The sequence below is a fragment of the Salmo salar genome, chromosome ssa11 (assembly GCF_905237065.1).
Source record: "Salmo salar chromosome ssa11, Ssal_v3.1, whole genome shotgun sequence".
Classification (NCBI taxonomy): Eukaryota; Metazoa; Chordata; class Actinopteri; order Salmoniformes; family Salmonidae; genus Salmo; species Salmo salar.
Window position 1 is genome coordinate 83,501,481 of NC_059452.1, and position 51,351 is coordinate 83,552,831.

The 51,351-nt window shown below is 44.2% G+C and overlaps 2 protein-coding genes across 2 annotated transcripts; one reads left to right on the plus strand and one right to left on the minus strand.

Annotated features, from left to right (window-relative positions):
* Positions 1-2,162: 2,162 nt before the first annotated feature.
* LOC106563259 (protein FAM78A) lies at positions 2,163-15,105 on the minus strand. Its single transcript, XM_014128681.2, has 2 exons — positions 12,998-15,105; positions 2,163-6,740 (listed from the first exon to the last, which is right to left on the minus strand). Exons 1-2 carry the CDS (start codon positions 13,318-13,320, stop codon positions 6,215-6,217), a joined length of 849 nt encoding a protein of 282 aa, XP_013984156.1. The 5' UTR covers positions 13,321-15,105; the 3' UTR covers positions 2,163-6,214.
* A 348-nt stretch (positions 15,106-15,453) lies between these two features.
* LOC106563258 (inactive phospholipid phosphatase 7) lies at positions 15,454-25,040 on the plus strand. The gene is made up of 2 exons (XM_014128680.2): positions 15,454-16,655; positions 23,615-25,040. Exons 1-2 carry the CDS (start codon positions 16,178-16,180, stop codon positions 24,001-24,003), a joined length of 867 nt encoding a protein of 288 aa, XP_013984155.2. The 5' UTR covers positions 15,454-16,177; the 3' UTR covers positions 24,004-25,040.
* Positions 25,041-51,351: the final 26,311 nt, after the last annotated feature.

Here is a 51,351-nt window from a genome sequence, read left to right on the forward strand (position 1 = left end):
GACCACTCAACAATGATCACAAATACATGATCGTATGGGTCAAAGGGTTAACAAGTATAACACTAGATTGGGGTGAATAGACTAATTAGTCAAATACATACAGCGGTAATTGCCCATTAAAGCTCTGGCATTCTGATCAAAACCTGGAAATTCATCTTAGCAGGGCCAGAGCAGAGGGGAAGGACGAATGCCTCTGGTCTTCAATAGGGAGTTAAATTAATACTCTCAAACTCTAAACCAAGTCTGCCTTAGTGAAAAAATAACAAGAAAATGACTGAATTTACTGATGTTAATAGATAGTACAGTGGGGGAAAAAAGTATTTGATCCCCTGCTGATTTTGTACGTTTGCCCACTGATAAAGAAAGGATCAGTCTATAATTTTAATGGTAGGTTTATTTGAACAGTGAGGGACAGAAAAACAACAAAAATATCCAGAAAAACACATGTCAAAAATGTTATAAATTGATTTGCATTTTAATTAGGGAAATAAGTATTTGACCCCCTCTCAATCAGAAAGATTTCTGGCTCCCAGGTGTCTTTTATACAGGTAACGAGCTGAGATTAGGAGCACACTCTTAAAGGGAGTGCTCCTAACCGCAGCTTGTTACCTGTAAAAAAGACACCTGTCCACAGATGCAATCAATCAATCAGATTCAAAACTCTCCACCATGGCCAAGACCAAAGAGCTCTCCGAGGATGTCAGGGACAAGATTGTAGACCTACACAAGGCTGGAATGGGCTACAAGACCATCGCCAAGCAGCTTGGTGAGAAGGTGACAACATTTGGTGCGATTATTCGCAAATGGAAGAAACACAAAAGAACTGTCAATAATCCTTGGCCTGGGGCTCCATCCAAGATCTCACCTCGTGGGGTTGCAATGATCATGAGAACGGTGAGGAATCAGCCCAGAACTGCACGGGAGGATCTTGTCAGTGATCTCAAGGCAGCTGGGACCATCGTCACCAAGAAAACAACTGGTAACACACTACGCCGTGAAGGACTGAAATCCTGCAGCGCCCGCAAGGTCCCCCTGCTCAAGAATACATATACATGCCCGTCTGAAGTTTGCCAATGAACATCTGAATGATTCAGAGGACAACTGGGTGAAAGTGTTGTGGTCAGATGAGACCAAAATGGAGCTCTTTGGCATCAACTCAACTCGCCGTGTTTGGAGGAGGAGGAATGCTGCCTATGACCCCAAGAACACCATCCCCACCGTCAAACATGGAGGTGGAAACATTATGCTTTGGGGGTGTTTTTCTGCTAAGGGGACAGGACAACTTCACCGCATCAAAGGGACGATGGACGGGGCCATGTACCGTCAAATCTTGGGTGAGAACCTCTTTCCCTCAGCCAGGGCATTGAAAATGGGTCGTGGATGGGTATTCCAGCATGACCAATGACCCAAAACACACGGCCAAGGCAACAAAGGAGTGGCTCAAGAAGAAGCACATTAAGGTCCTGGAGTGGCCTAGCCAGTCTCCAGACCTTAATCCCATAGAAAATCTGTGGAGGGAGCTGAAGGTTCGAGTTGCCAAACGTCAGCCTCGAAACCTTAATGACTTGGAGAAGATCTGCAAAGAGGAGTGGAACAAAATCCCTCCTGAGATGTGTGCAAACCTGGTGGTCAACTACAAGAAACGTCTGACCAATGTGATTGCCAACAAGGGTTTTGTCACCAAGTACTAAGTCATGTTTTGCAGAGGGGTTAAATACTTATTTCCCTCATTAAAATGCAAATCATTTTATAACATTTTTTACATGCGTTTTTCTGGATTTTTTTGTTGTTATTCTGTCTCTCACTGTTGAAATAAACCTACCATTAAAATTATAGACTGATCATTTCTTTGTAAGTGGGCAAACGTACAAAATCAGCAGGGGATCAAATACTTTCCCCCCCCACTGTATATTATGTATTCCAAAGTTGACTAATGGATATTTGACTATTGATTATGGTTAAGAAATAGTTTATAAGCAGACTTTCAAATAAGTGTCACCAACTCTTTTCCTTCATAAAGTATGACATGGTATCAGAGTTGATAAAAGCTAGGGTGTTGTGGGTGTGTGTGTGGCAAGGCGCTTCTGTAGATAGAATCACCATGTCACAGGGTGTATATTCTCCAATCACAACACTTTAGGAGACAGATGCCAGGGAACAAATAACATTTGCAAAAAAATATTTTATCATGAAAAATACCACTCTTTTAGTTTTCAGTATTTTTTTTATCATTGTGCATTTTCACAGTTTTAAATATTTGCCAATACTATTCCATTTTCAAGTATTGAGTATCAGTGTCAATGACAAAGCAAAACAAGAAAATACTGTATTTTTGTATCAGTGCGGTGAAATATATTAGAGCATTTTTCAGAAGACAAACCAACAAACCCAAAGAAATTAGAAATACATAGCCTATTGTGTATAATCTGCTACAGTTAGCCATAGGGCTACTCTACTGAAAACCTAGTCAGAGGTGAAGGGAGCGAATAGTAAGATGGACAGACAAATGGAATATCCAATCAACTCTTTTGTTTACATGGGGTAAGCCAATAGCAAAGGCTAGGAAACAATGGTGGGTGATCCTGAGAGTGAGCTTGGGCCTGTTATTGGTTGAACTAAAGCGAAATCTTTTCTGCTGGTCTATGAAGAGTTGCTGGACTGTTTACAGGACTCTTTTACATAAAGATCCATAGAAAAGGTGGTAGCCCTCAACTAGGAGTTGTGGGTTTAGGAAAGGAAGGCTCTACCCAGTGGCACAACCCCAGAAGGAGAAACATGAAGTCCATGAATTCCGCTCGTTCAATGATGGCATCGTAATCTCATAAGAATGTTTACGTAAATGTCCATTTTTAAAAACAGAACTCAGTTAGAGGCGTGTTTCCAGGAAGCGCTTGTACATTATGAGATGGCCTCATCAGTAGCACATAACAACACGGTCAGAATCAGAGACACATTGAGGCAATCGTCTCCTCTGTGACCTCCCTCTCGTGTGTGTGTTTTGCTGGGGGCCACGTGCTCTACCAATAAGCGCTGTTCACACTCGGTCCCAGTGTGATGTTGTGACGATCCGATAGGATGCAAGAAGAGACCGCCCCCCGGGAGCCTCTGTCCCTGCTGTCTTATGACAACTGTGTGTGTGCCCCACCCCTTCTAACACTGACCATTGCCCTCTAGCCCTAAGAGCCCATCATATATCACTCCAGCTACCCTTGGCACAGCCCAACACAGTGCATCTGAAGGGAACTCAGTATTTCACAGCAGATATAATAATGGCAGCACTTCCCCCCACCAGTCCTCTCCTCCCTCCTCCTCCCTCAGCCCAGATGATAGCCTCTGCTCTGGTCTCTATCTCACAGAGCTGACGCAGGGCAACGAGGGCCATCTGATTAGGCTATTATGCGGGTCCAAAATGTAATTATAACAAGGGAGAGCTGCAGTATACATACTGTATCATAGCTATCATACTGAAGATCTCATTTGGCGAGGCTATCAGTCTATCTAATTTCCTAACCGTCTCTTTTTTAATTATGTTCAGCTGCTACACACTTGGCTGCTCTGTCTTTTCTCATCAGGCAAAGATGTCACATTAAGGTTGATATTTGGTTGAGACGTCAACAGATTTGAGTAATTTTAAATAAACCAAACCACGAGGTAGGCTAAAATAACGAAGGAAACAATGGTGACTCAACACATTTTTGGCCAGTTGTTGGTGGCATTTGATGGTAGTATTATTACGCTACCAAGAAAGCTTTGCCTCCAAAAAATATCAAACCACAATGGCATAACATATATACTAAAACAATACCATCTTTGACAAAAGTGGAGATGCTGTTTTCTCAACCACTTCAAAATGGCAGCTTGACCCCAGTGTTACAAAACACAAACATTGGTCCCTGTTCCTTTTTTTTAGCTCGTTGTTGTCATTGATGATGTTATAAGGAGATAAAAAAGCCTGATGCCAAATTCTGCCCCACAGTCGTCCCTCTACCACACTCCCTCCCTCCCTCCTCCATGAGAGAGATTTCAGCCCGGGGTAAAGCTGCCCTTCCCACAGATAAATGAATGACTAGACATTGTCCTGTTTATGGAAGTATTTAGCTAGCCGGGGCTCTGTGCGTTATCCCTGCGAGAGGAGGGAAAAAAGCACCACATTTCTACAGCGGGCTACAACTGTCAGTGGCTACCCCTCAAGTGGGTTCATCTATATGCCAGGCTGAGCCTCGCTTTTCTACTACTGCCTGCCCTTCCTCCACACAAGGAAGACAGAGGACAGGGTGAAGAGAGGAGGGATGGAGGAAATAGAGAGATGGATCGAGGGGAGCAGAGAGAGACAGATGGATCAGAGAGAGGAGAAAGTGGGGACAGGGTGAGAGAGGGTGAATGGGGACAAACATCAGAAGTGGAGGGAGAGAGGGTGAGGGGAGCGGGGGGGGACAAGGAGAGAGAATAGAGAGGGAGGGCAGTGGACTACATCCAGTTAACCTCTGCAGAGCCACCCCACACACAGGGACCCTAAAGCCAAGATTATTTATCTCCAATAGCATTGCATGGAGGACTGCTTTCTTATTGCCCCGGGATTTGAAACACAGTCATTTCCCCTGGCTACTGCTTGCTGTGATTGCTTATTAATACCAATATTGATTAGGTGCTAGCATGCCCCTCTCTTTTGACAGCTGTAGAGAGGAGAGAAGAAAGGCAGAGGGATGGATGGATGGGGCGAGGGAGGTATGTGTGACAAACACTTTACAGTGGCAGGGGCCCTGAGATGGAGGGAGTGGTGATAAATCAAATAAAAGATAACATGATGAAAGACAGTATTCTCTCTGTAAAGGGAGGTTGTTGACAAACCTTGCTGTCTATCTGAATGTCAGCTGAATGTCACTCTCAATGGGTTTGAATGTTGTCAGAAAACCTTTTACATTGCCAAACATAACATGTGCGTTTGCATTGATGAGATGAGCAAACTGGCATTGTGAAAGGGTTTGTTTGAATGATTTTTCTCTGTATGTTCTGTGGGAGTAAAAGAGTTCTAGCAGTATTAGGACCCAATTTGGTTCCCAGTAACCCTGTAAATAATGCTAATTTAACCATTCTCCAATTTGTATAAAATGCTATTTATCCTGCTACAGTGGTAAATATTTCTACAAGAATGACAATTGCTGAATGTCATTACACTTTTTGGTGTTTTGTAACAGATGCCTCTTTCCATATATGAAATGTGTGCACATGTTTGGGACGCTGGAATTATTTTGGTGTGGATGAACATGTGCAGGTAGCCTACTTTTTGAAGAGATTTGTTTGACAATCAGATGAAACCATCATGACTAGTTTTGTACATACCACCTTAAAAGGTAATATATTTAAACTGTTAAATGACATGTGTTTACTATTAGGCCCGTAAAAACATGTCACGGTATAATTTGCACTCTGTTGCCACTGTTCTGTTCCTAAACCCACACACAACAGCACCAACAATCTGGATGGAAGAAGAGACGAGACATGTGAAGGAATATTGCATTGCACATGATTAAAGGCTAAAAGTTAAAAGCGATGTAAACTTAAGGCAGCATGGATTGAATGTCTCGCATGTTTAAAAAAGTACTAAAACTACATATGTCTCCTCGATGTGGTTCGTATTCACTATCCCTCATGTGGAGCACAGAATAGCGCTTATTCACAAAAAGTGCACTCTCTCCAAGACCATAAATAAAAACACAACTTTGTGCATGTACCATGTACATACACACGAACATAAATACTATGTTATTTTTTCAACCCACACACGCTCCCCAACCCTCCCAAATTCCAATCCCCAAAATGCAACAAAAAATGCAAAGTTTCTGTGGGTAAATATTTTTCAATTACTTAATCTAGCACAGTGAAACCCGACCCAGATTGAAGGTAGAATGGTTGCAGTTTGTTCATTCCTGTTTTTAAAGTCCGCTCCAGCTCCCACTTATAGGCAACGAGTGTCCTCTTTCTCCAAGCTGCTCTTGTCCTTGTTTCACTTTCTCTCTCTCCCTCTCTCGCTCAATTCTTACAAAAAGCGAGAGAAGAGGTAGAAAACGTAGAGGCAAATAGAGGCAACGAGCTTGAGGGAAGGTTAAAAGGAGAAGAAAGGAAAAGGAAAGTAGATAAAAAGAGAAGAAAGGAAAAGTTAGGTGTAGGTAGAAGAGTGGGAGAAGAGAAAGAGCATTTAACCCCTAGAGGTCAGTCAGTATTTGGGCGGGATGACCACGACGGCTTCCCCGGTCTTTGGCCGCCACATGAGCACCTGAGCGTCGTTGGCATTGGGCTTGACCATGGCATTGGGGGGGATGGGTTCATTTTTGCCCAGGATGTGGGGCTGCTCCTGGGCCACGGGCTCACGCAGCATAGCCCTCTGGCCCAGGGGCTTGTCAGGGTCCACCTCGATGTGGAGCTGCATCCTCCAGCGGATGGTCTGCAGCACCAGGGTCTCGGCCGAGGCCTGATTGATGGCCACCAGCCAGGTGGTGAAGCTCTGGTCGCGGCGGATGCTGCTGAGCTGCGGCAGGTTGCTGTCGCTCACAGGCACTCCCCACGTAACACTGGGGTAGAAGTTGTCGTTCATGCTGACCGTGAACTTGGTGTCCTTCTTGGTGGGGCCCACAATGGTGCATGTTTCCGTGGTGTTGCCATACCAAGGGTAGTTGACACCATCCGAGTCGCTGATGGCCTGGATCTTGCCATCCCGCAGGTCAGGGAGTTCCCAGCTCGACCTGGAAGTGGAAAAGCAGGTAGTTAGATTTAACCCGGAAGGTTAAAAAACAGAGTGAGGCTTAAAGTTCACGACAAAATCAAAGATTGGCACTATCACTCACATTCATATGGGATTGAAGTATCCTTGTGTGTATATATAGCTAAATCTACACAACAGATGGTGTGAACTGTCAACGGAATTCAATTTTAGAGCACTTTTTTATGTGAATTTTGGAAAAATGATTCCTTTAACCTGGAAGTGGAAACAAGAAGGGGAAACTTGTTTTACACGTGGGAATCTCTCTGCATTTGGTTACTGCTTTCCTGACAAAACTTGTTTGAGAGATGTGTCAATCGTAATAGGCTTTTACCCACTGTTAAATAATGGCTGGAGGATAAGAAAAGTGGAGACTATCTCCCTGAGAGGCTGAAACAGCCTGGCTGAGTGGGTTTGTTATTGAGAATCAGGGCAGGGCAGCACAATCACAGCACATCCCAGGTTCCCATTGTTAACAGCCTCCCCGCCTGTCTAACCCACTCCTGTGTAGTAAGTCACTGTAGATGCATGTCAATGATCTCAAATGGCTTCCTTTTCTCATTTCTCACTAACCAATGATCTGTCAACACAGGATAGGTGAAAGCGATATGTCCTAAGCCTATCGGGATTGCTTTGCCTCGTCCACCCTTAATTCAGATCTGAGTGAATTAAGTGAAGGTGAATTTTGTAGTATTGAGACGTAGCGGGTGACATTGTGGGACAGAGGCACATCATAAACAATCCTGTCCTCCCCCTCGGCAGGAAGAAAATTACCTTTCTCCCAGAAGTGGAGGATCAGCAGAACTGCTGTAGATAACAGTGTGATCACCAGTCACATGACAGGTCTGCATGGGCATTGGTTCAGTTTCTGTATAAGCACTTTGTGACAACTGCTGATGTAAAAAGGGCTTCATAAATCGATTTGATTTATTTATTTATTCAAAGAGGTCCTAGATTGTGATTTTTAGGCAAGCCCCCCCCGTGTGTGTGTGTGTGTGTGTGTGTGTGTGTGTGTGTGTGTGTGTGTGTGTGTGTGTGTGTGTGTGTGTGTGTGTGTGTGTGTGTGTTATTCATGTCCATTCTTGTTGCTACAAATCACTATCCTCTCTATCGATCTGGCTCCAAAACAACTTGAACAATCTTTACATCTATAAATATATCTCTGACAGGAGCCAAATTGTAACATCAATTTCACTGTGAAGGGCCAACGACTACAGACAATGGCCAACAAAGCACTCCCTGTATTTTTATCTTGATAACACATGGTTTCATGAGAACAGAACATGCCCCAGAGCAAGAACATTTGGCTTTTTCTTTCTCCCCCTATTGGAGGTCTAACGATACTACCGGATCTACCTACTCTTTATAGACGGTATTTTATTATAGTACTATACTATTTTCAGTACTGTATTCAAAACCATGGGAGGTGCTCTATTGAAATAGATACTAGGAAGAACCCAACAGACGTGTATTTGTGCCATCTGAGGTGATAGCTGCTCTGAGAGAGAGAGAAAGGCCTGTTAATACCAGTTTCATCTCTCTCTCGCTCACTACCCTCTCTATTCTCTTTTCATATTATGTTTCATTTGCAGAGCCGAGGGACGTCTCTAATCTCCACACAGCATAAAAATAAAAAATAAAATTATGTTTTTTCCATTCAGTGGCTCTTTAGGCCCAGTGCGAGAGATTAACACACACACACACACAAACACGCACACAGACAAACACACAAACACACATCTCAGAGCAGCTATCACCTCATATGGCAGAAATACTGCACACATCCTCTATTCTGGGCAGATCAATGGCCAAAGTAAATGTGCCTCTCCTATTTCATCTAAGCGACACATTTCTGCTGGTTTGGGGTTCAGAAGAACAATGCCCCGGTAGTCTGATTTGTAAGAGGGCACAACAACACCTATTACCCCTCTGGAGACTGAAAAGATTTGGCATGGGTCCTCAGATCCTCAAAATGTTCTACAGCTGCATAATCAAGAGCATCCTGACTGGTTGCATCACTGCCTGGTATGGCGACTGCTCGGCCCAGTACATCACTGGGGCCAAGCTTCCTGCCATCCAGGACCTCTACACCAGGCCCTGAAAATTGTCGAAGACTCCAGCCACCCTAGTCATATAATGTTCTCTCTGCTACCACATGGCAAGCAGTACCGGAGCGCCAAGTCTAGGTCCAAGAGGCTTCTAAACAGCTTCTACCCCCAAGCCATAAGACATAACATCTAATAAAATGGCTACCAACTATTTGCATTGCCCCCCCCCCCCTTTTTACACCACTGCTACTCTCTTCTGTCATCTATGCATAGTCACTTTATTAACTCTTCTTACATAACCACCTAAAATTAGTTCACCATCTACAGTTGAAGTGGGAAGTTTACATACACCTTAGCTAAATACATTTAAACTCAGTTTTTCACAATTCCTGACATCACCACTTTATTTTAAAGAATGTGAAATGTCAGAATAATAGCAGAGAGAATTATTTCAGCTTTTATTTCTTTCATCACATTCCCAGTGGGTCAGAAGTTTACATACACTCAATTAGTATTTGGTAGCATTGCCTTTAAATTGTTTAACTTGGGTCAAACGTTTCGGGTAGCCTCCCATAAGCTTCCCACAATAAGTTGGGTGAATTCTGGCCCATTCCTCCTGACAGAGCTGGTGTAACTGAATCAGTTTTGTCAGCTTCCTTGCTCGCACACGCTTTTTCAGTTCTGCCCACAAATTTTCTATAGGATTGAGGTCAGGGCTTTGTGATGGCCACTCCAATACCTTGACTTTGTTGTCCTTAAGCCATTTTGCCACAACTTTGGAAGTATGCTTGGGGTCATTGTCCATTTGGAAGACCCATTTGCGACCAAGCTTTAACTTTCTGACTGATGTCTTGAGATGTTGCTTCCATATATCCACATAATTGTCCTCCCTCATGATGCCATCTATTTTGTGAAGTGCACCAGTCCCTCCTGCAGCAAAGCACCCCCACAACATGATGCTGCCACCCCCGTGCTTCATGGTTGGGATAGTGTTCTTCGGCTTGCAAGCTTCCCCCTTTTTCCTCCAAACATAACGATGGTCATTATGGCCAAACAGTTCTATTTTTGTTTCATCAGACCAGAGGACATTTCTTGATTATCCCATGATGTCAAGCATCATGAAGGTAGGCCTTGAAATACATCCACGGGCACACCTCCAATTGACTCAAATGATGTCAATTAGCCTATCAGAAGCTTCTAAAGCCATGAAATCATTTTCTGGAATTTTCCAAGCTGTTTAGAGGCACAGTCAACTTAGTGTATGTTAACTTCTATCCCACTGGAATTGTGATACAATGAGTTATAAGTGAAATAATCTGTCTGTAAACAATTGTTGGAAAAATGACTTGTGTCATGCACAAAGTAGATGTCCTAACCGACTTGCCAAAACTATAGTTTGTTAACAAGACATTTGTGGAGTGGTTGAAAAACGAGTTTTAATGACTCCAACCTAAGTGTATTCAAACTTCTGACTTCAACTGTACATACTACCTCAACTAACCGGTGTCCCCGCACATTGACTCTGTATCAGTACCCCCCTGTATATAGTCTCGCTATTGTTATTTTACTGCTGCTCTTTAATTACTTGTTACTTTTATCTCTTATTCTTATCCGTATTTTTTTTTAACTGCATTGTTGGTTAGGGGCTCGTAAGTAAGCATTTCAGTATAAGGTCTACACCTGTTGTATTCGGCGCATGTGACTAATAACATTTGATTTGATTTAGATTTGACATAGCCAGACTAGGGCAAGGGGAGGAGGTCATGTTGGGGATTGTAGTATTTGGACAGTGTGTGTAATCTTTAACATGCAGACCCGAAACATCCCATCCTGCAACGGGTGAAGATAAACCCTCTGCATTTTGGGTATACAGTGCCTTCAGAAAGTATTCACTCCCGAGTGAATCCAGGCTGCATCACATCCGGCCGTGATTGGGAGTCCCATAGGGCGGCGCACAATTGGCCCAGCATCGTCCGGATTTGGCCAGGTTAGGCCGTCATTGTAAATAAGAATTTGTTCTTAACTGACTTGCCTGGTTAAATAAATAAAATAAAAATTCACAGCCCTTGACTTTTTCCACATTCTGTTGTGTTACAGCCTAAATATAAAATGGATTAAACTGAGATGTTGTGTGTAACTGGCCTACACACAATACCCCATAATGTCATAGTGGAATTATGTTTTTAGAAATGTGTACAAATTAATAAATAATTAACTTCTGAAATGTATTGAGTCAATAAGTATTCAACCCCTTTGTTATGGCAAGCCTAAATAAGTTCAGGGGTAAAAATGTGCATAATAAGTCACATAATAAGTTGCATGGCCTCACTCTGTGTGCAATAATAGTGTTTAGCATGATTTTTGAATGACTACCTCACCTCTGTACCCCACACATACAATTATCTGTAAGGTCCCTCAGCCGAGCAGTGAATTTCAAACATTGATTCAACAGCTGTAATCGCTGCCAAAGGTGATTTTAACATGTATTGACTCAGGGGTGTGAATACTTATGTAAGTTAGATATTTCTGTATTTAATTTTCCAAACATTTGCAAAAATGTCCAAAAACATATTTTCACTTTGTCATTATGGGGTATTGTGTGTAGATGGGTGAGGAATAAAAATAATAATCAATTTTGAATTCAGCCTGCAACACAACAAAATGTGAAACACGCCAATAGGTGTGAATACTTTCTGAAGGCACTGTACGTCAACTTATGGTCCCCTGCCACAGGATGTGGCACGAACTGAATTTGTGTAAATCACAGACATCTGTCAATAGACAGGGGGAAGTCAATTTGAGCTCACTTTAACTCATTTCGTAATATTTGGAAAATAATGTGATTTCTCATCCCATACAGTTTCTGTTGACTCCAGTAGCCTACCTAACAATGAAACCCAGCTTGAATGGATCAATTTAACAGAGTGTTTATGAAAGCCTTGGCTTTAGAGAAAATTGTGGACCCAGTCCTTGCCCACCACCGCTCTATAGAATCCAACAGTGCTAAAGCGTACTGCATCTTCAAGGACACTATCACCTCTCTATGCACCAGAGACAGTGAATTGATACACTATATATGCCAACGGACGATTCTGGGTTTGGCAGATGCCAGGAGAATGCTACCTGCCCGAATGCATAGTGCCAACTGTAAAGTTTGATGTAGGAGGAATAATGGTCTGGGGCTGTTGATTCGGACTAGGCCCCTTAGTTCCAGTGAAGGGAAATCTTAACGCTACAGCATACAATGACATTCTAGATGATTCTGTGTTTCCAACTTTGTGGCAACAGTTTGTGGAAGGCCATTTCCTGTTTCAGCATGATAATGCCCCTGTGCACAAAGCGAGGTCCATACAGAAATGGTTTGCCGAGATCTGTGTGGAAGAACTTGACTGGCCTGCACAGAGCCCTGACCTCAACCTCATCAAACACCTTTGAGATGAATTGGGACACTGACTGCGAGCCAGGCCTAATTGCCCAACATCAGTGCTCGACCTCACCAATGCTCTTGTGGCTGAATGGAAGCAAGCAATGTTCCAACATCAACTCAATATTAAAAAAGCTGTTCTTAATATTTTGTACACTCAGTGTATGTATTACATATCTATCCAAAAGGCTAAAGTTGCCTATTAATATTTGAGGCTTTGAATGATATAGGGGCATAAGGTTTATCCCCATGGACATGGGATATATAAGTGGATTTTTGTCTTGATGGTTTGTTTTTTTCAATCCAATAATTGATTTGATTTCGCAAAAGGATGGATTTGCAATATGAATAAAAAATGTGCCTTGGCTTTTCTGCCTTTCCTAACTAACTTTTCTCGGGAAGTCATCATGACGCAAGTGTGTTCCAGCATCGAGGTACATACAGTAGACTGTTGACGTTCTGAAGTTAGCCCTCCAATCTCCAGAAATATCTTGGAGGTGTCAAAGCCCCAGCGCCATTGAGAGGTGAATATGAAAAATGAAGTAGATGACGGATGGCAGGTATGGTCTGGAATTTTAATTCAGGGTAATTTATATTAGGTCTTAGTCTACTCAAATGTGATTGCCTCTGCACCTGACCAGACTGTAGCCCTAAATAGCCTAGTCCATCACCTGCACCGTTGGTGAACTAGAAGTAGGCCTAGACCTACATTTCACATGGTTGTTTACGTTCCCTTGTAAGGTGGGTTGAGTTTAGGTTGATACTCACATCCCTTTGGTTCCATATTTGTTGTAGAACTCCATGTGGTTGCATGCTTGAATCCAGCCAACAGTCCACGTCTCTTTACCAGCCACCGGCGGCACTAGTACTCGAGCAGAGGCTCGGAAGTGCGGTGTTCGATAGCGCAGAACCACGTTGGATGACTCGTCGATGCTGGTTGGATTGGAGTCGATGGAGGAGTTCACCTCGAGAACGATGATACTTTCACGGAAACACTTGGGCTTACACCTGATACTCTGGATACAGCCCATTGCATTAAATAGCAACACAATCCACAACAACGTCCTGAGATCTGGAGGAGAAAGACGCATGGAAACAGCAACTAATTCACAATTGCATCCATATTTTCAATAGTTAAAAAATACAAAAAAACGAAAAAGGGTGGCACTGGCAAATGGCCACTCCACTGTTATCCGTTGAGAATGACTAGACTATCACTTTGCTGACATGTTCATAAAAGCAATGCATTTTGCAACCAGTTCTGTATTCCAACACTATGAGGGAAAATGTAGTGTTTCACTCAATAATGGAACAGTTGTGAATACATTCACAGCAGTATGATTTCTGCTTTTCGTTGGCGATCCGCTCACATCACCAAAAAAGGGCCGATGCAACTTTCTTTTCCGCGTCTTGAAGCTTCCTCCATCAATAGAAGTGCCTATTCAGATGTCTGTGCTGTGTGATCTGTTTCACCCCCACAAGAAGCGTGAGGTCGCCCGCGATCACTGGCAACTTGCGACCATCGGAGATGTACACCAGAAAAGATTCACATTTAGGCCTACTTTGTGATCTAATAAAGCAGACGAAATAACTAATTGTGACGCATAATTTACAAAAACTGCTAACGTAACATTTCGACGTCATATTGGCGGAGCTCAGCGCCTCTCATCTGTGAGCCTATTCATTTCCACTTTCATTATCCTCCTGAGTGTGTGTAAAATCAACTTTCCCTCGGATACGCATTCTGTTTTCCATAAGCCACCAGTTCGGCCACAAGTGAAAGGGTTTTATTCCAAAAAAAAAATGTTTTTGTGTGGATAAGAGGGCTGCAGCTAGCAACGGCTTGCAATTGAGCAACGTCTTAATTATTTAACAATAAACGATTAACACTTAATGCCACAGTAAAAAGGCCCCTTTCACTGACCCCAGTGTTACGACAATTATAACAATGTCACATCAAAAATACATTATGACTGAATGAGGTGCACACCTCATGAGGTGCATGTACATAATAAATAACCCATCTAAAATAAGTTGCTGAAGGTCTTCACTACAACAGACACACAGCCCACGTGCAATCCTACAATAACTCTATGCACAGGGATTATATGAGGGATAAGAATAAATATTGCTGTCCGTACTCGAAGTCGACGAACATTTTAGACATGGTATGCAAAAGGCAATAGGGCAAGTGAAACGGTTAGCTTAAAATTAAACAATTGGACGTAGTATCATTGCAAAACGCCTGTTGTAGCACAAACCCAATATATTCTATAAAAAAAAATAGAGGTTCACCACACTTTTGGACAATGCAAGGCAAGACCGTCTTTTTGACTTGTCTCCTCAAGACAGTTTATTGGACTGCCCTATATGCGTGCGCACGTGGTTCGAGTGGTAATTCCGTTATCTTCCCAGTTGGTTCCTTTCTCTTTTATTGTTACGATCAATTGCAAGGTCCAGTACTGGTAACATTTCAATGTACAGTTATTTCATCGTCGGTTATTATAATGAACACCGCGCAACATTCAAAGGCAACCAGGTCAACTTTCCCCTCTCCGTTTGGATCCCTATCTTCTTGTAGATCAACTAATAAAAACCTATTTTAATTCTAATCATGGAATGTCCGATAACCCAACCTGGCTCCCTCCTCGTTCCCTGTCCTTTGGATATAATTTAGTCCCAATTCCAGATCAGACTGTCATTTCTCTGCACTTGTCCCATCGCGGCCACAGCAGGTTCACCCTCCCGCATTGGTCTATTTCAGCGGCTTGAGCTGCAGCTCCTTTAAGTAGCCTACATTTGAGACGACACTTCCCCTCGCCATTGCAAGCATTCTGGGAAATGTAGTGATGGGCTTTTTTGCTATATTTATTTAATGACACATAATTCAGGCTATAATAGGTCTACTTCTATCAGTCAAAGTGAAGTGAATAGCCCTAATTTAATTGAATATTTTGAGCGACGTTATAGGCTATAGTCTATAGCTCACATCAATTTGGATGCATGACCAATTATAAAATATAAATGGGTGAATATTCAATAACAAAATAAATCATTTAAATGTAGGCCTACTTTGAATGCTCCTGAGAAAACCCATTTTATTATCTATAGGATAAAGTAAGTTTTCATAATTGAATATTTGTTGTTTTCTTTTCATCTATTTTGGTTCGTGCTGAGAGCGTCTCTGTCGCTGTCCATTTAAGCACCTTGGAGAACTCCCATCTGGAAGAGCGCGTCCGTAGATGAGCGCGGTGGAAGTGGGATTGTGCGTAGGCTACGTCATGTCCACGGAAAACGACTTACTATCGAAAGAGCTCTCATCTTTTGTAAATACTGAATGACTCGCCGAGCTGACTATGGATGCTTGTTCCTTGATTGACTTTAATAGTATCGGGGCTACAGTCGATCTGTCTAACTAAGAATTCCTTGACGCGTTCTCCAAATTCCAATCGTGTTCCACACGAGAGGGATCTGAACGGTAGCCCATTCTTAGACATTGGCCTGGTAAGACGATAACAAAAATGTGTCTTTGTCGTTGAGCATAACAGACAAAGTAAAACCAGTGTATTTAGTTTCTGCCGTTCAGGATCAAAACAAAACATTATGCCATTCCATGTTAGTTGCTGAGGGTCGTATATTTTCATTCATGACATGTTAAAAGCTGATGATGTTTCACTGTAGATTGTATCTCGTTTGATTGGCCCAGGCAGATGCCAGTCAAGCCTCTTTGTGCCTGCATGGATCCGGTTGTAGGCTTAACACAGCAGCATGGGCAGCGCGCATTCCAACTGGCCTAAATATATCTGGTAGGGACGCAGTGGGGGAAGGAGGGTGCGACAGGGCTTAACTTTGGATAATTAGCCTTCGTGGTTAAAACGAGAAATTGACCTTCTGAAACGTAGTACAGTAACTTTTTTCACCAAGGAGGCGAAGTGGGACCAACCCAAAATGCCCGCAATTCCGAGTTCTAGGTCCAGGACGCGGGATCGGAACAACGTCCTGAGCAGACCCGAGTTCATGTCCCTGAACCAGCCCCTTTGGAGCGGCAACTCGGAGAGCCGGGGAAACTCAAGGCGACCTGGTCAACCCAAACACCAAGCAAGCCAGCTGTGCGACCCGCAGGAACCTACTGACAGTGCCAACAAGGATCGGAAAGAGCCCACGAAACTGCCCGAGGAGGACTGTATCCAGCTGAACCCTTCTTTCAAGGGGATAGCGATGAGCTCCCTCCTCGCCATTGACATTTGTCTGTCCAAGCGCCTGGGGGTCTGCGCCTACACGTCGTCGTCTTGGGGCACGGTTCGTTCCATGGTCACCCTACTTGCGTTCACGGGACATGGCATCACGTGGATCATTGGCACTATCGTGTGTCTGACAAGGAGTAATACGCTGGCGGGACAAGAGGTCTTGGTCAATCTATTACTTGGTAAATGCACGCCTCACTACCCAAAACACATTGTGTAATAATTAAGTTATTTAATTGTACACGTATGATTCAGCACTACTTTGTTATTATGCTATAGTGTGTCTATCAATGCATTTTTAATGGGTATAAGCTAGGCAGTCTACTGATATGGTCACATCTCTACTTTCTTATCCCAGGGCCTGTATTAGGCCTATATAACCCATGTCAATAGGCTAATATTTATGCCATGATTGTTAACTGTTAATGCTTCTCACTAAAATATGTCATTGTCCACCAGAAGTTAAAGCATCCCATGGTAGAGGATCAGAAGCAGGTAATTAGGAAATCCTATCCCTTAATGGTCCCTCTCTCCTTCACCCAGCACAGAAACAGGCCTGGGGAACAGGTGCTAGGCTCCACATATCACAAGTTTACTTTGGACTGAAGAACCATAAGTAGACATTTTACCAAGCCAGGGGCCTACATCGAAAGACTCAGTGAAGTCATTATCATCAGTGTCAAGCATAGCACTTCTTATCCCAACTATGGCAGCTGGTACAAAATCTACAGTGGAATCATTTTCCAAAGTACCTTATTTAAGTAAATATACTTGATTATACTTACTTCCTTAATAGGTGTTTTCCCTACATTAGCTATAGCCATGCGAATGTAACAGACTGTACCTAAAGTACGACCCCGATTTCTCTAACTAGCGGTAATGGAATCAACCTACAGTTGAAGTCGGAAGTTTACATACAGTACACTTAGGTTGGAGTCATTAAAACTCGTTTTTCAACCACTCCACAAATTTCTTGTTAACAAACTATAGTTTTGGCAAGTCGGTTAGGACATCTACTTTGTGCATGACACAAGTCATTTTTCCAACAATTGTTTACAGACAGATTATTTCACTTATAATTCACTGTATCACAATTCCAGTTGGTCAGAAGTTTACATACACTAAGTTGACTCTGCCTTTAAACAGCTTGGAAAATTCCAGAAAATGATGGATCGGTGTTCCGTCAATGGGACAGTTGTAAATTATGCAGCGCGTTGTCAAGATCGCAGATTTTAGAAAAACAACAAATGTCGATACATATAAGTGTCTTATATGATGAAACAGAAATAGAACTGTTTGGCCATAATGACCATCGTTATGTTTGGAGGAAAAAGGGGGAGGCTTGCAAGCCGAAGAACACCATCCCAACCGTGAAGCACGGGAGTGGCAGCATCATGTTGTGGGGGTGCTTTGCTGCAGGGGGGACTGGTGCACTTCACAAAATAGACGTCATCATGAGGAAGGAAAATTGTTTGGATATATGGAAGCAACATCTCAAGACATCAGTCAGGAAGTTAAAGCCTGGTCGCAAATGGGTCTTCCAAATGGACAATGACCCCAAGCATACTTCCAAAGTTGTGGCAAAATGGCTTAAGTACAACAAAGTCAAGGTATTGGAGTGGCCATCACAAAGCCCTGACCTCAATCCTATAGAAAATTTGTGGGCAGAACTGAAAAAACGTGTGTGAGCAAGGAGGCCTAAAAACCTGACTCAGTTCCACCAGCTCTGTCAGGACGAATGGGCCAAAATTCACCCAACTTATTGTGGGAAGCTTGTGGAAGGCAACCCGACACGTTTGACCTAAGTTAAACAATTTAAAGGCAATGCTACCAAATACTAATTGAGTGTATGTAAACTTCTGACCCACTGGGAATGTGATGAAAGAAATAAAAGCTGAAATAAATCATTCTCTCTACTATTATTCTGACATTTCACATTCTTAAAATAAAGTTGTGATCCTAACTGACCTAAGACAGGGAATTTTTGCTAGGATTAAATGTCAGGAATTGTGAAAAATTTTGTTTAAATGTATTTGGCTAAGGTGTATGTAAACTTCCGACTTCAACTGTAGATGGTGAACTAATTTTAGGTGGTTATTTTGACACACGTCTGTGAAGGAAACCAGCAGGCTATACCCTAGACTGATTGAGTCAATTTATACATTTCTCAGATCAAATTGGGGCCACTGTGCCGATTTGGGGCCTGTGTGTGTGTGTGTGTGTGTGTGTGTGTGTGTGTGTGTGTGTGTGTGTGTGTGTGTGTGTGTGTGTGTGTGTGTGTGTGTGTGTGTGTGTGTGTGTGTGTGTGTGTGTGTGTGTGTGTGTGTGTGTGTGTGTGTGTGTGTGTGTGTGATAGTTCAAAAGTACTATACACACACATTGTTCCCATTCAGCTATGTGCCACTGAAGCGAAGCAGGGTTGGTCCTGGTTGATCCCTGGATGGGAGACCAGATGCTGCTGGAAGTGGTGTTGGAGGTCCAGTAGGAGGCACTCTTTTCTCTGGTCTAAAAAAATACCCCAATTCCCCAGTGCAGTGATTGGGAACATTGCCCTGTGTATGGTGCTGTCTTTCAGGATGGGACGTTAAACGGGTGTTCCTCACTCTCTGTGGGCTTCCGACATGGGCTGGTTCATACCAGTGAATTCACCATGTCCCTTTTGACACCTGAAATCTTGAGGGATTTTATTGTTACTCCTGTGCTGGATGCCTGGTTGCTTTGGGCTGATGTGTGTGGGAGGGTTGTGTGTGTTATACCAGTAGAGTGATTACTCAGAAAAACACTGCAAATCTGTGGACTGAATCTACATTGTGTTCAGTCTATAATCTGTTTAATTTGGTCAAGTTTGGGGTATTGTGTTTGTAGCAATGTTCAGGTCATTGTTCAGGTCATTAATAGTGATAATGGATAGGATAGGGAACCACCGTGTTTGAACAAGCATCCTGATTAAGGCAGCTGTGAATGCAGTATCATTCACAATAGCATCTCTATCTCGCTTCATTTTGCCTTCAGGTTGAGATCCGGTGGCAGTGCTGGCCACTCCATTATAGACAGAATACCAGCTGACTGCTTCTTCCCTAAATAGTTATTGCATAGTTTGGAGCTGTGCCTTGGGTCATGGTCCTGTTGTAGGAGGAAATTGGCTCCAATTAAGCACCATCCACAGCATGGCATTTCAAAAGGGAGTGATAGCCTTCCTTCTTCAAGATCCCCTTTACCCTGTACAAATCTCCCCCTTTACCACCACCAAAGCACCCCCAGACCATCACATTACCTCCACCATGCTTGACAGATGGCATCAAGCACTCATCCAGCATCTTCATTTTTTTCTGCGTCTCACGAACGTTCTTCTTTGTGATCCAAACACCTCAAACTTAGATTCATCAGTCCATAACACTTTTTTCCAATCTTCCTCTGTCCAGTGTTTGTGTTATTTTTCCCATCTTAATATTTTATTTTTATTGCCCAGTCTGAGATATGGCTTTTTATTTGCAACTCTGCCTAGAAGGCCAGCATCCTGGAGTCGCCTCTTCACTTTTGACGTTGAGACTGGTGTTTTGCGGGTACTATTTAATGAAGCTGCCAGTTGAGGACTTGTAAGGCGTCTGTTTCTCAAACTAAACACTCTAATGTACTTGTCCTCTTGCTCAGGTGTGCACCGGGGCCTCCCACTCCTCTTTCTATTCTGGTTAGAGACAGTTTGCACTGTTCTGTGGAGGGAGTATAGCATTGTACTAGATCTTCAGTTTCTTGGCAATTTCTCGCATGGAATAGCCTTCGTTTCTCAGAACAAGAATAGGCTCACGAGTTTGAGAAGAAAGTTCTTTGTTTCTTGCCATTTTGAGCCTGTAATCGAACTCACAAATACTGATGCTCCAGATACTCAACTAGTCTATAGAAGGCCAGTTTTATTGCTTCTTTAATCAGGACAACAGTTTTTAGCTGTGCTAACATAATTGCAAAAGGGTTTTCTAATGATCAATTAGCCTTTTTAAAATGATAAACTTGGATTAGCTAGCAGAACGTGCCATTGGAACACAGGAGTGATGGTTGCTGATAATGGGTCTCTGTACGCCTATGTCGATATTCCATTCAAAAATCAGCCATTTCCAACTACAATAGTCATTTACAACATTAACAATGTCTACACTGTATTTCTGATCAATTTTATGTTATTTTAATAGACAAAACACTTGCTTTTCTCTCAAAAACAAGGACATTTCTAAGTGACCCCAAACTTTTGAACGGTAGTGTACATATTTTTAGCTTGGAAGTGCATCATAGATAACATTGACTCTAGGCTGGTGAAATCCGTGGCTTGGCTCTCCTCCTCCCTCACCTTCAGTAGTGCTGAGGTGGGCTATATCAGGGGTCACAGCTGGGTCCTGTAGCTGGCACCATTGACTTTCATTGGCAGCTCAGCACTATGTCCCCACTGTCCCAGAATGACCCCAAGGTACCTCATACTCACTTCCATGCTGTCCATTCCCCTCTCTCTGCCTTCTTTCAATTTCCTCAACTTTCCTTTTTCATCCTTCCATCCTTTTTCATCCTTCTATCCTTAACTCCTTCCTTCCTTTCTTCCTTTCTTCCTATCTTTCCTTCCTTCATTTCCACCATCTCTCCCTCTCTCCTTCCATGCTTCCAACCTCCTTCATTCCACCAACTCCCAAATCTTAATGGTCTGTGAACACTGTGAATTCTAATTGCTAGAAGTCTACTTTACATAGAACTAGGGTGTTGTGTGTGAGTGGTTGTACAGGAAGGAGACAGTGTCATCAATGTCTGAATCCTGACAGGTTCCACAAGGTGGGGTGGAAGCCGGGTAATCAAAAATGATAGGTGGGGATTGTGGGGATATTTTGGGTTCACATAGAGGGTTGGATGCTGCTAAAAAGAGACTGAAAAGAGACACTTTAGGACGGGATCAAGTACTGTAGGTTAGTCATATCCAAATAATTAATAATGATCTATCACACCCAATCATAAGAACGTCTATTATACTGTACATCTATATTATTCAAGTCTCTTCCATTCTTATTACACAGGTTTCAGGTGGAAAACGTTTCTATCTCAGTATTTCACTTGCAAAAACTCTCAGCGACAGTCGCCTCAGATCAAATCACTACACAGATAGCCAAGTGCACATACAGTAAGCCAAAGCTGAACTATAAGCTAGGTGCTCTCTCAGTTCTGTGCTAGCTTCCAGACCTATTTACAGAGTAACTGGGCTGCTAGCCTGATAATGTGGCCGATTGGGATGCTGTAGCACAGAGGCTTATACATTCTGATCACACACAGGGAAGAGAGAGGGGATGTAGCGATGCGCACCTGTTCCACAAACTCTTGGCTCTTAACCTTTTACTGCAGTGGGCTAAATCAGGGTCACACAGAGTGTTTCTTGGAAGTCTGAAACAAATCTACTTTGAAACAAGCATACACAAGCAGGCTTTTCCAACAGTCTTGAAGGAGTTCCCACATATGCTGTGTAGTTGTTGGCTACTTTTCCTTCACTCTGCGGTCCGACTCATCCCAAACCATCTCAAATTGGTTGAGGTCGGGGGATTGTGGAGGCCAGGTCATCTGATGCAGCGCTCCATCTCTCTCCTTCTTGGTCAAATAACCCTTACACAGCCTGGAGGTGTGTTGGGTCATTGTCCTGTTGAAAAACAAATGATAGTCCCACTAAGCACAAACCAGATGGGATGGCGTATTACTGCAGAATGCTGTGGTAGCCATGCTGGGTAATTGTGCCTTGAATTCTAAATAAATCACAGACAGTGTCACCAGCAAAGCACCCCCACACCATAACACCTCCTCCTTCGCGCTTTACGGTGGGAAATACATATGCGGAGATCATCCGTTCACCCACACCGCTTCTCACAAAGACATGGCGGTTGGAACAAAAATCTCAAATTTGGATTCCAGACCAAAGAACAAATTTCCACCGGTCTAATGTCCATTGCTCGTGTTTCTTGGCCCAAGCAAGTCTCTTCTTATTGGTGTCCTTTAGTAGTCGTTTCTTTGCAGCAATTCGACCATGAAGGCCTGATTCACGCAGTCTCTTCTGAACAGTTGATGTTGAGATATGCCTGTTACTTGAACTTTGTGAAGCATTTATTTGGGCTGCAATTTCTGAGGCTGGTAACTCTAATGAACTTATCCTCTGAAGCAGAGGTAACTCTGGGTCTTCATTTCCTGTGGCTGTCCTCATGAGAGCCAGTTTCATCAAAATGCTTGATGGTTTTTGCGACAGCACTTGAACAAACTTTCAAAGTTCTTGAAATGTTCCGTATTGACTGACCTTCATGTCTTAAAGTAATGATGGACTGTTGTTTCTCTTTGCTTATTTGAGCTGTTCTTGCCATAATATAGTCTTGGTCTTTTACCAAATGTGGCTATCTTGTGTATACCCCCCTAACTTATCACAACCCAACCGATTGGCTCAAACACATTAAGAAGAAAATTAATTCCACAAATAACTTTTAACAAGCCACACCTGTTAATTGAAATGCATTCCAATTGACTACCCCATGAAGCTGTTTGAGAAAATGCCAAGAGTGTGCAAAGCCGTCATCAAGGCAAAGGGTGGCTATTTGAAGAATCTCAGATATAAAATATATATTCATTTAACACTTTTTTGGTTACTACATTATTCCATATGTGTTATTTCATAGTTTTGATGTCTTCACTATTATTCTACAATGTAGAAAATAGTAAAAATAAAGAAAAACTTTTGAATGAGTAGGCGTTCTAAAACTTTTGACCGGTAGTGTACATCACAGAAGACTGAAACATAACAAAACTGTTTGACATAGAAACACCAGATTTTCTGCAACTTGTTTTAAATAATGTTTATTAATTATGAAATTATGAAAAATATTAATAACATTCCATCCACAAGGTCATTTGACTCAGGAAAGGGCTACACGCCACTGTGTCATTGCTGGGGTACCGCCTGGCCTGCCTCGTTGCTTCATCACTGATGCTTAGCCCTATAACAGATATAGAGCAAATTACACAAACTACAAGCTAATTGGTCTCCATGGGTTCTTGACTGGAGATATTGTGTGTTGTGGTTTACTGACCAGTGGTTAATTGATTTAGTTTGGCTTTTTCATGCAACATCTTCTCTCCTCAGCCCTCCTGCTTGACGTCATGACAGTGGCCGGAGTCCAGAAGCTGATCAAACGCAAAGGACCCTGGGAGATGAGTCCGGGATTCCTGGACTACTGTGTCATGGATGTGTACTCCTTCCCAGCGGCCCACGCCAGCCGCGCTGCCATGGTGTCCAAGTTCCTGCTTTCCCACCTGGTCCTGGCCGTCCCGCTTCGCATCCTGCTGGTGCTCTGGGCCTTCCTGGTGGGCATGTCCCGGGTGCTGTTGGGTAGACACCACCTGACCGACATGGTGTGCGGCTTCGCCCTGGGCCTGCTGCACTTCAGCCTGGTGGAGACGGTGTGGCTGTCGTCCAGCGCCTGTCAAACCCTCATCTCTATAGGGACCCTCAGCTGGAGCTCCTTCTACTGAGCACTATCTATCAAGGCTCTCAACGCCTTTTTGAAGCTGTAAAGCCCTGGCTTTATAAAGCCTTAAAAGTAGGGCCAGGAGTTCTTCCTGATGTGATCTGGAACAGAGTTTTCCCTGATCAAGGCCTACTGTCGAAGGCTGCATTAGACCTACGTATAGGCTTTATCTTGATTTCCTTTCAATTATGTTGCTTGTATTTTTCTGCTGGAAACTATCATTTGTTTAAACTATACATTTTTGAGAAACAGGTGGACTGGACTCCAAATGTGAATAGATTTTTGCTGTCATTGAATTGTGCTGTATGTGTTAAACAAAAACATGATTGTTGTCTAGCAGATCAGGGATTTTGCTACAGGGTTAAATATTTATCCTATCCAAATAAGTTTCAAAAGATAGTTTTGATTAGTTTAAGGCAAGCGGTTTCATCATAGATCTGTATGTTGTATATTCCACATTGTTTGCCTTCTCTGCTGCAATCTAAGCATTAACCAAACAGATAGACACAGTTAATTTATGGTGCTGATTTCATGCCTCACTGAGTAACTGAACAACGTCTGTGTGAAGTCATCTACAGTACATCAGGCTTGGGGTTACCATTGATACTGTGACATATGTGTGTGTATATGGGTGATTGTGTGTGTGCATATGTCTGTGTTTGTATGCCTCCATGCAAGATTTCTTATGTGTGTACCTTTGTGAGGCAAATGTAATGTCTTTTGGAGGGTAAAAGTCACTGAGTAAACCTTTGCTGGGTAAAGTCCTGAATGTTCACAGGCATGTACAAAAAATGAATTATACCCGATATCAAAGGCTTTTTACCTACTGTATGCCTTCATGTATTTCATTTATTGGTCTTCTACTATCTCTTTTGGTTGTTTATTTTTGTTGTGATATTATGGACTTGGGAACCAAACTATTTAAGCTGTAGCCTTTTTGCTTTCGCAAAAAAATATTTAATTGGGTTGAACCTGTATGTATGTATGTATGTATGTATGTATGTATGTGTCACGCCCTGACCTTAGAGAGCCTTTTTATTCTCTATTTTGGTTAGGTCAGGGTGTGACTAGGGTGGGTACTCTAGTTTTTTGTATTTCTATTTTGGCCTGGTATGGTTCCCAATGGGGCGGCAGGGTAGCCTAGTGGTTAGAGCGTTGGGCTAGTAACCGAACAGTTGCAAGTTCAAATCCCCGAGCTGACGAGGTACAAATCTGTCGTTCTGCCCCTGAACATAGGCCGTCATTGAAAATAAGAATTTGTTCTTAACTGGCTTGCCTAGTTAAATAAATCAGAGGCAGTTGTCTCTGATTGGGGATCATATTTAGGCAGCCTTTTCCCACCTGTTGTTTGTGGGATCTTGATTTTGTATTGTAGCTTTTAGCCCTACAAAGCTGTACGTTTCGTTGGTTACTCTTTATTGTTTTCTTGCCGTTTATCATAAATAAAAATGATTAACCAACCCCACGCTGCATCTTGGTCCGACCATCATTACAACGACGTTTTGTATGTATGTATGATATTGCATTAGTGCAAGTCAGCATGTTTTGTTTTGTACAAGGATGACAAAAAAGTCATCTTTTCATGAAGTGTTTGAATTTATCCAGTCTAATTTGCAAAATGAAGAAGATGGCTGTACTCTGAAAAAGTGGTATGTCTTTCCTGCGTTGTTTATGCATGGCCATAAATATACCATTTTCCATGACTTATGGTATATTGTTGTTTTTCTGTGTGTGTTTGTGTGTGTGCTTGTGCGAGCGTGCATGCGTGCAACATTCATTTTTGGATTGTGGTGGATGCTTTTAAGAACATGCCCATGTGCTAAACCCAAGTAATGGCTGTATTTGGACTCATTGACCACAAAATTGATTGGTAGCCACCACCTGAAAACCATTGATTTACATGACTCCACTCCATCAATATGCCTCACTGTCCACAGTTACTCATCAGTAATGAAGCTGAAACAACAGCTTCCTTATTTATTCAGGGCAAACCCATTGAGATACATGTATCACAGCTGACCACACACACAGAGACACACAAAGTTGCATGGTCAGCCTCTCACCATTTACATTCACTCACAGAAGGAGCTGAGCCACACTTGTCTTTGTCACGACTTCTACCGAAGTCGGCTCCTCTCCTTGTTCGGGCGGCGTTCGATGTTACCGGTTTTCTAGCCATCACCGCTCCATTTTTCATTTATTCATTTGTTTTGTCTTGTTCTCCGCACACCTGGTTTTCATTCCCCAATCACACTACATGTATTTATTCCTCTGTTCCCCCTCATGTCTTTGTGTGTAATTGTTTTTGTGTTATGTGTTTTTGTACGCACTAGGCTTGCGTGCGTTTTTTCCCGTGTTATTTCACGAAGTGTGTTTGTATTGTTATACATTGTGTGACTGTTTTGCATGCTTTACACTTTGCCTTGTTGGCTGGAGGTTTTTTGATGCAGCTGTGTCCGTCTGTATCTCTCTCCTGCCGAAATAAAGTGTGCGCCTGTTCACAATTCTCAGGTAGGGCACTCAGGGCACTCTCTAGTCGACCAATAGGGTCCGGGCTCATCAGGGAAGCCACCATCTCCCTGGCCATGGAGACGCAGGGGGGTCACGAGGAGAGAATCAGTCTCTTTCTCATTGACTCTCCTGCGTTTCCCGTGGTACTAGGCCTTCCCTGGTTGGCTCTTTATAACCCCACCATTTCCTGGCAACAGAGGGCTCTCACGGGGTGGTCGCGAGAGTGCTCGGGGAGGTGTGTAGGGGTTTCCGTTGGTGCTACCACGGTGGAAAGTCCAGACCAGGTCTCCACCGTGCACATCCCCCCCAGAATATGCCGATTTGGCTCTCGCCTTCTGTAAAAAGAAGGCGACTCAATTACCACCCCATCGACGGGGGGATTGTGCGATACATCTCCTGGTAGACGCTGCACTTCCCAGGAGTCACGTGTATCCCCTGTCGCAAGCGGAGACAGCGGCTATGGAGACATATGTCTCCGAATCCCTGCGTCAGGGGTACATTCGGTCCTCCACTTCACCCGCCTCCTCGAGTTTCTTTTTTGCGAAGAAGGATGGAGGTCTGCGCCCGTGCATTGACTATCGAGGTCTAAATCAAATCACGGTGAGGTACAGTTATCCGCTACCTCTTATCGCCACGGCGATTGAGTCAATGCACGGGGCGCGCTTCTTCACTAAACTGGATCTCAGGAGTGCGTACAACCTGGTGCGTATCCGGGAGGGAGACGAGTGGAAGACGGCATTTAGTACCACCTCAGGGCATTATGAGTACCTTGTCATGCCGTAGGGGTTGATGAATGCTCCATCAGTCTTCCAATCTTTTGTAGACAAGATTTTCAGGGACCTGCACGGGCAGGGTGTAGTGGTGTATATCGATGACATTCTGATATACTCCGCTACACGGGCAGAACATGTGTCCTTGGTGCGCAAGGTACTTGGACGACTGTTGGAGCATGACCTGTACGTCAAGGCTGAGAAATGCCTGTTCTTTCAGCAGGCCGTCTCCTTCCTAGGGTATCGCATTTCCACATCAGGGGTGGAGATGGAGAGTGACTGCATTGCAGCCGTGCGTAATTGGCCGACTCCCACTACGGTAAAGGAGGTGCAGCGATTTTTAGGGTTTGCCAATTACTACCGGAGATTTATCCGGGGTTTTGGCCAGGTGGCTGCTCCCATTACCTCACTGCTGAAGGGGGGTCCTGTACGTCTGCAGTGGTCGGTTGAGGTGGACAGGGCTTTTGGGCACCTAAGAGCTCTGTTTACCTCGGGTCCCATGCTGGCCCATCCAGATCCCTCTTCGGCGTTCATAGTGGAGGTGGACGCGTCCGAGGCTGGGATAGGAGCCGTGCTCTCTCAGCGCTCGGGCAGCCACCAAAGCTCCAACCCTGTGCTTTCTTCTCGAAGAAGCTCAGCCCGGCGGAGCGGAACTATGATGTGGGGGACCGGGAGCGGTTGGCTGTGGTTAAGGCTTTGAAGGCGTGGAGACATTGGCTTGAAGGGGCTAAACACCCTTTCCTCATTTGGACTGACCACCGCAACCTGGAGTACATCCGGGCAGCGAGGAGACTGAATCCTCATCAGGCAAGGTGGGCCATGTTCTGTACCTGTTTTGTGTTTACCCTGTCCTACAGACCAGGTTCCCAGAATGTGAAGGCAGATGCACTGTCCCTGTCACTGGTGTCGTAGGGTTTAGACCAAAACGCTGCGGGAAAATGTATACTCATCTCATCTTCTTTTATTTAAGGACAAAGAAGGAAAACCAAAACAAACACGTATACAAAAAACACGACGACAAAGAACAGGCCGGTAAGGCACAATCACCTTCAATCAGAGGCAACGATAGACAGCTGCCTCGAATTGAAGGCCCCAATCCCCATTACCAAAACATAGAAATACAAACACCTAGACAGAACATAGAAAAACTAACATAGAACAATAACCAAAACCCTGGATTAATACATCAAAATACCCCTCTACCTAAATACATAGCCCGAACCACATAAAACAAACACCCCCTGCCACGTCCTGACCAAACTACAAATAATAAATAACCCCTATACTGGTCAGGACGTGACAGTACCCCCCCCCAAAGGTGCAGACCCCGCATGCACCTCACACAAATAACCAAAAATAACCCCCAAAACAAAATAAATCCCCAAACTACATGGGAGGGAAGGGAGGGTGGCCACCGTCACCGACGGTGCTCCTGCAACACCCCCCCTTTCCCCAATACTCCCCCCTCAGGAGGTGGCTCAGGAGCTGGACGCAGACCCCGCTCCACCCCTGGCTCACTCCACTCACATAACGTCTCTACAGCGATATCCCTCTCCGTCGACCCCGGACTGTACGGCGACTCTAGGAGCTCTGGACTGTAGGGCGACTCTGGGAGCTCTGGACTGTAGGGCGACTCTGGGAGCTCCGGACCGTAGGGCGACTCTGGGAGCTCCGGACTGTAGGCCGTTTCTCCTGGTTCCGGACAGTGGGCCATCTCTCCTGGTTCCGGACAATGGGCCGTCTCTCCTGGTTCCAGACAGTGGGCCGTCTCTCCTGGTTTCGGACAGTGGGCCGTCTCTCTTGGTTCCGGACAGTGGGCCGTCTCTCTTGGTTCCGAACAGTCTGGACGAGGCACTGTTACCGGGAACACTCTGGACGAGGCACTGTTGCCGGAAGTTCTGGACGAGGCACTGTTGCCGGAAGTTCTGGACGAGGCACTGTTGCCGGAAGTTCTGGACGAGGCACTGTTGCCGGAAGTTCTGGACGAGGCACTGTTGCCGGAAGGTCTGGATGAGGCACTGTTGCCGGAGGTTCTGGACGAGGCACTGTTGCCGGAAGGTCTGGATGAGGCACTGTTACCGGACACTCTGGACGAGGCACTGTTGTCGGAAGCTCGGGACTGGGCTGACGCACTGGAAGCCTGATGCGTGGGGCTGGTAGTGGAGGTACCAGACTGGGGACATGCACCTCAGGGCTAGTGCGGGGAGCAGGAACAAGACGAGTTGGACTGGGCTGACGCACTGGAAGCCTGGTGCGTGGTGCTGGTTTAGGAGACGCCAGACTACGCACCTCAGGGTCAGCACGAGAAGCAGGAACTGGATACACCGGGACATGGGTAAGCACTGGAGGTCTGGAGCGCACCTCTTGCACAACCCGTCCTGGCTGGATGGAAATAGCAGCCCTGCACGAGCGGAGTGCTGGTACAGGGCGAACTGGGCTGTGCAGAGGCCTGATGGTTGCCGTGCGTAGAGCAGGCGTAGGGTAGCCTGGGCCTAGGAGGCGCACTGGTGGCCAGATGCGCTGTGCAGGCATCCTCCTTCCAGGATGGATACCTACTCTAGCACGGCACTTGCGAGGGGCTGGGATCGCTCGCACCGGACTGTGCGTGCGCATGGGCGAGATCATGCACACTACCGCATACTCCGGCGCTCTCCACTCCAAATGCTTCCCATAATAAGCACAGGGAGCTGGCTTAGGGCTCACCCTTGGCCCAGCCAAACTACCCGTGTGCCCCCCCCAAAAAAAATATTGGGGGTGCCTCTCGTGCTTCCCCATCGGCGCGTACAAAGGTTCATACCGGCGCCGCTCCGCCTTGGCTGCCTCTATCTCCTCCGGTGGGCGAACGATATTCCCCAGCCTGGTGCCATGGTCCAGCCCCGTCCAGAATTTCCTCCCATGTCCATGATTCCACTGGGCTCTGTTGCTGCTCCCTCCTCCGATGCTTGGTCCGTGTTTGGTGGGAGATTCTGTCACGGGTGTCGTAGGGTTTAGACCAAAACGCTGTGGGAAAATGTATACTCATCTTCTTTTATTTAAGGATAAAGAAGGAAAACCAAAACAAACACGTATACAAAAAACACGATGACAAAGAACAGGCCGGTAAGGCACAAAGCTATACACAGCAACAATCTCCCACAAAATCCCATGACAAAAACACTCCTAAATATAGGACCTTCAATCAGAGGCAACGATAGACAGCTGCCTCGAATTGAAGGCCCCAATCCCCATTACCAAAACATAGAAATACAAACACCTAAACAGAACATAGAAAAACTAACATAGAACAATAACCAAAACCCTGGATTAATACATCAAAATACCCCTCTACCTAAATACATAGCCCGAACCACATAAAACAAACGCCCCCTGCCACGTCCTGACCAAACTACAAATAACAAATAACCCCTATACTGGTCAGGACGTGACAGTCCTGGCTGTATGACACAGAGGAGTGGCCCATGGATCAGACTCCCATTCTCCTGGCCTCCTGCCTGGTAGCGCCGGTCGTGTGGGAGCTGGACGCGGACATTGAGCAGGCGTTGCGTACAGAGCCCACTCCACTCCGGTGTCCCGTCGGGCATCAGTACGTTCTGTCTGTTGTCCGTGACCAGTTGATCTATTGGGCCCACACATCTTCCTCCTCTGGTCATCCGGGGATCGGTCGGACGGTGCGCTGTCTGACTGGGAAGTACTGGTGGCCCACCTTGGCTAAGGACGTGAGGGTTTATGTTTCCTCCTGCTTGGTGTGCGCCCAGTGTAAGGCTCCTAGACACCTGCCCAGAGGTAAGCTACATCCTTTACCCATTTCACAACGGCCTTGGTCACACCTGTCGGTGGATTTCCTGACGGATCTTCCTCCTTCACAGGGAAACACCACGATCCTGGTCGTTATGGAATCGATCCTGGTCGTTAAGTCCTGTCGTCTCCTCCCTCTGCCCGGTCTCCCTACGGCCCTACAAACTGCGGAGGCCCTGTTTACACACGTCTTCCGGCACTACTGGGTGCCTGAGGATATAGTGTCTGATCGAGGTCCCCAGTTCACTTCGAGAGTCTAGAGGGTGTTCATGGAATGTCTGGGGGTCTCGATCAGTCTCACCTCGGGTTTTCACCCCGAGAGTAATGGGCAGGTGGAGAGAGTGGACCAGGATGTGGGCAGGTTTCTGCGGTCCTATTGCCAGGACCGGCCGGGGGAGTGGGCGGCGTTCGTGCCCTGGGCAGAGATGGCGCAGAACTCGCTCCGCCACTCCTCCACTAACCTCTCCCCCTTTCAGTGTCTATTGGGGTACCAGCTGGTTCTGGCACCGTGGCATCAGAGTCAGACCAAGGCTCCTGCGGTGGACGATTGGTTCAGGCGCACGGAGGAGACATGGCAAGCCGCCCATGGTCACCTTCAGCGGGCCGCACTGCACCAAAAGACCAGCGCGGTGAGGCCCCGGTGTTCGCACCGGGGGACCGGGTCTGGCTCTCGACCCGAAACCTGCCCCTCCGCCTGCCTTGCTGGAAGCTGGGTCCGCGGTTTGTGGGGCCATTCAAAGTCCTGAGGAGACTGAACGAGGTATGTTACAGGTTACAGCTTCCCCCTGATTACCTTATTAACCCCTTGTTCCATGTGTCTCTCCTCAGGCCGTGGTGGTTGGTCCGCTCCAGGAGTCTGAGTTGCGGGAGGTGCCTCCGCCCCCTCTGGACATCGAGGGGGCCTCGGCGTACTCCGTCCGTTCCATCCTGGATTCGAGGCGTCGGGCGGGGGGCCTTCAGTACCTCGTGGAGTGGGAGGGGTACGGTCCGGAGGAGAGGTGCTGGGTTCCGGTGGCGGATGTGTTGGACTCTGAATTTCTGTTTGTGTGTTACGTGTTTTTGTACGCACTAGGCTTGCGTGCGTTTTTCCCCGTGTTATTTCACGAAGCCTGTTTGTATTGTTATACATTTGATGTTTTGTGACTGTTCTGCGCGCTTTACACTTTGCCTTGTTGGCTGGAGGTTTTTTGACGCAGCCACGTCCGTCTGTATCTCTCTCCTGCCGAAATAAAGTGTGCGCCTGTTCACAATTCTCTGCTCTCCTGCACCTGACTTCACCACAAGTACGCACGCGCCTGACAGTCTTCCCTTTTACGGGGAAGAAGGAAGTAAACAAAGGAGGGATAATCTGTCTCAGCAGATGGGAAAATGGCATTTACAGTGCCTTCAGAAAGTATTCACACCGCTTGACTTTTTCCACATTTTGTTGTGTTACAGCCTGCATTTAAAATTGATAACATTTTGATTTCACTGGCATACACACAATACCCCATAATGTCAAAGTGGAATGTTTTCCATTTTATTTTATTTTTTATACAAAATTAAAAGCTGAAATGTCATGATTCAGTAAGTATTCAACCCCTTTGTTATGGCACACTAAATAAGTAAAAATGTGCTTAACAAGACACGTAATAAATTGCATGGACTCACTTTGTGTGCAATAATAGTGTTTTTTATGACTACCTCATCTCTCTAACCCACACAGACAATGATTTGTAAGGTCACTCAGTCAAGAAGTGAATTGTAAACACAGATTCGACCACAAAGGCCAGGGAGATTTTCCAATGCCTCTCAAAGAAGGGCAACTATTGGTAGATGGGTCAACAATAAAAAGCAAACATTGAGTATCCCTTTGAGCATGGTGAAGTTATTCATTACACTTTGGATGCTGTATCAATACACCCAGTCACTACAAAGATACAAGGGTCCTTCTTAACTCAGTTGCCGGAGAGGAAGGAAATTGCTTACGGATTTCTCCATGAGGACAATGGTGACTTGAAAACACTTAGAGTTGAGTGGCCAAGTTACAGTTAGGACTTAAATCCTAAATCGGCTTAAAATCTAAGGCAAGACTTGAAAATGGCTGTCTCGCAATGATCAACAACCAGCTAGAGCTTGAATAATTTGTTTAAGAATAATGTGCAAATATTTTATAATCCAGATGTGCAAAGCTCTTAGAGACTTACCCAGAAAGACTCACAGTTGTAATAGCCGCCAAATGTGATTCTAACATGTATTGACTTGTGTAATGAGATATTTCTGTATAAAATGTTCAATAAATTTGCTAGAATTTCGAAAAAGAATATTTTCACTTTGTCAATATGGGGTATTGTGTGTAGAAGGGTGAGAAAAAAAATCAATTGAATCGATTTGAATTGACTGTAGGGGGTATGAATATTTTCTGAAGGCACTGTATCATAATTCCTCCATCCTCTGCTTTTGTCTTGTCCAAAGGTCACATATTATTACACACATTTACATTCAATATTATTCATTATTATTCATCCATGATGGAATGTAAACAGCATTGCACTGCATAGCTTGTATTTGCCTGCCTGTGTGACAGATATGTCTCCCAGGGGTTTCCCAGACAGAGTTTAATTTAAGAAGCTAATTCTAATTAAATTAAGTAAGGACTAACCAGTTAAGTTCTTGGTGCTGACCAGAGGATGCTTAAAAAAACAGGGATGGGATACTAATACATAAGAATTTTGTGGAATTGGAACAAGTCACCTAAACCAAACAATGAACGGAGGTAAAAGAAAACGTTCAAAGAATTTCATTGACTTTGAAAAAACCCTCTTGATGCAAATTGTGTCAAACCAACCAATTATCTAGAACAGCATGACTCATCAACAGAAAACAAAAAAAGAATGCCCGGACTACCATTTGTAATTAATTAAACTCAAATGAAAAAGTAAACAAAAGGTCACTTTGAAATTGTACTTTTCTTGTCTAGCACAACAAGGTGGGGCCTAAATGTATTTGTGTGACAAAACTGTAACACAAACGATATCATACATAATCTCGGATATAATTTCTATATTGTCTAGTCTTTCTAAGGTCCTGTGGAAAAACAAAAATCAACTTAAAGAAGACAAATGCTGTTGCTCGTAGGGAGCCTTTCAACACTGGTGCAGACCCCCAGTAAGACCAGAGACAGATCAGCTGGTGGACGTGTTGACCGGGATCATTGATAGCCACCAACCCCTGGAAGGTATCCCCGAGGATGACCAATTTGGACAGTTCAGATGGGGGACTGTTCCAATCCTCATTTGGTAGGACACATTCACTCAACATGTGCCATCCCCGGACTGCAGGGGATGGCTGCAGGGGATGCATGTAATGTTTCCAGTCATCTCTTGACTCTTGCACATAATAAAAACTATGTAATGAATACACCACTTAAAGAAATATTGTTCTCTAATGCTGCACTGTAATCATTTTCTAGAGGCAGATGATCACCATAGCTTAAAGGGGATAAGATAGGAAGTTTACCACATCAGTCACCGGGTTTATTAATAAGTGTATCGAAGATGTTCCCAAAGTGACCGTAAGTACATATCCTAACCAGAAACCATGGATTACAGGCAAAATTCGCAATGAGCTAAAGACTAGAGCTGCCGCTTCCAAGGAGCAGTACACTAATCCAGACACTTTAAAAGAAATCCCGCTATGACCTCCGATAAACCGTGAAACAATAAAAACGTCAATACAGGGCCTAAGATCGAAATCTACTACACCGGCTCTGATGCTCGTCGGATATGGCAGGGCTTGCATATTATCAAAGGAAACCCAGCCGCAAACTGCCCTGTGATGCAAATCTACCAGAGGAGCTAAATTCCTTCTATGTTCGCTTCGAGACAAGCAACACTGAACCATGCATGAGAGCACCAGCTGTTCCGGAAGACTGTGTAATCTCGCTCTCCGTAGCCGATGTCAGTAAGACCTTTAAACAGGTTAACATTCACAAGGCTGCAAGGCCAGAAGGATTACCAGAACGCGTACTCAGAGCATGCGCTGACCAGCTGGCATGTGTCTTCACTGATATTTTCAACCTCTCCCTGACCCAGTCTGTAATACATACATGTTTCAAGCAGACCACCATAGTCCCTGTGCCCAAGAACACCAAGGTAACCTGTCTAAATGACTATCGCCCCGTAGCACACACATCTGTAGCCATAAAACTCTTTAAAAGGCTGATCATGGCTCACATCAACACCATCATCCCAGACACCCTAGACCCACTCCAATTTGCATACTGCCCCAATAGATCCACAGATGACACAATCTTTATTGCACTCAACACTGCCCTCTCCCACCTGGACAAGAGGAACACCTACATGAGAATGCTGTTCATTGACTATAGCTCAGCGTTCAACACCATAGTGCCCTCCATGCTCATCACTCCATGCTCATCCTCATCAGGACCCTGGGACTGAACACCTCCCTCTCCAACTGGGTCCTTGATTTCCTGACGGGCCGCCCCCAGGTAGTGGTAGTAGGCAACAACACATCCACCACACTGACCCTCTACCACACTGTGTGCTTGGTCCCTCCCTATACTCCCTGTTCACCCACGATGGTGTGGCTGCGCACAACTCCAACACCATCATTAAGTTAGCTGACGACACAACAGTGGTTGGCCTGATCACTGACGATGATGAGACAGCCTATAGAGAGTAGGTTAGTGACCTGGCAGTGTGGTGCCAGGACAACAACCTCTCCTTCAACATCAGCAAGACATAGGAGCTGACCGTGGACTAAAGGAAACGGAGGGCCATATTGACGGGGCTGTACTGGAGCGGGTTGAGAGCATCAAGTTCCTTGGCGTTCACATCAATGAGGCATTATCATGGTCCACACACACCAACACAGTCATGAAAAAGGCTAGACAGATCTTTAAAAAGTTATACAGCTGCGCCATTGAGAGAAATCTTGACTGGCTGCATCACCACTTGGCATGGCAACTGCTTGGCATCCAACCGCAAGGCGCTACAGAGGGTAATGTGGGCAGCCTAGTACATCACTGTGGCCAAGCTCCCTGCCATCGAGGACCTCTATACAAGGTGGTGTCAGAGGAAGGCCCTAAAAATGGTCAACAACTCCATCCACCCCAGTCATAGACTGTTCTTTCTGCTACCGCATGGCATACGGTACCGATGCACCAAGTCTGGAACCAACAGGACCCTGAACAGCTTCCACCCCCAAGCCATAACACTGCTAAATAGTTAGTTAAATAGTTAACCAATAGCTACCTAGACTATCTGCATTGACCCATTTTACACAAATTAATCACTTGTATTTATAAAGCCCTTTTTAAATCAGCAGATGTCACAAAGTGCTATACAGAAATCCAGCCTAAAACCTCAAAAAGCAAGCAATGCAGATGTAGAAGTACAGTGGCTAGGAAAAACTCCCTAGAAAAGCGGGAACCTAGGAAGAAATCTAGAGAGGAACCAGGCTCTGAGGGGTGGCCAGTCCTCTTCTGGCTGTGCCAGATGGAGATTATAAGAGTACATGGCTATTAAGGCCAGATTCTTCTTCAGGATGTTCAAATGTTCATAGATGACCAGCAGAGTCCAATAATAATCACAGTGATTGTAGACTAGAGGGTGCAACAGGTCAGTAACTCTTTTGACTCATCACGCTGCTGCTACTGTTTATTATCGGTTACTTAGTCACTTAATCCCTACCTACAGTGCCTTCAGAAAGTACCCCTTGACTTATTCCACACGTTTTACAGCCTGAGTTGAAAATGAATTAAACTTAGGTTTTCACACATCTACACACAATATCCCATAACGACAACGTGAAAACATGTTTTTAGAAATGTTTACAAACGAATTGAAAATTAAATACAGAAATATCTATTTCACATAAGTATTCACAGTGATTACAGTGGTGAGTCTTTCTGGGCAAGTCTCTAAGAGCTTTGCACACCTGGATTGTACAATATTTGCCCATTATTATTTTTAATATTCTTCAAACTCGGCTTTGTGTTTTAGGTTATTGTCCTGCTGAAGGTTAAATTAATCTTTATTTTTTATCCTGAAAAACTCCCCAGTCCTTAATGATTTCAAGCATACCCATAACATAATGCAGCCACCAGTATGCTTGAAAATATGGAGAGTGGTACTCAATAATGTGTTGTATTGGATTTGCGCCAAACATAACACTTTGTATTACAGTATTACAGTAAGACTTTAGTGCCTTGTTGCAAACCGGATACATGTTTTGGAATATTGGTACAGTTGAAGTCAGAAGTTTACATACACTTAGGTTGGAGTCATTAAAACTCGTTTTTCAACAACTCCACAAATTTCTTGTTAACAAACTATAGTTTTGGCAAGTCAGTTAGCACATCTACTTTGTGCATGACACAAGTCATTTTTCCAACAATTGTTTACAGACAGATTATTTCACTTATAATTCACTGTATCACAATTTCAGTGGGTCAGAAGTTTACATACACTAAGATGGCTAAGAGGGGCCATATAAACACCTTGGAAAATTCCAGAAAATGATGTCATGGCTTTAGAAGCGTCTTATAGGCTAATTGACATAATTTGAGTCAATTGGAGGTGTACCTGTGGATGTATTTCAAGGCCTACCTTCAAACCCAGTGCCTCTTTGCTTGACATCATGGAAAAATCAAAAGAAATCAGCCAAGACTTCAGAAAAAAAATTGTAGACCTCCACAAGTCTGGTTCATCCTTGGGAGCAATTTCCAAACGCCTGAAGGTACCACCTTCATCTGTACAAGTATAAACACCATGGGAACACGCAGCCGTCATACCGCTCAGGAAGGAGGCGTGTTCTGTCTCCTAGAGATGAACGTAGTTTGGTGTGAAAAGTGCAAATCAATCCCAGAACAACAGCAAAGGATCTTGTGAAGGAAGATCTGGAGGAAACAGGCACAAAAATATCTATATCCACAGTAAAACGAGTCCTATATTAACATAACCTGAAAGGCCGCTCATCAAGGAAGAAGCCACTGCTCCAAAACCGCCATAAAAAGCCAGACTACGGTTTGCAACTGCACATGGAGACAAAGATCGTACTTTTTGGAGAAATGTCCTCTGGTCTGATGAAACAAAAATAGAACTGTTTGGCCATAATGACCATTGTTATGTTTGGAGGAAAAAGGGGGAAGCTTGCAAGCTGAAGAACACCATCCCAACCATGAAGCACGGGGGTGGCAGCATCATGTTGTGGGGGTGCTTTGCTGCAGGAGGGACTGGTGCACTTCACAAAATAGATGGCTTCATGAAGAAGGAAAATTATGTGGATATATTGAAGCACCATCTCAAGCCATCAGTCAGGAAGTTAAAGCTTGGTCACAAATGGGTCTTCCAAATGGACAATGACCCCAAGCATGTTTCCAAAGTTGTGGCAAAATGGCTTAAGTACAACACAGTCAAGGTATTGGAGTGGCCATCACAAAGCCCTGGCCTCAATCCCATAGAACATTTGTGGGCAGAACTGAAAAAGCGTATGCGAGCAAGGAGGCCTACAAACCTGATTCAGTTACACCAGCTCTGTCAGGAGGAATAGGCCAAAATGCACCCAACTTACTGTGGGAAGCTTGTGGAAGGCTACCCGAAACGTTTGACCCAAGTTAAACAATTTAAAGGCAATGCTACCAAATACTAATTGAGTGTATGTAAACTTCTGACCCACTGGGAATATGATGAAGGAAATTAAAGCTGAAATAAATCATTCTCTCTACTATTATTCTGATATTTCACATTCTTAAAATAAAGTTGTGATCCTTACTGACCTAAGACAGGGAATCTTTTCTAGGATTAAATTCAGGAATTGTGAAAAACTGAGTTTAAATGTATTTGGCTAAGGTGTATGTAAACTTCCGACTTCAACTGTATATGGTACTCTGAGGCCTCATTTATAAATTGGACTTAAGATCAATTTTGATCTTAAGTATGATTTACGACTAAGTTCAAGTATAAATCTAAGATTTTTTTAAATAAATGAGGCCCCTGGTCTTTGTGGTTGAATCTGTGCTTGAAATTCACTGCTCGACTGAGGGACCTTTGATTGTATGTGTGTGGTACAGAGATGAGGTAGTCATTAGAAAATCATGTTAAACATTATTATTGCACACAGAGTCCATGCAATTTATTATGTGACCTGTTAAGCAAATCTTTACTCCTGAACTTATTTAAGCATGCCATAACAAAGGGGTTGAATACTTATTGACTCAAGACATTTCGGCTTTTAATGTTGTATTAATATGTAAACATTTTGACATTATGTGGTATCGTGTGTAGACCAATGACAAAACATCTCAATTAAATTTAGTTTCAATTCAGGCTGGAAGACAACAAAATGTGGAAAAAGTCAAGGGTTGTGAAGGCACTGTATATGTACATACAGTATCTACCTCAATTACCTCGTTCCCCTGCACATCAACTTGGTACTGGTACCCTGTGTATATTGCCAAGTCATCGTTACTCGTTGTGTATTTATTCCTTGTGTTATTATTTTTATATTATTTCTATCTTTTTTCTCTTGCACTGTTGGGAAGGGCCCATCAGTAAGCATTTCACTGTTAGCGTATTCCTGTTGATTTGACTTGATTTACAATGAAATGCCTAACTTGCAAGCCCTACCCAACAGTGTAAGCCCTACCCAACAATATCAAAATAGTATAACTAATAAGTATTTGGCAATTGTTTGGGCCTTTCTCAGACATGGCATGTATGTCCTGGATGGCTGGGAGCTCACCCCAAGTGATATGCTGATCCGTTCACACCACCCTCTTTAGGGGCACCGGTCGAGGGCGGTGCAGTTGCCATATCAGACGGTTATACAACCAGTCAGGATGCTCTCGATGGTGCAGCTGTAAAAGTTCCTTAGGATCTGAGGGGCCATACCAAATCGTTTCAGCCTCCTGAGGGAGAAGAGGTACTGCCATGCGTTCTTCATGACTGTGCTGGCGTGAGAGGACCAAGTCCTCAGTGATGTGGACACCAATAAACTTGAAGCTCTCGACTGCGGCCCCGTCGATGTGGATGGGGTTGTGCACCCACCCCTGATTCCTGTAGTCCACAATCAGCTCTTTGGTCTTGCTGACATTGATGGATAGGTTGTTGTCCTGGCACCACACTGCAAGGTCTCTGAACTCCTCCCTGGTGATCAGGCCTACCACCGTCGTGTCATCAGGAAACTTGATGATGGCACTGGAGTCATGCGTGGCCACATGTCATCTGACTTATGAACCATAAAATAGATTGACTCCAGATTTTGTATATAGACTTAATGAATTAGTCTCTAATGAATTTGAGAATGATTCGTTGCTACATTCGAAGTCGGCCACGTTACACCACTAGATATCACCATATCACACCAGGGTTATAAGAACTGAACCAATGGACCTGACGGGGCCATGACATTTTGCATGTCAAACGTATGTATGTCCTTAGAATCTGTGGGAATATAAAGTCACTGCAACCTTAGATGGCTGCACCAGAACAGTTGGTGGCACTATAGACGTAATTGCAACAGTTGCACCATAGGATACTAGAGCAATGACCTCTGATGAACCATTAAGCAATAAAAACGTTGAATACAGGCCTAAGATTGAATCCTACTACACCGGCTCTGAAGCTCATCGGATGTGGCAGGGCTTGCAAACTATTATGGACTACAAAGGGAACACCTATGTGAGAATGCTGTTCATTGACTACAGCTCAGCGTTCAACATCATAGTGCCCACAAAGCTCATCACTAAGCTAAGGACATTTGGACTAAACACCCCCCTCCGCAACTGGATCCTGGACTTCCTGACGTGCCGCCCCCAGGTGTTAAGGGTAGGCAACAACACATCTGGGGCCCCTCAGGGTTGCGTGCTTAGTCTCCTCCTGTACTTCCTGTTCACGCACACCTGCGTGACCAAGCATGACTCCAACACCATCATTAAGTTTGCTGACGACAGGAGGAGGCCTGATCACCAACAACGATGAGACAGACTATAGAGAGGAGGTCAAAGACCTGGCATTGTTGTGCCAGGACAACAACCTCTCCGTCAACGTGAGCAAGACAAACGAGCTGATCGTGGACTACAGGAAAAGGAGGGCCGATCCCGCCCCCATTCACATCGACGGGGCTGTAGTGGAGTGGGTTGAGAGTTTCAAGTTCCTTGGTGTCCACATCACCACAAACTACCATGGTCCACATTTTTAGCAACAAGAAAAAAATATACTGCTCAAAAAAATAAAGGGAACACTAAAATAACACATCCTAGATCTGAATGAATGAAATAATCTTATTAAATACTTTTTCCTTTACATAGTTGAATGTGCTGACAACAAAATCACACAAAAATAATCAATGGAAATCCAATTTATCAACCCATGGAGGTCTGGATTTGGAGTCACACTCAAAATTAAAGTGGAAAACCACTCTACAGGCTGGTCCAACTTTGATGTAATGTCCTTAATTAAAACAAGTCAAAATGAGGCCCAGTAGTGTGTGTGGCCTCCATGTGCCTGTATGACCTCCCTACAACGCCTGGGCATGCTCCTGATGAGGTGGCGGATGGTCTCCTGAGGGATCTCCTCCCAGACCTGGACTCAAGCATCCGCCAACTCCTGGACAGTCTGTGGTGCAACGTGGCGTCGGTGGATGGAGCGAGACATGATGTCCTTGATGTGCTCAATTGGAATCAGGTCTGGGGAACGGGCGGGCCAGTCCATAGCATCAATGCCTTCCTCTTGCAGGAACTGCTGACACACTCCAGCCACATGAGGTCTAGCATTGTCTTGCATTAGGAGGAACCCAGGGCCAACTGCACCAGCATATGGTCTCACAAGGGGTCTGAGGATCTCATCTCGGTACATAATGGCAGTCAGGCTACCTCTGGCGAGCACATGGAGGGCTGTGCGGCCCCCCAAAGAAATGCCACCCCACACTATGACTGACCCACCGCCAAACCGGTCATGCTGGAGGATGTTGCAGGCAGCAGAACGTTCTCCACGGCATCTCCAGACTCTGTCACGTCTGTCACATGTGCTCAGTGTGAACCTGCTTCATCTGTGAAGAGCACAGGGCGCCAGTGGCGAATTTGCCAATCTTGGTGTTCTCTGGCAAATGCCAAACGTCCTGCACGGTGTTGGGCTGTAAGCACAACCCCCACCTGTGGACGTCGGGCCCTCATACCACCCTCATGGAGTCTGTTTCTGACCGTTTGAGCAGATACATGCACATTTGTGGCCTGCTGGAGGTCATTTTGCAGGGCTCTGGCAGTGCTCCTCCTGCTCCTCCTTGCACAAAGGTGGAGGTAGCGGTCCTGCTGCTGGGTTGTTGCCCTCCTACGGCCTCCTCCACGTCTCCTGATGTACTGGCCTGTCTCCTGGTAGCGCCTCCATGCTCTGGACACTACGCTGACAGACACAGCAAACCTTCTTGCCACAGCTCGCATTGATGTGCCATCCTGGATGAGCTGCACTACCTGAGCCACTTGTGTGGGTTGTAGACACCGTCTCATGCTACCACTAGAGTGAAAGCACCGCCAGCATTCAAAAGTGACCAAAACATCAGCCAGGAAGCATAAGAACTGAGAAGTGGTCTGTGGTCCCCACCTGCAGAACCACTCCTTTATTGGGGGTGTCTTGCTAATTGCCTATAATTTCCACCTGTTGTCTATTCCATTTGCACAACAGCATGTGACATTTATTGTCAATCAGTGTTGCTTCCTAAGTGGACAGTTTGATTTCACAGAAGTGTGATTGACTTGGAGTTACATTGTGTTGTTTAAGTGTTCCCTTTATTTTTTTGAGCAGTGTATATAAATACGTTTATTATTTTTTTTAATTGGGGGCCTTGACGGTTTTGCATGTTATTTTGGTATTAATACGTGTCACATATCAGTTTGTAAAACATGTAAAAATATATATATATCATAGAGTTAATAAAGCCGCATACACACATGGTCTCTTTTTGTTTTCTTGAGTAAGGCAGCTCCAAAATGCAGGTGTTTCAGCCTAGCTCAGTGCTTTCTGTGGTGGTGGGGTGAGCCAGCAGAAAATAGGAGCATTGCGCCGTGATTGGCTCAGTGTTCTGTCACTCATGGGGACACTACGTCATTGCCAGGTTTAAGTCCATAGTAAGGGTAGACATCCAAAATTTCAGCCCTTTGGGTCCTGCCATAGAGTTATATTACAAGTGCCCTTCCAAGAAGGCTCAAGGTCATTGTATAGTAGCTTTGATTGGACTGATGTCAACATCTTACTTTCAAAGCCTTAGCTAGCAGTCATCATCATGAATCAAGGCGACAATCTACTGGCAAATCCTTTTTAATCCTTGACATATGAAGAGAAATAATGAGGAGAAATTATAGATAAAACGTATTGGTGCTCATTGGCCATTGGACATAAAGATTACACAACAAGATGGAAATCGCAAATTCAACAATGAGTCGTTTGGAAGGAATCAGTGGCTAACTGCAAACATTGCAAAGCAACCCCTAACGTTAGCCTGCTATTCAATGGAGGGGCTGTGCGTTTTTCTTTCCAGAGTTCCCACCATAAATCCAGAGAATGCCAGACTTTGATGATAAGGTTCGAAGACAAAATTTTCCCACAATGGACCACTGCGCCACCTTCACAAGGTGAATCCAAAAATGTATTGTATGCTGCTGCATAAATGATGTAAAATGCAAGGGAGTTATGTATACTGTAGCTAAGAAAGTAATAATAAGTGTATGTTGTCTAGTAAGCTATTATTAGCCCATGTGCCTCACCCTAATAATTTGGTCTGTTTTCACCAACGCGGTATTGTAAACACATCGTTCATTGCCGGTGTTTGCTTGTTTGCCAACTTTTTTTGTACAACTTTGATAGTGCTACTGATAGTAGTGGTGGCGTTTGGCTTGCTTGTGCAAATTCAGCTTACACAAGATTCTATAATAGAATTGTGATATTTGACATGTATCTTTTTTGACACGCAAAGACCCAAATGGCGTTCAATGTGCCTCACACCAATAATTTGGTCTATTTTTACCTCTTAATTTCGCCTACTGTTCTAACTTGGTGGTGCACATGTAGCCTATAACCTGTTTTAGAGAAATGTAATCATCGAATATAGTAAGAGCTTTCATTGACTGTTTATATGCCCCCTTTATTTATCTTATGGTTCTGACTTGTTGTACAGGGAGTACACTGTAAGAACGGCCCATGTTCTGAATTCTGTTGCTGTACATTTCAAAGGTGCTGAACAAATAGTTATATTGACTATGTCCGTTGTCACTCGCTTATTAATGTCGTAATCGAAATTACGGATTGCCTCTTATCTGCTTGTCATCCCCTTATACCATAGTTTGTATTATGGCATCTCAATTGTCAGTAGAAACCACATTTGTTCAAGCAAGTCAGCCATACAGTGGCTTACGAAAGTATTCACCCCCTTGGCATTTTTCCAATTTTGTTGCCTTACAACCTGGAATTAAAATTGATTTTGGGGGGTTTGTATCATTTGTTTTACACAACTTGCCTACAACTTTGAAGATGCAAAATATTTTTTCTTGTAAAACAAACAAGAAATAAGACCAAAAAAACTGAAAACTTGAGCGTGCATAACTATTCACCCCCCCCCCCAAGTCAATACTTTGTAGAGCCACCATTTGCAGCACTTACAGCTGCAAGTCACTAGGGGTATGTCTCTATAAGCTTGGCACATCTAGCCACTGGGATTTTTGCCCATTCTTCAAGGCAAAACTGCTCCAGCTCCTTCAAGTTGGATGGGTTCCTCTGGTGTACAGCAATCTTTAAGTCATACCATAGATTCTCAATTGGATTGAGGTCTGGGCTTTGACTAGGGCATTTCAAGACGTAAATGTTTCCCCTTAAACTACTCGAGTGTTGCTTTAGCAGTATGCTTGGGTCATTGTCCTGCTGGAAGGTGAACCTCCGTCCCAGTCTCAAATCTCTGGAAGACTGAAACAGGTTTCCCTCAAGAATTTCCCTGTATTTAGCGCCATCCATCATTCCTTCAATTCTGACCAGTTTCCCAGTCCCTGCCGATGAAAAACATCCCCACAGCATGATGCTGCCACCACCATGCTTCACTGTGGGGATGGTATTCTCGGGGTGATGAGAGGTGTTGGGTTTGTGCCAGACGTTTTCCTTGATGTCCAAAAAGCTATATTTTAGTCTCATCTGACCAGAGTACTTTCTTCCATATATTTGGGGAGTCTCCCACATGCCTTTTGGTGAACACCAAACGTGTTTGCTTCTTTTTTTCTTTAAGCAATGGCTTTTTTTCTGGCCACTCTTCTGTAAAGCCCAGCTCTGTGGAGTGTATGGCTTAAAGTGGTCCTATGGACAGATACTCCAATCCCGCTGTAGATCTTTGCAGCTCCTTCAGGGTTATCTTTGGTCTCTTTGTTGCCTCTCTGATTAATACCATCCTTGCTTGGTCTGTGAGTTTTGGTGTGTGGCCCTCTCTTGGCAGATTTGTTGTGGTGCCATATTCTTTAAAGTTTTTAGAATGGCTTTAATGGTGCTCTGTGGAATGTTCAAAGTTTCAGATATTTTTTATAACCCAATCCTGATCTGTACTTCTCCACAACTTTGTCCCTGACCTGTTTGGAGAGCTCCTTGGTCTTCATAGTGCTGCTTGCTTGATGGTGCCCCTTGCTTAGTGGTGTTGCAGACTCTGGGGCCTTTCAGAACAGGTGTATATATACTGTAATGTGACAGATCATGTGACACTTAGATTGCACACAGGTGGACTTTATTTAACTAATTATGTGACTTCTGAAGGTAATTGGTTGCACCAAATCTTATTTAGGGGCTTCATAGCAAAGGGGTGAATACATATGCACCCACCACTTTACAGTTTTTTATTTTTTTCATTTCACTTCACCAATTTGAACTATTTTGTGTATGTCCATTACATTAAATCCAAATAAAATCAATTTATTACAGGTTGTAATGCAACAAAATAGGAAAAACGACAACGGGGTGAATATTTTTGCAAGGCACCATATAAGCTATGTTTTTTTAAAAGGCAATAAATGAGGCTGAATGATCTGTTTCGCTGCCAGACAAGGCTCCGCTGAAAGCCAGGTGTAGCAGTGGTAAGGTGTTGGGACTCTGCTGTTGGGACAGCTTTATGTAGGCCCTAAAAGTTTATGGGTATTGTTTGTCACTGTTGTAGTGCAAGTAATGTATTGTTTGGTGTTGTGTCGTGTCGTGGCTTTGCTGGCATGCATCCCAATTTTTTTTTTTACGCCACCAAGATTTACATGCTAAAATCGCCATTGCCTACAGCACTAGACTAAACTTAACTTGCATCATCCTTGTGGTATTGAGAGATAAACATGGTAATGCATTCACTGATTGCAGATCATTCCTAGATGATAGAGAGCTTGCTTTATTATCCAACTGATTTTCCATCCTTTCTGACATCCTGTGAACCCCATTCATTGCTGCTAGCAGCTATATTTCGTTATCTTTTTCTCTCACATTGCTCATGTTCACATACCTATGTTACAGTTGTCTAACGCTATCACAAGGAGATCATTTGAGAGCTGATTTGCTTTTCTTACCAATGCCTCGGCGCGTGTTCTGAAACGGTTGGTGACAACTCTGTCCCACTTAAAGTTAATCACTTATAAAGCATTCATAGAGTGCATTCGTTGACAAATAATTGAAAAGCAAAATCATACTACATAAACTTTTTTCTCAGACTTCCTTTTTTCCTGATCTATTTACTTCTCTACCCATTTCTCACTTTCTTCTTCTCTATCTGCATGGTCTATCTGCATTCTCTCTCCCCACTTTTTCTTTCTTCCTGTTAGTTTTACAGTTCCTGTTCTATTTTTACATTTATGTCATTTAGCAGACGCTCTCATCCAGAGCGACTTACAAATTGGTGCATTCACCTTAAGATATCCAGTGGAACAACCACTTTACAATAGTACATCTATATATTTTTTTTTGGGGGGGGGGGGGTTAGAAGGATTACTATATCCTATCCCAGGTATTCCTTAAAGAGGTGGGGTTTCAGGTGTCTACGGAAGGTGGTGATTGACTCCGCTGTCCTGGCGTCGTGAGGGAGCTTGTTCCACCATTGGGGTGCCAGAGCAGCTCTCTCTTATTCTATGAATAATACTCACATTATGAAGGCCATCCTTTACTGAGAGGTCCTTTCAGCCCATTCAGCCCATTCATACTACCTCTGCTAGCGTCGGCCATATAACACCATCATACATCACCTCCAGATCTCTTACTCATAATGTTCATAATTAATCATTCAACAATGAGCCAATGTAATTACACCACTGATAACATGCAAAGCATTTCCTACAGATCCACTTCAAACAGCCCAGTGAAAGCAGCTGGCTGAGGAGGGCAGTAGGCGGTATGTACAGAGAGAGAGAGAGAGAGAGAGAGAGAGAGAGAGAGAGAAATGAGTGTCCTTCAGGGGTCTGGCAGTAATGTTAGCGAGACGGATAATTCTGACAGCCGGAAAGAGAGAGAGAGTACTTTATATGAAGATAACCCACCACCCTACATTGCTGCCTGCCATAAAATGAGGGACAGTGTCTGACAGACCAACCAAGGACAATGATATCAATCTCTACAATATACATTATCTTGGAAATATATGGTACCAAGTGGGCCAGATTAACCTGGAAAACTTTGGCTCTAGTGTGTAACTTCATGTCTCTTTCACAGCGTTGTCATTGTCCTATCCTTCTTTGTCTCCTACTAGTATCCAGGCAGCTGTCAGCTCCCACTCCCTGATAACAATTGTGGTCAGGTATCCTTTGCTCAGTCTGTAGGCCAGCCCTGACTCAGCACTCTATGAATACTGGTTGCAAGATCCTATACCCCAAAACGAACTGCATCAAACACACACACACACACACACACACACACACACACACACACACACACACACACACACACACACATACACACACATACACACACACACACACACACACACACACACACACACACACACACACACACACACACACACACACACACACACACACACACACACATATATATATACATAAGCCAGCATTACTTTCAGTTTGGTTTAGAATAAAAACCTACAGCAATAATGACAATATTGATTAACCCAATAACTTGAAAATGAGTGTTTCATTCATTTAATTTAATTATTCATTTAATTCATAAAAGGTTGTTTATGGACAGAAATGTGTAGTTACAACACATTGTTGCAAAAAAAATGACAACTCTTTCTTTATTGACATCGCTTATAGCCTGATATCTGTAGGCATACTTACGGCATCTAAAAGGGAAGTGAAAGGAGTTGAACGCCCCTCTGACTCATCATCAGACATGTTTATGCAGCCGTGCAATAGGCTTTCTTGCCTAACGTAACTGAGAGAGGAAGTAGCTGTTTTCCTCTGTCTTGACCATATTCTGAAATACTTTTTTTCAGAGCATTTCTGCCATATTCAAGCTGGAAGTAAAACAGATGCTGTGGATTGCACCAATCCTAATACATAGTCCAGTATTCATTTGAAGAGGAACAATAATTGGTAAAGTGTCAATGTCTAAAATTACACAATTCGGGTTATTTTTTATGTGACTTTAATAATGGAATAGGTTTTGATATTATGTGACTAAAACTGTATGTTCTCCATCTCCCCAGTATTCCCTCCCAATGCTAAAAGGGTTTCTGTCTTTAACTCTTCATTTAAAAAATTTAAAAATGTCACCTGTATTTAACCAGGTACGCAAGTTGAGAACAAGTTCTCATTTACAATTGCGATCTGGCCAAGATAAAGCAAAGCAGTTCGACACATACAACAACACAGAGTTACACATGGAGTAAAACAAACATACAGTCAATAATACAGTAGAAAAATAAGTCTATATACAATGTGAGCAAATGAGGTGAGATAAGGGAGGTAAAGGCAAAAAAAAGGCCATGGTGGCGACGTAAATACAATATAGCAAGTAAAACACTGGAATGGTAGATTTGGTAGATTTGCAGTGGAAGAAAGTGCAAGTAGAAATAAAAAGAATGGGGTGCAAAGGAGCAAAATAAATAAATACAGTAGGGGAAGAGGTAGTTGTTTGGGCTAAATTATAGATGGGCTATGTACAGGTGCAGTAATCTGTGAGCTGCTCTGACAGCTGGTGCTTAAAGCTAGTGAGGGAGATAAGTGTTTCCAATTTCAGAGATTTTTGTAGTTCGTTCCAGTCATTGGCAGCAGAGAACTGGAAGGAGAGGCGGCCGAAGGAGGAATTGGCTTTGGGGGTGACCAGAGAGATATACCTGCTGGAGCGCGTGCTACAGGTGGGTGCTGCTATGGTGACCAGCGAACTGAGATAAGGGGGGACTTTACCTAGCAGGGTCTTGTAGATGACCTGGAGCCAGTGGGTTTGGCAACGGGTATGAAGCGAGGGCCAGCCAACGAGAGCGTACAGGTCGCAGTGGTGGGTAGTATATGGGGCTTTGGTGACAAAACGGATGGCACTGTGATAGACTGCATCCAATTTATTGTGTAGGGTATTGGAGGCTATTTTGTAAATGACATCGCCGAAGTCGAGGATCGGTAGGATGGTCAGTTTTACAAGGGTATGTTTGGCAGCATGAGTGAAGGATGCTTTGTTGCGAAATAGAAAGCCAATTCTAGATTTAACTTTGGATTGGAGATGTTTGATGTGAGTCTGGAAGGAGAGCTTACAGTCTAACCAGACACCTAGGTATTTGTAGTTGTCCACATATTCTAAGTCAGAACCGTCCAGAGTAGTGATGCTGGACGGGCGGGCAGGTGCAGGCAGCGATCGGTTGAAGAGCATGCATTTAGTTTTACTTATATTTAAGAGCAGTTGGAGGCCACGGAAGGAGAGTTGTATGGCATTGAAGCTCGTCTGGAGGGTTGTTAACATGGTGTCGTCTGCGTAGAGTTGGATCAGAGACTCACCAGCAGCAAGAGCGACATCATTGATGTATACAGAGAAGAGAGTCGGCTCAAGAATTGAACCCTGTGGCACCCCCATAGAGACTGCCAGAGGCCCGGACAACTGGCCATCTGATTTGACACATTGAACTCTATCAGAGAAGTAGTTGGTGAACCAGGCGAGGCAATCATTTGAGAAACCAAGGCTATTGAGTCTCCCGATGAGGATGTGGTGATTGACAGAGTCGAAAGCCTTGGCCAGGTTGATGAATACGGCTGCACAGTAATGTCTCTTATCGATGGCGGTTATGATGTTGTTGAGGACCTTGAGCGTGGCTGAGATGCACCAGCTCTGAAACCAGATTGCATAGCGGAGAAGGTGCGGTGGGATTCGAAATGGTCGGTAATCTGTTTGTTAACTTGGCTTTCTAAGACCTTAGAAAGGCAGGGTAGGATAGATATAGGTCTGTAGCAGTTTGGGTCAAGAGTGTACCCCCATTTGAAGAGGGGGATGACCGCAGCTGCTTTCCAATCTTTGGGAATCTCAGACGACACGAAAGAGAGGTTGAAGAGGCTAGTAATAGGGGTTGCAACAATTTCGGCAGATAATTTTAGAAAGAAAGGATCCAGATTGTCTAGCCCGGCTGATTTGTAGGAGTCCAGATTTTGCAGCTCTTTCAGAACATCAGCTGACTGGATTTGGGAGAAGGAGAAATGGGGGAGGCTTCGGCGAGTTGCTGTGGGGGGTGCAGTGCTGTTGACCGGGGTAGGGGTAGACAGGTGGAAAGCATGGCCAGCCATAGAGAAATGCTTATTTAAATTCTCAATTATAGTGGATTTATCGGTGGTGACAGAGTTTCCTATCCTCAGTGCAGTGGGCACTGTCTCTCTGCTTAGAGACCAATCCATCAATTTACCCCTCAGAGCAGGGAAAGAAAATAACACCTTCTTCACACATTAATGACAAAACGCTGATGAGTGCATGTGGGTAAATGCCAAAGCCTGTGTGTCAAATCAAGGTTTGGCATTTAAATGCTTGTCTAGTTATTCAAATTTCTTGATAAGTGCGCTCTCTAGTGGACATTATAAGCTCTTACACTGTGAGACTGGTTCTCAATCAATGAGAGAATCTCAGTTGCATACTCTTCGTGTCCTCTCTCCTTGCCTCCTTCTCAAAACCCATTGGATGAGAAAGCCAGAGGTTTGACATCCTCCAATGGTTTTTGAGAAGGAGGCGAGGAGAAAGGAGAGAGGACGCGAGGAGTATGCAATTGAGATTCTCCCTATATGTGAGCTGGTACAATGCTGGCAAATGACTGTTATTGCTCTGAAATATTGATATGTTGGTCTTTTAATTCGG

Coding starts and splice junctions, on each gene's coding strand:
- LOC106563258 (XM_014128680.2), top strand. CDS start 16,178: ATGCCCGCAATTCCGAGTTCTAGGTCCAGGACGCGGGATCGGAACAAC. Junction 16,656..23,614: donor CTTGGTCAATCTATTACTTG/GTAAATGCACGC, acceptor TTCTCTCCTCAG/CCCTCCTGCTTGACGTCATG.
- LOC106563259 (XM_014128681.2), bottom strand. CDS start 13,320: ATGCGTCTTTCTCCTCCAGATCTCAGGACGTTGTTGTGGATTGTGTTG. Junction 6,741..12,997: donor AAATATGGAACCAAAGGGAT/GTGAGTATCAAC, acceptor TTCCACTTCCAG/GTCGAGCTGGGAACTCCCTG.